Source organism: Benincasa hispida, chromosome 10, assembly GCF_027475165.1.
Source record: "Benincasa hispida cultivar pf3 chromosome 10, pf3_genome.v1.1, whole genome shotgun sequence".
NCBI lineage: Eukaryota > Viridiplantae > Streptophyta > Magnoliopsida > Cucurbitales > Cucurbitaceae > Benincasa > Benincasa hispida.
In genome coordinates, this window is record NC_143487.1 from 9,946,550 (window position 1) to 10,006,902 (window position 60,353).

The 60,353-nt window shown below is 36.8% G+C and overlaps 3 protein-coding genes and 1 non-coding gene across 5 annotated transcripts; all 4 read right to left on the reverse strand.

The window, feature by feature from the left end:
* Nucleotides 1-338: 338 nt before the first annotated feature.
* On the reverse strand, nt 339-3,653 carry ZKT (protein containing PDZ domain, a K-box domain, and a TPR region). Its single transcript, XM_039047016.2, has 7 exons — nt 2,962-3,653; nt 2,002-2,108; nt 1,725-1,819; nt 1,414-1,490; nt 1,187-1,307; nt 716-775; nt 339-619 (listed from the first exon to the last, which is right to left on the reverse strand). The coding sequence occupies exons 1-7, from the start codon at nt 3,363-3,365 to the stop codon at nt 482-484; spliced, it is 1,002 nt and encodes a 333-aa protein (XP_038902944.1). The 5' UTR covers nt 3,366-3,653; the 3' UTR covers nt 339-481.
* A 2,425-nt stretch (nt 3,654-6,078) lies between these two features.
* Nucleotides 6,079-13,563, reverse strand: LOC120089401 (mediator of RNA polymerase II transcription subunit 21-like). Its single transcript, XM_039046853.2, has 4 exons — nt 13,068-13,563; nt 6,807-6,884; nt 6,661-6,712; nt 6,079-6,356 (listed from the first exon to the last, which is right to left on the reverse strand). The coding sequence occupies exons 1-4, from the start codon at nt 13,275-13,277 to the stop codon at nt 6,280-6,282; spliced, it is 417 nt and encodes a 138-aa protein (XP_038902781.1). The 5' UTR covers nt 13,278-13,563; the 3' UTR covers nt 6,079-6,279.
* Nucleotides 13,564-16,148: 2,585 nt separating this feature from the next.
* Nucleotides 16,149-21,611, reverse strand: LOC120088495 (antitermination NusB domain-containing protein). 2 transcript variants are annotated; one of them, XM_039045841.2, is made up of 8 exons: nt 21,020-21,611; nt 19,291-19,545; nt 19,040-19,116; nt 18,734-18,868; nt 18,251-18,305; nt 18,027-18,114; nt 16,810-16,908; nt 16,149-16,681 (listed from the first exon to the last, which is right to left on the reverse strand). In XM_039045841.2, the coding sequence occupies exons 1-8, from the start codon at nt 21,361-21,363 to the stop codon at nt 16,547-16,549; spliced, it is 1,188 nt and encodes a 395-aa protein (XP_038901769.2). In that variant the 5' UTR covers nt 21,364-21,611; the 3' UTR covers nt 16,149-16,546. The 2 variants fall into 2 exon arrangements, with proteins under 2 accessions (XP_038901769.2, XP_090161940.1); XM_090305814.1 differs by lacking the exons at nt 16,149-16,681; nt 16,810-16,908 and adding an exon at nt 16,915-17,086.
* Nucleotides 21,612-29,023: 7,412 nt separating this feature from the next.
* LOC120089531 (small nucleolar RNA R71) lies at nt 29,024-29,130 on the reverse strand. Its single transcript, XR_005485206.1, has one exon. It is a non-coding gene; the product is annotated as a small nucleolar RNA R71 (small nucleolar RNA).
* Nucleotides 29,131-60,353: the final 31,223 nt, after the last annotated feature.

A 60,353-nucleotide genomic window follows, 5' to 3' on the forward strand; every position in this document is an offset into this window, starting at 1 on the left:
GGTTCATTTATTTTTTACTCAGCCTTAGAAAATCCCAAAATCAACCAAAAATATTGGATTTTCTTTATTGAAAGTCAAACCTGCAAATTCAATCTATTTTCAACCTGAACCAATTTCGATTTTGGTCAGTTTTCACTCGCACCCCTCCAATACTTTATTAGCTGTTCCCGCAGTTAAACAATAACTTGTATAACTAAAACTTAGAATCAAGTTTCAGCTTCCAGATACATGATCTGTCTATCTCGGAATTAATCGAACATAAACAAGGTTTCTTCAACATAGGCTTATTGTGTATAGGATCACTAATATGCATAAATAAAGATTTTTATGGGAACAAATTCCAATGAAAATCTTTTGTTACTCATATAAAAAATCTTTTGTTACTCATCTAAAAGCTAGAAGCTCTGAATACTTTTATACAAGATGTGACAACAAGAATGTGAATTATTTAATAAAAGATCACTGTAGAAGAGTCTGGTTTTCATTTTTTGAAGCCGAATAGCGACTTGATGGCATTGATGGCATTCTCATTGATAAACGATTCGTCAAACCTTTTCACAAGAGGCTCAAATTCCTCCAATGTTCTTAGGTTTGATAGATCAGGATCCGTCCGAACTCTCTGGCAAACATACGATTAATACTTTCACATCTTCCATATATATTGTCCATGGCAAGTAATATTTATCTGAATATCAAAACCTGAAGTGGCTGTTACCTTAAAGTCTTCGAATCCTGCTTCCAAGGCGTCTTCCAGTGCCGATAGCCCAGCTTTTAACTGTTCGAAAATTATATAGGGGCACTAATCAGTTGTCCCCATTTTGTGTGATTTTGTCCGGGAAGATGGAAACGGTAAACAAACCAAATGGGTTTATACAAAGTATGATAGAATACGGCCCTGTTTGGGATTGCGTGCTTTTAAATAATAAGCATACTTTGGTTCTTATAATTTAATCACGCCAATCTAACATTCATTTACTAAACACTATAACTGTTTTTTCCTAATTTAAAATTGAAATTTTGTCAAATACTATTTATTTATTTCACTGCTATTTTTCTAAATGAGCGACTGCGAACAATTATTTTATAAGCGACAACAATCTTAATTTAAGCCAAATTTCATATTGAACATGAGATTGCAATTCTAGTTTTTGTTGCAACAAATTCTACATTAAAGCAAAAGCATTACCTGATTTAGTTGGGAATAACAGCATGCAACATTGTAACTGGCAACCGAAGCTTCGTCTGGAGTTGGTTTTGATCCCAACACTGATTCGAATTTCTCCAATGCTTCCTCATATTTAGCATTCCTTGAGGGTAAAAAACAGAAAGAAAGGCAGGGTTGGGCCATTGACGAGTCTGCACTTCAAAAGTAAAAATTACGGGGAGAGGACAAGTTGGATATGCAGCACATACTTATAGAGACGCAGTCCTTGGCGTAGGTCATTTTCTCTGCGTGCTTTCTGCTCCTTCAACCTCAAGGCGTTTTGCAACTGTAACAATTAGACCTATAATATGTTAACAATATAGCAGACTTTTTAAGTGCTGAATCAATCTTTTGCAGACCCTATTTTTCAGATAAGTCCCTAGTGACATCCTGCTAGTTGGGAAGTATTGCCAGTACTTACTCGCCAAGCATGGAAAAAACTCCCAGAAATGAGAAAAGAGAACGGAGATGTTACTTGCTTCAATAGGATATTTTTAGCTATTAGAAAACATTCACTTACTTGAATTTCTCTCACTTTATTACTGACTACACCCGAGTTTCTTTCTGCTCTGATTATCTCCTTTTCCGTCAACTCACCGAAACTATCTGTTTTTCCTGAAAAAACAATCACAAACCATTTACAAAGGTCATATTTATAGAAGATGTCAAGAGTATTATGTTTATTAGCAAACTCAGATATATACAAGTCATCAGCCAATTTAAGATGAGAAATCTGGTCATCGTTCATTTTGATTTGCTATTCGTTATTCATGTATTGAGTGTGATTGATAACTAACCATATTTCTTCTGCATTTTCATGAGTAACGGACCAATTCTTTGCCGAATTGTGTACATTGTCCTTCCGTATTCAGCAGCAGGCCATATTTCTGTCCCAAATACTGCACTGCATTGGTGTAACTATTTTGTTTATCATATCCCAACCATGGAAGTGAAGCTACAAATGTTCTGCTAGGATTTTTCTTCGCACATTTTCATACTAGGCTAAGTCATGTTTATTTGAGATACGTAGAAATCATGAAAACTAGATCTTTCCCTTTTCTTTTCTCCTTTTAACTTTCTTTGGAAACAAAAATACACCACGCAACAACAAGAAGACAGAAGTTATGAGCACACAGCTAAATAATTCACCCTCCACTTTAGCAGTTAATTCAATTAAATCCCTAACCTATGGAATAAACACATGGCAGGTTTAAGAAGCCTGTATCTTTTCTTTTTCTTTTTCTTTTCTCCATTTTACTTCAATTTTGATGAATACACAAATCAACAAGAAGGCAAATTTGGAAGTGTCATTCAACTTGGTCTTTGGTGTCAAAGTCATGAATTACTATTGTAATCTATCAGCTTAAGTCTTTCTGGTTTGTAATAATTTCATCGTCATAAGCAATGAAAATCGTGCAAAATAAGCTTTTAGTTTCACAAGTAATTTTGCACATAGAAACCATAACCCACAGGTTTAATATAATCGAGATGGTGATCATGTTATCTTGGTGTCTCATCCAAGCACCATAAACCTAATTTTAGAGTAGTAAAGAAAGATTCAAGGACGGTAATTAATGCAAATGTCATACATTGACCCTGCGTACACCATTATAAGTGAGGGAGTAAGCCGTGTGAAATGCTATAATTTTCATTTCATTTCAGAATTCAAATTGGTAAGCGTGGGAAAAAGATAGTTGATGATGAAAGTGAGCAGAGGTTGAAATGAAAAGAAAAGAGAGGAGTAGGTAAAGAATAACCTGGTAGCAATAACTTTATCCCCAACGGTGAACAATCCAGTCTTATCGGCAAAACCACCAGGTGCAATGGCGTCGATATAAGTTCCACCATCTCGGCCCTTGGCGAATTTCAAACCGTAAGGTTGCTGCAGCTCCACTTCATACTCTTCATAAGGTTGAGGTTGGTCAGCATCATCTGAATCACCGAGTCCAGTGTCGCTTTTGGATTCTGTATCGGATGCTCTGAGGATGAAAGGTGAGGGTTTAAGGGAAAAGGAGGTGGAGAAAGAGACATGAAAGGGGAAGAGTTTTGGATGGGATTGGGAGTACAGAGTGAAGGAAGAAGAGGAATTGTTAGGAGGGCGAATTTTGGGAAGTGGGTGGGAAGAACAAGAAGAATACAGATAATGGGAAGCTAAAGACATTGTGGAAAATCAAAATTCTTCAGCTCACAGTGGCCGGTGCTCAGAGCTCAGAGGGGAGTTGGAGGTAAATGCATTTCCTTCTGTTCTCTGCTTTTGGAAGGAAGGAAGGAACAGGTAGGCGTTGCCTCTTGGGATTTCTTTGGTCCTAAACAACAGAATCGGATTGCACCCACATTTGTGGCTCTCATCATTTGCCACCGCAGTCCCACACTGCTTAATCAACCCAATACGCTTCCACCACGTCTCCCTCCCTCCCTCCTTTTATTCTCATTTTTCATTATTCTATTGCCTTCCCACTCTCTCCCATTTTCAAATGTGTTGTTCCAAATGAAAATATTTATAATTAATAATAAAATATCATAATTTATCTATAATAAATCGTGATAGATTACTATTTAGATCTATCACAGATAGACATTGGAATTTTTTCATTACTTGTAAATATTTTGATTCGTTTTTTTATATTTGAAAATCACCTCTTTTTTTTTCAATTAAGTATAAAGGAAAGGGAGTACGAAATTTGGTGTAGTCTAGACTATATAGAAAGCATGAAATTAAGTACATTCTAAGTTATACTTAATCATTGCTCATTCAAAACCGTCAAAATAAAACCTTCTCGCTCTAGTGCAAGTATTGATGATCAAATTGAAAACCTTCAAAAACGATGTTTGTTTTGGTTCAAAAACTAATAATAAAAGAATGATTCAAACATGTTTATGCTCATACCAAGCAAGATACAACCTAACATGTAATTAAAATTTTAACTCAAGTCGACACATGGTGGTCTAGATTTAACACTAATTTGACTTTAATTCTATGAAGTATATTTAGGAAGTTAAGTTATTAAAACTACGTGTCTATGACTAACGTGAATTTAGATGATTATAACACAACTATAAAGTTTTTGCCCTAAAGCCTATGGTCAAACGTAGAGTCTTATTTTTAAGTCTTTTCTTAAATTACTGTTATGAAAAATAAATTTTATTTAATCTTTTCAATACTAGACTTAATTTTTAGATACTAAGGTAATTGAACTCAATAAAAGTGATATAGGCTATTGTGCAAAGTTACCTTACATGATTAGCTTTTTCTCTTTCTTTAGGACACTCACATACTTGATTCTTAGAGAATGATTTAACTCATGATGAAGAAATAGAAGACGAAGTTGTAGTTAATATGAACTATAAAATTAAAGAAAAATAATTTATTGATAAATGAATTAAAAATATTGTAGTGTAAAATAAATAAACTAAAAAATTAAGAAGAAGTGAAAGTAAGTGATAACAGAATTACATAATTGAATGTAAGAAGAAAAGGTGCAAAAATGAATATGGAAGAGATGGAATGAAGGAGAAATATATGTTCTAGACTTTTCCTCAAATCTAATTCCAAATGGATTGGATTGAACCAAAGTGCACCAACCTCCTCTCGCTCAATATGTATATATAGTGCATAAATGAAAATTAGTGAGTTGGGCATGTTTGCTCCAAGAATGGATGCTTCAACTGGCTGCTTTCAACTCTTTTATAGGCTTCCAAAGGTTGATGTTTCTTCTATAAATATGAGGCGTCACTTTTAAAATGCCTACAATCTACGAGTAAGTATTTATAAAATTAAAAAAAAAAATTAATAATAATAATAATAATAATCGATGAAATGTGCAATCTACTTTGTAAAATTCCTACACGAAACCATTAATTCTTTCCGTAAAGATTTATTTTACACCTTATTAAGTTTAAATCAACTCTTTTTTCTTTCTTTTTTTTTTTTTTAGTTGAACGAAGTTCAAATTAAATAAGTACCCGTAAACATTATTACTTCGTAATTTCTAAACAAGAAACCTAGATTTTAGAGTTAAATAACCCTCGTAAATGATCGTTATCATCCATCTCCTTCCTCCTCTCTCCTCCTCTTCCCTTCTTCCACAGGGTGTTTGTTGCATTTATCATCTAGCACTTGCCACCTCGATTGATTTGTCCCATTCATGAGTTACGTTCCAAAATGCATGGGCTCCAAATCTAGAACGAACCAATTTGTGGTACATTTTCAAGTCTAAATCATTCATTCACAAATATATTGTAACGAGTTTTTGTTCCCTGAAGACAATGACATGACCACATTTAGTGATAACAAGTGAATCATTAAAAAAACCATAAATAACGTTTATTTGTAAGATTAGTAGGGACAACAACGACTGGTGAGTGGCAATGACAAGCAACAACAAAAAAAATTGATATGCATGATGGGAAGAGAGGAAGAGGACTCCAATCAACAAAAGTGACACGTCAAAACAACGGTAAAACAAGAGATCATAGAATATTCAATACAATTATCTAAATTTTAGATAGTAAAAGAGCATTTAAGATGTTGAATTGGTTATCATAGTCAATATGTCCGATAGCAAGGAAATTATGTTTTTGAAGAATAATTAAAACTATTTCCATGCCCATTTAAATATTTTAGATAACACCAATATATACTTTTATGGAAGATTTTCAAAAAATAAAATAAAATAAAATAAGAAAAACTATTTATATAAAATAACAAAATTGTGATCTTTGATAAAAATAGATAGAAATCTATCTATATCTATCAGTATTTTTTTTTACTATTTCTATAAATAATTTGATATTTTTTTTTATCCGTAAAAAATTTACTTCTATAATATATCATTGAATAAAATCCAGAGACAAAAATAAATAATAAATAAATGTAAGGGAACAGTTCTTTTTTTTTTTTAATTTACTTTTTAAAATAAGATATCAATAGAACTATTTTCTTCCCTAAACTGTAGAGCCACGAATATTTCTACATACATTTAATATAAAAACAAGTGCCATGTGGCAGAAAATGAACGAGGGAGGCATGGAAAATTTTTATACGTCCGCAGTATAGGAAAACTCCCCCCGCTCTTTTAATCTGCTTTCTTCAAGTTCAAGCAATTATCTGCCACCTGGCTGAACAGCTCCTGAACTTGTATTAATTCTTTCTCTGCAACAGACAGTTTCAGTAAGATTGTTAATTGGTGTAGCTGTGCAGAATATCAGTATATTCAATAGAATTAAGTGAACATGAGAAATTTAGAACTTAAATTATTAAATAAAATTATTTGAACCACTGTAATTCGCAAGACAAACAATCAGTCAACTTATAAAATGAAACCATACAGCAGTAACAATCTAAAATAGAAATTTTTCTTGTTTTGGGGGGGTATGCTTTGAAAGTCATGGTGGACCCATAATTTGCATCTAGGGGTGTTGAAAATATAAAGATCAACAAGAAGACGAGATAACACCTGCTGCTTGTAGCTGCTTTTGAAGTTCTTGACCTACAGCATCGTTCTCAGCCTGGAATGGATAACAAGTTTCCAACATATTGAGAAGTAGACGACACCAGAATTCTTGGTCTTATATCAAGATCGGAATATGAGAAGATCCATACCTGCAGTTCTGCAATCCTTTTCAACTGCTCTTCTTCACCTCCATCAGAGAGAGGCAATGCTGCAACCAATGCATCAAACTGAGCCAGAAAATAATAACAATAAATTTTTTTGAAAAGGTTCACATGTTCAATTGGATTGCATTATGAAGCAAGGTCCCAACCCCTTCTTTTTGTTTAAAATGCTAATAAATTTTGTTTTCGGATGTAAAACTAGAGTTTTACTGAGAAAATATGAAAGAAAAGAATACAGACATACAAAAAGGTTAAGTCCACAAAAAGGGAAGCTAACTTTTTTTTTTTTAACGGAACAAACTTTTCATTGATATAATGAGAAGAGACTATTGCTCAAGATACAAAGTCCAAAATGCAACGATACAAAATGAACACATAGATCTAGAGATCTAGGGATCAATAGGTGCACTAAACATCTCAATTAGGTTAACACCCCATAACACCTCCATCGTATCCGTTTACAAGATGGAACTATTAAAGCAATAGACGTGATAAACTAGCTTGATTACAGTAAACAAGCAACAGACAAGCACTCCAGATAAGACAAGTACTCTAACGGAGAGAACCAAAATGCTCGCAAGCGGGCCAATCCAAACTGGACTGACCAATCTATAGCCACATTGTGGAAGAGTTTTGGTTTCGCTCAAACTAGATTTCTGAAATCAAGACTATGACCGCATTTGACCCAAGTATAACTATAAGAAGTGTGCTTCAATCAAGTGAAATGTGACTAAGCGAGTAATTCCAAAAAACTAACATCAGAGTCCAAAGAGAAGTACATAATCTCCAAGATCCCAAGATTCTGTTATTTCTCCCTATGAAGATCCTATTATTTCTCTCGGCCCACAAACTCAAAATAGCACACAATCCAACCTACTACAAAAACAATCTTTTCTCAACGAAACATAACCAAAAAATAATAATAATAATAATAATAATAAAATAAATGGATGGAGGAGAAACTCCAAAGTCAACTCCCTACAACTCCACATAAAGCTAATAAATAATATATCAATCAAGAGGTGAGCGTAAAAAATATAGAAAATGAGAGAAGGTCCAGAACAAATCTGACTCCGATAGAATCACATATAGATTCTAGAAGACATTAAAGGGGTGTTTGTTTCAAGAATTGGGATTGAATGGGTTAGACATCCTAAGCACAACCCTTGTTTGGGACAAGGATCTAGGAAGCCTAGTTTCCTATACCCTTTTTCCATGGGTTTGAATAGTGCTCATGGGTTGCACATTTTTTTCTTTGTTCCAACTTAATCTAGGAAGTTTGTTGGACAATTTCCAAACACTGCCTTTGGTGACTGCCATTGACCAACTCCAACCACCTCCGGCTACCAACTACAACAACCCACAACGAATATTTTTTTTTCTAAGTCATTCCAAAGAGGCCCTTAGTTTAATTACAATAATATTTTTAAAAATATACTTCCTCTTCTAATTATTTTTCTTTTATTTATTTTAAATTATTATTATTAGATTATCTTTTTTTAATTATCTCTCTTCTCTTCTTAATGTTTCCTTCATTTTAGGAGATTTCATTTATTTTCTATTTTTCCGAGTTGAAAATTGATCATCTATCTATTGAGATCTCAAGTATATGTTGAATATATTGGTAATTGTATAATTAGGTATATTTATGGATAGTTTTCAAATATTGGAAAATGAACCAAAATATTTACAAATAATATATATATATATTCGAGATAGAATGTGATATTTTCCTATTGTTTGTAAATATTTTCAGTAGTTTTGTCGTTTAAAATAATTTCATTATATTTAAGACTATATATATGTATAAAAAAAAAACCTTAATTTAATGTAACATTTTCATTTTTTTTCCGTTGGTTAATCTAATTAGCTCGAAGATTTAGAATTATTTTTTAAACGTAAAGACTAAAATGTTGGAAACAACTTAGCGCCAAATAAAAAATAAAACTCAAACTTTACGACTTTTTTTAATTCCTTAAACATAATTTGATAATATATATATATATATATACATATAATTTTTCAATAATTGAATTTAAGACTAAAATACTAGTTTATTTCAAGTTGAAGTCAGCATGCTATGATTAAAAAATCTATCATTTCCAAATTAGTTGAGGTGACGAAAGTCTATGAAGTCTTATCTCAAAACTTAGAAAATCAAAATACCAAATTATTTTTTAAAAAATAAATTAAATAAAATTATAAATTTAGTAACATCTCTATTTCAAAATTAAAAATAAATAAATAAATAAATATTCTTCAAACTTTTTAGTTTATTTTAAACAAAACTATTATTAAAATAATTAAGATGACAAGTTTGAACTAATCCAAAATCTAACCATTGATTAAATACAAGAAAATATATCATAAACTCAAGATTTATAAATCTACACTTCTTTCCTAGGCTTCCTAAGCCAGCACTCCAAACAGAGTTTTCTTAAACCCAGGCTACCTAAACCTCTTGAGCCTAACCACATGCTTAAGATTCCAAAGCTGTGCACCAAACACCTCCTAAAAATCCACAAAAATTGGAAAACTTTTCACGTTTCTATTGCCTACTACAATCACACTGAGATCCCCAAATGTAATGTGGACAGACCAGCTAATTTTATAAATTCTATATATTTCTTAAGAAAACTATTCAAAAGAACAAACCTTAATTCAATGCTACATTCAACTCCGATGCTGGAAACCTATGAAAATCAAAATTCTCTCAGCAAAATGATTGCTCAAATACAGGGCTTGAAAGGCGGGTTCCAAAATATCAACACACATAAGAGCTCTTCAAATGGGGCTAAACATACGTAACACTATAACAGGCAGTTAAAAGCAAAGAATAACAACAAAAATTCACAGTACTTCATTCTATTGCGAAACTGAAACGGCATAGCTACCTAAGTAGTATCTGATGTTGGATGCCAAAAATAGACTGAAGTTTCCAATAACAAATTTGCTCCCTTTGATTGACTGTATCATATATCATAGCATTAGAATGTGTACGCATCACAAAGAAGTAGCAGGAAATCTGTTGCCTTGATATTTCACTCTCTTCCAGCCTCAATACAAGGGTGCTTCAAGTAGATGGTAGACTCTCGGTAACTTTTCCAGCAGACGGAATGCATATAAAATTAATCTAGGATACTGACATTTGAAAACAAAAATAGCATAGCAATATAGGTTTTCCCCAGAAGGGAAAAGCAAATACTTTTCTTGACGTTTCAACCCATGAAGAAGGAGAAACTTATGAAGGAACGGAAACTGACAATGAATTGGAGAATAGTTCTATCTTAGGAACCCTTTTTTGATAGAAGAAAGTTTATCAAAAGAACAGCTTCTTTCAATCAATGCTAATGAAGAAATTAGGAGGAGGCAAAAGTGTAAATCAAATTGGCTTCTCAATGGAGATGGAAAATACTTCCTTCTTCCACAAACATGCGGCTGCTAAGAGAAGGAAGAATTGTATCACTGAGATCCTCACTGAACAAAATGTTAGTTTGCTTCTGGACAGCGACATTGGGGCAGAATTCCTAACTTTCTACAATAACCTACTCACCAAGAAACTTGGTGTTAGGGATTTACCCCATCTGATAGATTGGGATCCCATTTCCATGATTAAAGAATTGAACTTTAGAACGGAAGGCCACATTTGTAGAACCTATAAAATAGATCATGTTCAAGTAAAATCGTCGATTAAAGAATTGAACTTGAAGCCCCATTTACAGAAGCTGAGATTTGGTTGGCAAGTAAGGCTTTGGGGACGAACAAAACACAGGGGCCGGATGGATTCACTTCGGAATTCTTTAAAAAGTCATGTAACATCCTAAAGCCTGACCTTATTAGAATGTTCCAAGATCTTTTTCAAAAAGGAATCATTGTTCTAATGTGAATGTAGCATATATTTGCCTTATCCCCAACAAGATTGATGCCATAAAAGTGGGTAATTTTGGGCCTATGTCTTACTATTTGACTTTACAAGACTATTGCTCGGGTCTTATCAAATAGGCTTAAAAAAGTCCTCCCTTCAACCATTTTGGGTTAACAATCAGCCTTTGTGGAAGGCCGAAAAATCCTGGATACTTCGCTTATCGCTAATTAAATCATTGAAGATTAGCATACAAAGAAAATTAAAGGGGCTGCCATAAAACCTGTCAGTCAGAAAGCGTTTGACAAAGTTGACTGTGATTTTCTTTATGAACTTTTGAAAGTTAAAGGCTTTAGCACCAAATGGAGACTATGGATTCGAGGCTGCATTTCCTCCACCAATTTCTCCATTATAATAAATGGCAAACCTAGAGGGAAAATCAAAGCTACAAGAGGTCTTAGACAAGGTGATCCTTTACCTCCTTTCCTCTTTATTATTACCATAGATTGCCTTAGTAGAATCCTCTCACTTGCAGCTAGAAGTGGATTCATTTGTGGTTATACGGTGCCAAGGATGTACATCAACATAAAGCACCTCCTTTTTGCTGACGATACATTACTTTCTCTTCCGGCAATGGGAGGAAGATTGATAACCTTATCAATTTGGTTAGTCTGTTTGAAGATGCCTCCAGTCTCAATATAAATAGGCATATATCAGAGCTCTTGGACATCAATCGTGAAGAGAACTGGATTGAGAATATTGCATTGATGTACGATTGAAAAGTGGGTAACTGACCTACGATTTACTTGGGTCTTCCTCTTTCTGGTAAGCCTTCATCATTAGCTTTCTAGCAGCCAGTTTTGGAAAAGATTGATGACCATCTTCACTCATGGCAAGATGATCATCTTTCCAAAGGTGGTAGATTGACCCTCATGAACGCCACATTATCCAATTTACCTATCTACTTTTTAGCATTATACCATGTGCCTTCTAAAGTTGCAGCAGGTATTGACAAAAGTTTCAGAAATTTTTTATGGTCTGGATACAGGGACAGTAAGTTGTCCCACCTTATGAAATGGGATAAACTCAAAAGACCATTGAATGTGGGGGGCTGGGGATCACTGATATTAAATTAGATTAAGGCCCTCCTTGCTAAATGGATTTGGTGATTTCACCTTGAAAAGGAGGTCCTTTGGAGAATATTGATCAAAGCTAAAAATGGTTCCCATCACTTTGGTTTAAAAGCTTCAGAAAATCGTCACATATCTGGTAAAAGTCCATGGATTTTCATTCTGAAACAGAGAGACCTTGTTCATGGCAATATACAATGTGTCATTGGTAATGGTTCTTCTACATCATTTTGGCATTATTTATGAATTGGTAAATACACCCTTAAACAGAAATTTCCCAAGCTTTTTATCTCCTGGCTGGCACAAAAGAAGCATCAGTATCTGAGGTTTGGAATTCTGGTCTTAGCACTTGATCCTTAAACTTCAGAAGAAATTTCAAAGATGATGAGATTTTGGAGTGGGCTGCGTTCACTCATGATTTATCTAATATTGATCTAAATGACAGAAAAGACATTTGGAGTTAGAAGCTGGATACTAAGGGTTTTACAACAAAATCTTTATACACCCTCCTCTCAACTTTTGGACACTCTACTACCAATGTTTTGTACAAAAAGATTTAGAGTTGCCCTTGTCCAAAAAAGAGTTAAGTGACAAACTCTTGTTTTAATACCATGGACAGATTGCAGAAACGCTCTCCATGGCTCTATTTATCTCCTTCTTCTTGTTGCCTCTGCCAAACCAACATGAAAACTGTCCAACACTTACTTTTTCGAGTGTCCCTTTACAGATGGCATGTGGTCGGAAATTTTTACAGCTTTCAATTGGTCTGTTGCTTTTCCTCATGGCACCGAGAATTGGCTCCAGTTATTGTTTATCGATCTACCATACAAAGACGCTAAAGAGCGTTTATAGTTATGTATTATTAGTGCAATTCTGTGGAAAATTTGGGATGAAAGAAATGCAAGAATCTTCCAAGAAACAAGCAAGACTACAGAAGACATCATTGATTCAGCCATCTTTAATGCATTTTTTTATTTTTTTGGTGTAAAGATATATCAGCTTTTAGTAGCTATAGTTTTTCTTTCCTCACGTCAAATTGGAAACATCTTTTATATTCCCTATAAAATGGGCCCTAATTTTATCTTTAGATATTTGGATATTTCATTTAATCAATAAAATTGTTTCTAATAAAAAAGAGAAAGAAAAAGGGGAAAAAACCGTGAAGAAGTTTTACATGCATCACACATTCATATTTTCCAACTAAAAGTATTAAGAATCGAGCAAATACTTCAATCCCACAGAATAAATAATTCACACCTGCTTAGCAGCTTTCACCAAAGCGGCACTCATAAGCTTGGGCTGTTCTGCGATATTTGCACTGTCCTCTGTAGGTTCTTGAGACGGTGGTTCGGGGTAATTAGGGGATAAACGAACTGGAGGAGCGTCTCTTTGTAATGTCCCAAATGTGTTGAAAGCTAAAGCAGCAATTGAGTTAACTTGTTCCTGCAGTTGGGAAATTATGTCCATCTTCAACTTTATCCTTAAGAAGAATTGTCCAGAAGATGATTCAGCAAACAATACGCATATCACCCCAATTAAATCAGCAAACCAACTCCAATCCGCTGTTAATCTCCAAGGACTGTTATCGCGGGTTCGTGGTCGTCGCACTGCTGCCGTAGACAAGGGAGGGACTTGGGCGCCTGAACGCGAGGGAGAGGAAACAGACGAGCTAGGGTTCCTTTTGTCCTCCTTTTCCTTTTACATTTCCAATTTTTAATCAACATCTCATAAATATTTTTTGGATTTCTTCCTTAAAAAAAAAAAAACCTAAAGAATATGTACATATTATATTAAATCTCCCTATTTTCACTTAATATCATGATCATCTTGGCCTTCATTTTGTTGACCTTGATCTAACCATTGCTCTTCCAAAGTAATTACGTGGTAGAGTGTGGCACACATATATCGTTCGAAAGAGTCATCATCACTACTTGAACTACTACTTATTGCCTTTTCACGTATAATACATTCACATTGATACCTTACTATCGTGCAACACCAACAACGTATGGATCTAGATTACCTTGAGCATCATCGAGATGTGATGGCTTGATCCACATATAAAGTAGATCATTTTCTTCATCACATCAATTCAATTTTGAAGTGAAATGATGTGAAAACTCAATTTAAAAAAACTTTGAATACAGTTTTTGTGGTTTTTTTTTAATCCAAATTCTTTGAAAATAAAAGTTTTTTATTGAAAATTGAGAAAAATTGGAAAATGGAAAAATATCACATTGGAAAAGCTTGATAATATTGGGAAAAAATGACATTTAGGGACCGTTTGGATTGAGGTTTTCTCAATGTCCAGGAATTAAGGATGTCTGGGAATAAAATTACTGGGAATCAATGATGACTATGTGTTGGTTGTGCATGGAAAACAATGTCTGGGAATAGTATGTGGGAATTAAAAAAAAATGAGATTGTCTCTATCAAGCATTTGTTGAAATGCCTTGAATCTATTTGTTGGCACTTCGAACAACCAAGTACGGGGGTCTCGCTGGTGGGGGTTCGAGGGCAACGCTCCCAAAACCTATTCAGAATTTGTAGTGAACCACGTATATCTGTGTGTCGATCTTCTCTATCTCTGCGTTCTTTTTTTTTTGTGTGTGTGTATTCTTTATTTATCGATTTCGTAACAATACGATCGTTTAAATTATCTACACGATCATTTACAAAATACTATACGGTTGCTTAAATTATCTACACGCTCGTTGAGTAACAAAACGCCATACGATCACCTACCCAATGCTATATGATCGTCTACCAAATGCTATACGATCGCTTACCAAATGCTACACGATCGCTGAGTAACAAAATATTATACAATCGCCTACCAAATGCTACACAATCGTTGAGCTCGGCTACACGATCGCTTAGCTCTGCTACATGATCGCTGAGCAACAAAATGTTATACGATCGCCTACCCAATGCTATACGATTGCCTACCCAACGCTATACGATCACTTACCAAATGATATACGATCACTGAGTAACAAAATGTTATACGATCGCCTACCCAATGCTATACGATTGTCTACGAAATGCTATATGATCGCTTACCAAATGCTACACGATCACTGAGTAACAAAATGCTATACGATCGCCTACCAAATGCTACACAATCACTTACCAAATGCTACACGATCACTTATCAAATGCTACACAATCGCTGAGTAACAAAATGGTATATGATTTCACGGCTGGAAGGAAGGAAAATTGTGGTAGGAAGCAAAAGAAGAAATGAAAACCCACACTTCTCAATAGGTATGCAATTCTTTTTGTGTGGGTAAAAGACACCTAGGAATTGTCTTTTCCAAGGTAAATAAACAAATCCCAACAACCAAACATGAGCTTTGTAAACCTATTCCCATTCCCACCCTCTTTTTCTTCCAACCAAACGACCCCTTATAGATATCCATATGACATGATGAAATATCCATGACAACTTGGCAAAATATCCACGAAATATCGGTAAAATATCTATGATTTCCTTGATCTGCAAACAAAATTTTCATGAAAAGAAATAATTGCCAATATATCGTCAAATTTCGAAAAAACAATCTTACTCATTAATATCTCTATCTAATAGTTATTTTACGATTGACGATATATCGCAATTTTTTCATTATTGACTAAATCTAATAGATGCAATTGATAATAGTGGAATCTGGTTAATCAAATGAATGGTTGTCTGATGAATTAAAGTTAGTATAAGTTTAGTTTTTAAAATTCTGACTACTAAATAATTAAACTTTCAATTTTGACTCTAATAAAATATATAAACTTTTGATTTAGTATCTAAAAATCTCATAAAATATTTAAATTGCTTAAAAAATAATTGTTGTATTAGAAAAAAAAAGAGATTATTTTGTAGCCAATAATTACATTATTTTTTTAAAAAAAAAAATCTAGTACCACGTATTAGACAAATAAATCGAGATGTCAATGAATTAGTATATATTTTTTAAATTTCAAGAACTACATATGAAACAAATTTAAAAGTTAATGGACCAAAATTTTAACCTTATACAAAGTTGTGTCTTCTAACACGAAATTTTGGATCTATACGTAATTAGTTATGCTCAATTTTGTGCTATTATATAATATGAATATTTTATCGATGCAAGGAAAAATTATATTATTATGAACTTGTGTCCCTATTTAAAATCCTTATACGCCACTGACAACACGGGTTGTAGGCTAGAAACCATATAAGAAGAACAACACGGCTTACGTAGCACACAACTCCGGGTAGGAAGGATTAACAACTAGCCTTACCTCCATAGTATTTGGCACATGCCAAGTGACAAAAATAAGGAAGCAATGAAAGCAGGGTAAAAAAGAGGTTGCCAAAGTCATGGAGCGACGGGCACACATCACACCTTTATTAAAACTTCATACACTGATAATGTTACGAATATTATAACATCTCTCCAGTACTAGATTAATCTGACAACTGATTCACTAACGCATCATGCACCTCATTACTCAACTCTATGTATATTTGGATATAGTAGAAATCCACGCCTACATGGGGGAAAGGGAATGAAATTCTTTACTGTGGTTTGCGGCAAGTACGAGATTCTTCACATCACTTCACTTTGGCTGCTTTTGACAGCAACAAGTTTAATAGACGTACCCCCGAAAGTTCAGACTTCAGCATCACTGACCTGAGTCGAGTCAAATTTTTCAATATCCTCACAAAGGTCCTGAGGCACCCCAAAAGTTCAGGGTCATGCACGGACTTCTTGCTTCTCTCGAGCATGACTTGAATCAATTTCTTTGATGTCCTTTACAAAGGTCCTAAGGCACCCGTTAATAATACGGGGTGCTGCTCCATCACAGAATCGTTTTGCAAGATCAACGGCCTTCATCATTAACCAAGAATAATATATTTATTTTTTCAACAGAAAGAGAATTGATGTTACACATATATCAACGGATATAAGAGAAATTAATTTCGACCTTCAAGTAAAACAGCTCAAGACACATTTACCTCATTAATGACGATCTGATGCCTTGTTCCAATGACCGTTATTTCAGACATGGCCAGGTGGAGAATACAAAGCTCTAGAATCCGTCTTGCTGGCTTGTCCTGAAATATATACGAATGCATGACATATTTAATCTCCGTAACCATTACAAATCTTAAACATTCTTAAAAGTCCGCAACTTAATTCAAGAAGTTCAAGTCCAAGAGCATGATCTTTGCTTTGGATTCGGGCAACTGCAATGTCTGAATAATGAGTAACATAAAGGCCGGAATGATTAACCTAATAGATTAACAAAACGTGTCAATCCAAACAATAGCTTAATAGGTAAAACATCAATTACCATTTCAAAGGTTAAATGGTTTAATCTCTCTCTTTTTTTTTTTTGTTGATAGAATTGGAGTAAGAAGATTCAAACCAAGACCTCGTAATTTCTAGCATACTTGTATGCCAATTAAGCTATGTTTGGTTTCGCTACTATTCCAAAATGGTTTAATCTCCTTGTTGGATTCAAACAAACAACAAAAATTAATTGATAAAAGATAACATTATTCAAATTTAGGTTCACAACTTTTAAGAGCGTATGAATTAAACAGATGTGAAGAAACTATAAGCTTCTACAACTTTGGTTATTAAAAAGTTATATTTTTCTGTAGAGAAAAAATATGATAGAATGACAATACATTTGTATAGTGCTTAACCTAGTTGCATATCTAGATGACTATTGACGAAAGTCATGTTCTCAAGGATAGAGGTTTTGTTTTAACCCCCGTAAAAATTTCATTAGTTTAATATTTTCTGGGTTCAAACTTGGACGACCAAACAATTATGTTGTCAAGAACCTGTAAGATATAAAATTTTGGAATGGGATCCAACAAATTTTGAGACCAACTGTATGCCGAGTCCAAGGACATTTACCACTAAGCTCAAACCTACGATAATTAAAGCTCAGAGTTTCCAACACACGTGAGAGATTCAACAGTACCCACGGTTACAATATTGCACATATGTTTGTGGTTCCATCCTTGCCACCATCATATAAAGCTTTTCAAATTTCTATAAGTCTTGTAAAAAGCACACATATGCTATGATCATGAGGCAAAGATCAGTTCAAGAGGAATATTATAACCACACGATAAATGGTTCAACATATATTCCCAACTAGAAGAGAAGAGAAAATCAGAAAATAAATGAGCAGAAAGAAAGAAGCTTTTTACACGACCTTCCAAGTTGGAGGAATGACTTTTTCAATTTTAAGCACACGACTGTCCCATCCGTCCACAACTGCAACCAAAAGTTTTCGCGTAAACCTGAAAACCATGAAGACAATGGCTGACCTTAATTCATCCTTCAAGTGAAAAAACATTGATAAAATACATGAAATTCATACCATATTTTCATCTTATCATCCTCTGCCAAAGGCAGGGGAATATAAGCCACGCTTACCGTAAGATCAGTTTGCTGTAGACCATCTTTGGTGGGGCTGCGAGGATTTCTGCCTCTGAGATACAGTCATGCAGAAACCAGAACTTTAATACTAGCAGCAATAAATTAGGACTTTGAAGCTAGACAATACTGCATTTACAACTATAATAAAAACATGGGAACCTAATATGATACTGATATTTAATCAGTGTGGGTAACTCGGACGTTCATACCATGCTTGATGTCAATGTATTAGTTCTTTCATTCTTTGTTAAGTTTTTAAGTATATCATTTGTTATGGTTTACAGAACCTTTATATTTCCTTGCTTTTCTTTTTCCTTTTTATTACTTTTAAGAGTTTGTATCATTTGAGCATTAGTCTCTCTTTACATCTTTTCAATGAAAATTTTGTCACTTTTAGGGCCCAATTCTGTTTTTAATAATAAAGTAAAGCAAATTAAGAAGAAGAAATAATATATATACGAAGTTCACATAATTGTTTACCAATTATAGAATCCTTTTCATCCTTACGCAAAAGCTCATCTGCTTCTTCAACTGTTTCCACGGTAACTGGCGGGCCTCCAAAGCTCATATGATTATATTCCATCAATGATGTCTTGTCAAATTCATATCCCAATTCTGAATTGTACAAACAAATAAAGCAAGCAGTTGGTTAATATGTGACATCTATTTCCCCAACACGATCTTTTTTTATATATATTTTTTTTTGGGGGGGGGAACCCCCCCACACACACCAAATAGTATATGAGGTAACAGAAAACCATGTATCACGTCTCAACCATAGATTACCTCGTCGGGTATTCAACCGTTTCTCAAAGAGCCGAAAAGGATCAGAACCTTCTAAACAAGCTGCATAAACAATTGACCTGTGATTGAATAATCTAGTAGAATTAGAATTGATTACAAGTCTAGAAATTAAACAAATTCTTAGAGCATATTCTTGGTGAGGAGGCCAACTTTTTGAAGAGGTAAAATGGTAGAGAGGAGATATTCATATGTTAGAGAGAAAAAAAAAGTGAAAAGGAAATAGTGGATCTTACAAAGCGAGCTCTCTAGCAGCTCTGGGGCTACAGAATTTGCCGCTCTTGTCGACCTTCGGTATTGTTTCAACAGAAGAAACCGAAATAGAACTCCTGTCTTCAGCCACACAATTTTCAGGAAAAGAAGTAGAAGCCCGAAGCGAGGCTTGAGGGCAGAGGTGTGTCATGGAATCTTTTACGTGGGGAACAATTGAACTAGCACGAAACGGGAACCGACATATTCCAGAAATGTGGAGGGAGAAATGAAAATTAGGCCTGAAGCACAGAGACGAAGAGCAAAAATGAAAATTAGGCATGCTAAGTTAAGTCATGTTTTCTGGAGAGATGTAGAAATCATGGAGCCTATATCTTTTCTTTTTCTTTTCTCCTTTTTACTTTCTTTAAGAAAAATTAGGCAAAACAAAATTAAGACAATTTTCTTGCTTCAAAGTTCACCCTTGCCTCTTGCAGTTGCGGCGTTTAATATCCTACAGTCTAAGTGTGTCAAGAATATAAATTACTCATTAAATTTACTATAACCTATGAGGGAGCGATGAGTGAAGTTGTTATAATGTAAGGATCTGATAAATCATAGAATTGATGATAATGAGTCATAGGATCTACAATGCATTCAATAATTCCGTTGGCCAAACAACTCCATCCTACCCAACTCCTCTCCACAATCACCCCCTAAGCTCTTAAGCTTGTTGAGTTCAAAAGTAATTCCATGCTCGAAAGTGAGTGAGTATCAGGAAGCATAAGCTTTTAGTTTAGTAGTGTTTTTCAACATTGTAACATAGGTTGCATTACATAAAACCTAAGTATAAGATGGTGGTCGTGTTATCTCGATGTCTCATCCAGTGCCATTTGGTATAATCTAATTTTAGACTACTAAGGAAAGATCCAAAAACGATCTTTAAAGTACATGTTACGCACTGACTCAGCACCTAAGAAACGTTGACACTTTAGTTTGACTAGCGTGTTCATGTCGGACACTTCAACACGTCTACACTTGTTGGACATGTATCGGACACTAGTTAGTGCAAAAAATATATTATACATGCATAGAACACTTGTTATTCAAGTTATGTTTTAAGCATATAAATGCATTAACTCATTAACTTTGAATTTTCTTTTGGTATATATATATATATATTAAAACAAATGTTTTAATAAATGTATCCTTGCCGTATCGTGCCTTAGATTTTTAAAATATGGCGTGTCACCGTGTCCGTGTCTAATATCCATATCTGTGCTTCTTAGCCACACATCCACCGTCCTGGAAAGCCATAAAGATAATGCAAGTATACAGAGGGAGTAACTAGTATGAAGTGAAGAAGCATGCCACATCCTATCGTTTCTATTTCACAATTGAAATTGCTAAGCTTGCAAAATAAACAGAGAGGTCAATTGTTGGTGAATTGATGTAGCCTAAATGACCCAAAGGAAAGAATTCTCCAAGAAACAAATTTCAAAACTTGTTATGAATCAAAGCCGTAAAGAATACATGAGGGAGGACTCCTATTTAAAGAGAGTGAAATCATAAAAGGAAACTAGAAAGGAATTAAAATTCAAATAAAAAACTAAAAATGATTTACATGAATTTACCCAAGGTTTACCATTAACTCCTTATTTCTCCTGACATGGTGATCATAGTGAGCAAGATTTAGGAAAGAGAGGAGTACGTAAAGAGTAGAGAGCAGAAGAAGGGGAAGGACATAGAAACGGCAAAGGAAAAGGGAAAAGAAACCTGGTAGTAATAACTTTATCCCCAACGGTGAACAGTCCAGTGTTATCGGCAGAAGCACCAGGTGCAAAATCCAAACCGGAAAGCTGCTCCAGCTCCACTTCATACTCTTCACAAGGTTGGTCAGCATCACCTAAATCTCCAAGTCCAACGTGGGTTTTGGATTTAAGGGAATGAAGGGTTGAAGAGGAGGTGGAGAAACTACGATGAGAGAGAGAGTGTGAGGGAAAGAGTTTGGAATGGGAACATTGAGTCAAGGAAGACAAATGGCTAGGAAGGCAGGATTTGGGGAGCGGATGAGAGTGGGAAGAATAGAGATAAGGGGAGATGGGTGGAGCTAAAGACATTGTGAAATGAAATACCCCAAATTCAGCCCACGCTACTCGGAGGGGATTTGGAGGCAAAGTTATTTCTCAGTGGGCTTCTGAACCAATACCCTTCCCACTTGTTTGGTCGGATGGATAATCCGAATTTTTGTTTTTGGGTTGTAATATACGTCTTTTTTTAAAAAAAAAAAATTGAAGATTATTTTGTCATCTTGCTGAAAGTACCAAAATTGAAAATAGAACATCCTCTCCATGTCCTCTCTCTCACTCTGCAAATAAAACTCGGAAAATTTGTACAGATGATCTATTTTTTGGGTTCAAAATGTCAAATGACCCATTTTTTAAAAAATAATGTCAGTTGATCATCTGCTAACATCATCGTCATACCAGATTATGTAAATGTCCTCATCTCTTTATCTTCTTACCCTTTTACTGAAAACCAAAACTAAACTAAAACTCTTCCATTGCCACGCGACAAATCAAACTTGATCGGTAAGTGAATTTAATCTGTATCGATCGTGTCTTAAACTAATCGATAATGAGGATAGGTGGGTTGTTCTGGGGTTTATAAATATTGTGAACCTATGGTTTCTTTTTTCTTTTGGTTTTCGATGTGTTCTGAGGTTGAAGACGAGTAGAAAGCGAGAATATGAGTGAGATAAGTGAGAGCGATATTAGAGAGAGCAACACCAGCGAGAGCGAGACTAGCGAGACAATGTCTAAAGAAAATCTCTCCTCGAAAGGGAGAGAGAGTAGGGATGGCAAGGGGGTCGGGGTGCATCCCCACCCCCGTCCCGTGGGGATTGTAATCCTCGTCCCCGTCTCAATCCCCGTTTTGGGGGAGTCGGGGAATCCCCATTCGGGGATTTTGGTCCCCACGAGAAAAATCTCCGCTTATTATCTTAAAAATTAACTAAATTTAATATTTATATTGAAATTGTAAATTTTATATAGGAAATTATTATTATTGCTACATATAGTTGTTTAAATTAAACATTACATGTTTTTTTTATTATAAATTAATAAAAATTGAATTTATTATATTATATTTTTAAAATTAAAAAAAAAAAACAGAAACATATTGTTTCAATATTATTATTATTATTATTATATACCCCCATCCCCAGTCAAACCAAGGATTTTCCGACCCGCGGGGAATTTGCCCATCTCCAAGAGAGAGTGAGACAGAGCGAGAGAGAGAAAGAGGGAGGGAGAGTGATGGATGTGCAGATCAAAAAAATATTAATTCAAAAAAGGTTTGTTAATTAAAATAAGAACTAGTGGTTAAAAATTTGTTTTAATAGTTATTTAAAGTTTGCATTAAATTTTGATTATGTAGAGGAGGATGTGCTTGCAATAACTTTTCTGTCTGAATTTGATTTGTATAGAATTGTTATTAATTATTATTAATTGCTTAGCTAAAGTATAGCTTAATAACAATTAATGACAATTAGCTTTCGAGAGCAAAGATCAATTGGCCACATCCATCCTATCTCTCTTTCTCTCTCTCGATCTTTCTCTCTTTCTCTCTCTCGCTCTCTCTCTCTCTTTCTCTCTCTCACTCTCTCTCCCTTTCTTTCTCTCGCTTTCTCTCCCTTTCGAAGAGAACGATTTTCTTTAGACATTGTCTCATTAGTCTAGCTCTCACGAGTGTCGCTCTCGCCGATTTCACTCACTTATCCAATCACATTCTCTCTTTCTACTTGTCTTCAACCTCAGAATAGATAGAAAACCAAAAAAAAAAACATAGGTTCACGATATTTCTAAACCCCATAACAACCCACCCTATCCCCATTACCGATCAGTTTAAGACACAATCGGCACTGATTGAATTCACTTACCGATCAAATTCGATTTGTCGGCGGCAGTGAAAAATTGTTAGTTTAGTTTTGGTTTTCAGGAAAAGGGTAAGAAGATAAAGAGGTAAGAGCATTTACGTAATCCGGTATAGTGATGATGTCAGCAGAGGGTCAATTGACATTATTTTAAAAAAAAATGGTCATTTGACATTTTGAGTGTGAAACCTGGATTTTATTTCCCTACTTGAGCAAGCAAGAAAGGAAATTAACTAAATATAAGCTAAACCCTATGTTAAAGAAAACTCTAGGTGTTTAAATAGATTTGTTTAGTAGCTTTGAGATAAGCCTTGACTAGTGAAGGTTTGGTTAAGGAAATTAACTAAATATAAGCTAAACCTTATGTTAAAGAAAACGCATGGTTTTGTTTGGTTTCAAACTTAACCAAAATTTCACTAGTCAAGACTAAGGTTATAGAGGTTATGAGAGGAAAAGAATGGAAGTCGAAGACAGCCATTGAGTTTGTTAAACGCATGTCGGCCGAAGCATTGGCAAGGAGCCTGCCCAAGGGTGCTTATGCGGGGGGTGTAAGATGCTACGTGAGCAGAAGTAGGGGCAAGAACAATGAGGGGTTGGGCATACGTGCTGATTAGTATGCGCAGGGCATTGAGCATTGCTGGCATGCGGAGCTACACGATAGGCGATGGCGCTACACGATTGGTGGAACCACTAGACGATGGTACTAAACGATGAGCTTGGACGCGTTAGACGATAAGTGTGGACGCCTAAGCGATGGGCGAAAGATGCAAGAACTACACGACGGGAGTTACACGATAGACGAAGCGCTAGATGATGGGGCATTGCACGACAAACGCAGGGCGTTAGATGATAACCTTACGCGATAGAAGGACGCGCTAGCCGGAAAACGTAATGCGTTGGGCAATAGGCGCAAACGCGATGCGATGAAGCTATGCATTAGATGATGAGTGACAGCGGGGGATTACTAGATGATGAGCTAGGCAATGAGCAAAAGAACTACACAATGAACTAGACGACGAGTCAAGCCATGGTGGATGCATGATGAAGTGCCTATGCATAACAAAGGCTTGCGATACATAATGCATGCACGGTCGGATGGCATTAGTCCTGAACAAGAGGCTAAGGACATTGGCAAGTAATAAGGGTATGCTAGCATTAGTCATGAAGTACGCGTTAACAAAGAGGCTAGGCAATGGTAAGACAAACTGTAAGGCGTTAAACTGAGACCTAGTTTAACCCAAGGATTAGTATGCGTTGGTAATACGCTATGCGCCAAGGATACCCGATGGCATATGGGCACATAGGACGGGTTTAGGGCAGGCGCTATGCGTGGAAAGATTTCAAGGGTAGAACGCATATGCCAGGAGTAAGCCGGGTGAAGAAAGGTCTACGTCCAAGAGAAGACTTGCGATATCTTAGGAGTTAGTACGACATAGATGGTGTGTTAATGAGAGACTATGGGCAGATAAGATTAAAGTCGTATGACCAAGAAAGCATGCGACTAAATTAGAGGGGGTGATGTGTTGATGAGGTAGAACGTGGAGGACAAGTCGGAAGAATCAACTTGTTTGGACATGTGGCGAGCTAGGGAAATCGGAGATCTTATACAAATGAAGTGAACGGTTGAGGATACATGCAAGGAGGGACTTGTATGTTGGCTAAGGGAAAAAGAGACACTTCAGTGTTATTGTAGAAAGGGGTTGCATTGGCAACAGGAGGAGAAGACGACTGGCCATGCAGCCAAGTAGGAGGTGATGGGTTGGGGGAGATTTTGGACGCCTATAAATAGGGGGCTTAAGGTAAGGAACTCTCACAACTCACTCGGGCTATTTGAGTGAAATCAGAGCAAGAATATTCGAAGAGGAGTGTGGTGAGGAATACCGAGCTGCTACTACGTGTGGGATGCTAAAGAGGAAGAAAACCTGTGTTGAAGGTGAAAGGGTCCAGTGGCTGGCATAGGCTATTGGCAACAGCCTTGTCACGCGTTCGAGCCAACTAAGTGTGCGCTCCGCAGGACGCATCACTAGCAGACGCATGCCGCATCGCCCACTCAGTCGGCTAGACGCACGCCCAGGTGCCCACGACTGTCTGTGCAAGAACGATCGCCAGAGCATCCCTCTGCCCATTTACACGCATCGACGCATCCCTCTGCCACCCAACACCTCCCAAAGTGCCGAAATAACCTCTAAAAAAACTATTTTGAAGTAGCTCAGCCTATCTGTGGGTTCTTTTAAGTGGGTAAGCTGGATATTATGATTTTTTTAAGATTATTTGTGAATGAAATGAGATTATTAAAGGAATAATGGATTAATTTGAAATTCTTGGAAAAATGAGGAATCCAAGGAGCTAGATAAGAAACAGCCTGAAGGGAATCTTACAGAAGAAACAGTGAGTGGTTATTTTATTATATGTGTGATTAATTTCTATGTATATATATGAATATATATATATATATATATATATATATATATATATATATATATGAATATATATATATATATATATATATATATATATAGGTTACATTTGAAATATTGGCATGATTAAGAATCATAAGTTTATTTGGGTTTGTTATCGTAATATTAGTATGATGCATGGATGGTTGTATTGGGAACTGAACTAGTACTGGATATTGTTAGCATGCTTTGGGGTCACTTGGCTGGGATTGTTAGGGTATCTGGCTGGGATTATCAGCATACCCAAACATGTCTAGCAGGAAATGTCGACATGTACACATTCGGCGGGTTATCAGGGTACTGAGATTGCTTTCACATCGGTCATTTTGGGTTATTTGCGGAGAATACCAGGAGATTGGTATTACATGATCTTGCAAGAATATCTAGCTGGCAAGCTGGGGAGGTTACATTTATTATATGATTTGCATCCGTTTTTAGAATTGTGTGTCCAAATAAAGCATTTCTATAGTTAAACTTGATTTCTTACAAAGACGTCACTCACTGGGCTTTTAGCTCAAGTTTTCTATGTTTTGTTTTCCTTTCCCTCCCCAGGTTGCAGACGTGGAGTAGTTGGGAGAACCACCAGATGTCTGAATTAATTCTATCTCACAAGACGAGACTTGGATCATAGTAATTGAAAGTCAATAGTTAGAAACATATAAAATAACATGTTTAATTATTTACTTTCCTTATTAAATTATAAAAATCTAGTTTTCAAGTTGACAAAAGTCGGATAATTGATGCCATAAAAGGGTGGTGTTGGCTGTCTTCACATCCTCTCCTGGTCTTGGGGAGGGATAAGATTCGGGAGGGGGTGTGACATTGAGCCGAAAAAATGGGTCATCCGTACAAATTTCCTATAAAACCCATCACTCTCTCTATATCCTCTCCCTTTCCTTTCCCTCACACTTCTCTCTCTCAAGCGAGAAATCCACGGATCCAACTAACAATATTCAACAGAAACTCCCATTTGCAACACAAACCCATTGTAGCGACCCCATCTCCGACGACTCTTGGAAACCCATTACCAACGACTCCATGTTTGATGCTTGCCATTGAAAAAAAATATTGAAGAAAGAGAAAATTGAGAAGAGGTATAGAGCAAAAATAAAAGACATAATTGATAACGGGCAGAAATGCACGTTGCTAAGTTCTTAAACAATGATTGGATTGCGTTGATGAAATATGTTACTTTGCGTCCATTAAGAATCAATTTCGTAATATTGCGATCGCATGCGTTCAGCGCATTAGAACAGTTTATTTTTGTATTTTTGTGCAAAATATGCGTTAACGCAATGCAAAGATTGTGATCATAGGAATTCATTGGTCGAGCGCAACTTCACCGCAAGGCTTTGCGTTGATCGTACTCACAAACATTCGCTCGAGAAGGATCGTCGCAACTTGTCAGCGCAACATGGTGGGCGCATCCAGGTGAAAGGATAATTAAGAGCGATGGGATAGAAAGCTGATGACAGTCGAATCCAAATTAAGTTAACAGTCGATAACGGTCACAAAGTATATTCAGCTTTATCGGTGACAATTATCCAGTGCATCAGTCAGGAATTAAAGTTGTCCCATTTGTACAACCAGGAGAGAGAAGCTGCCTTTCACCATGGATGCTCTATAAATACCAAGGACATTCTTCAGAGAAGGGGTTAACCAGTTAATTAGTTCACCATTTAGTTCACGCTTCTGTTCATAGTTTCCTTTCCATTTTAAGGCAGAGTAAGAGAATAGTGGTGGCGCCGGAGATCGCTCAGGGCAACTCGAGAGAAAAACTTGGGGTGCAAGAGCAGAGAGCAGGCCGACTCTCGCGAGAGCGAGATTATATTTTGAGCATGAATAGAAACAGTGTAAATGCCTGGCAGCAAGAGATTGCTACCAGGCTCTTTATTCTATACTTGCATTGTTTTTTGTACTTCATCTTCATACTTATACAATGGAAGTTCTATTTCTACTTATGTTCACTCTCTTAATATGCATGAGTAGCTAAACTAGTCGAATGGGTTGAGAAGAACTAAGCTAACATGACCTAGGAAGTTCTTTGCTTGCGATTGTCTTGTTTTATATTGTGCAAAATACCCTTTAGAGTTACACGAGAGAGAGTCTAAAGAAAGAACGTAATGTCTCGAGAGAGCTAGGTTAGAATCTAGACTCGAGAGAGCAAGATTAGAACTGCATAAATAAGAGATAGGGACTTGGAGATAAGCTCTGTTTGTCAACCTGCATCGCATGCATCCTAGAGATGGGAATGATATTATGTGGTCGCATATTTGTGTGAATGTCATGTTGTCATCGCATAAATAGAAATAGAGGTTTATGTGTAGACCCTGTAGACTTGTCGCATATATCGCATGAGTTCTAGCCTTAGAAGTCGTGGTATTCGCATCGAGAGGTGGTTTACTATTGTATGTATGTTGCATGATCGCATAACATGAACGCATTCTAGGGAGTGTTAGCCGAAACCCTTTTTAACCTGTTCACCACATATTCATCGCATCTTTCGTTTACCAACTCTTTTCAAACTCCACCACATTTATTTACTTTTCATCAATGCAAACAACAAACCCAACACTTTATTTATTTATCCGATTACCGCAAAGTCTTTATAAAAATTACCAACGCAATCTGTTTTCACAAGTCCTTGTGTTCGACCTTGGACTTACCAGGAAACTCAGAGGAATTTATACTTGAATTCTGCTGGGGAAACTTGAGTGCACAACACAGTTTCATCAACACATAGCATCCATATTTCCACTTCATAAATACAAGCATCAAGTTTTTGGCGTCGTTGCCAGGGACTTTGGCAAAATAGAGTGCTAATGATAATTTTTTGATTTCTTTGCAGACTCTTAATCTCTGGTGAATTACGACCTGGAGATTGAGAGGACATTTAGAAGAAGATTAAGAAACCGCCAACAACAACAAGAAAGAACACCAAGAATGGCGGAGCAACCGGACGCAAGGGCCGCTAACGCGAATAATATAATGGCCAACCCCATCCTTCTGGTGAATGACCACAATAGACCTATCCGGGACTATGCATCACCTAACCTCTACGATTTCTCTCCAGAAATCATGAGGCCGGTGTTAAATGGATCGAGGTTTGAAATGAAGCCGGTAATGTTGCAGATGATTCAGGCTACTAGGCAGTTTGGAGGAAGGCGTGGCAAAGACCCACACGCCCACCTCCGAAGCTTCATAGAAATCTACAACACTTTTGTGTTCCTGAATATCTCAACCGAGGAAGTTCGAATAACTTTATTTCCCTTTTCTTTGTGTGATCAGGCGAGGAAATGGACATATTCTCTCGAACTGAGGGAGACAACTTCGTAGGAACAGGTGGTGGAAAAGTTTATGAAGAAGTATTTCTCACCAACTGAGAACGCTAGGAGAAGGAAATTAATAACAAATTTTGAACAAGAAGATGACGAATCGCTCAGCGATGCTTGGGCGAGGTTTAAGCGGCTGGTTAAAGATTGTCCACATAATGGCTTACCAGATTGTCTACGAATGAAGATTTTCTACTAAGGATTGAATCCCTCTTCGCAGACCGCTGCCAATGCGGCAGCGTTAGTGGTCTGCTTGACAAAACATATGAGGAAGCTAAGAGTATACTTGATCGCATTTCCAAAAATCACGGAGATTAAAGGGAAAGCGATCAGAGATTAAGAATAAAAAAAAAATGACGCAAACAATGGGGCTATCTCATCCCTGCAAAATCAAATGACTGCGATGATGAGTCTGATATAAGGCATCGCAATTAATAATACGGGAGTGAAGAAAGGGCAGGTCAGCACAATTACTCAAATGACAGCAAGTTATATCATTTGCGGAGATGCTCACCCGATGGAGGAATGCCCAACAAATCTGCAGTTGGTATGCTTCATGAGAGATAATCCCTATTCCAATACATATAACCCCAGGTGGCGAAACCACCTAAATTTTGCGTGGAAAAATCAACAACAAAGATTTCAACCTGTGGCACAAAAAAGAGGGCCACCCGGATTTTTCCCGCAAAACAACGGTCCAGCGCAAAGCCAAGCTAGCAGTTCACAATCACTGCAATCTTCGTCCTTAGAGAGCTTGCTGAAGCAATACATCGAGAAAAATGAATATATGCTTCAGAATCAAGCTACATCCATTAGAAATCTCGAAATTCAAATGGGACAAATTGCGGGCGAGCTGAAAAATAGAGCGTAAGGAACGTTGCTGAGCTCAACTGAGCTCCCTCGCAATGCTGGGGGTAACGGGAAGGAACAATGCTTAGCAGTCTCCTTGCTAAGTGATGACATGACTGCGAAAGTAGGGGAGAAGTGCATTGCGACCAACTTGAATGCGATGATAATCGAAGACCCGTCGACCTATAGTTTAGAGAAGCCCGAGAAAACAGACCATGAAGTTGCATCCACCTTTAAGCCTCTAGATCTTAAGACAGAAGAAGTCCAACCACCAGTAACTCCGCAAAGATTGAAAGAGGAATAAATTGAGGAAGAAAATATCACAATAGTGGCTGCAGCGCAAAATGCTATGATCCAACCTAAAATGGGCGACCCATGAATCTTCACGATCCCATGCTCTATCGGAGGGACCTTTAGTGGCCAAGCACTATGCGACCTTGGGGCAAGTATAAACATAATGTCGTTGTCAATCTTCAAATAATTGAATGTTGGCACACTTACGCCCATAAAGGAAACTCTCCTACTCGCGAACAGATCTCGAATACAACTTGAAGGGGAGTTGAAAAATGCTGCAATTTCAATCGATAAATTCATCATGTCGACAGACTTCCTCATTTTGGATTATAAAGCGGACGAAGATGTGCCCATCATATTGGGACGACCATTCCTTTCAACCGGTCGCGCTCAAATTGATGTGCGAAAAGGGAAAATTGTAATGAGCATCCATGGGGAAAAACTCTGAATTAAGGTAGTAAAGATCCCAAAGGACAATGAAAAGAGAGAAAACCCACCATGGATGTGAACAAAGCCGGAAATAAGTGGTCCCCGCATTATCAAATGATCACAATCTATCAGGGACGCAAGTTTTGGGAAACATCAATTCTTCAACTCTTTTCCACTATTCGAAATTTTCACTTTATCTTTTCAATCTTTACCTATCCTTATTTTATTTTTACAAAAAAAGAAAAAAAAGCGATAACGATTTTTATTTTGTTTAAAATAATTTGACCCTCTCTTTATTTTTCTTGTAACGATCGAGACGTTGGATTGTGGGGATGTTACGCGACAAAGTACTTATCTTACTCTATCACCACAACCCCAAAGAAGAGAGATCGTCGCAAAGATGGATGTGTCAATACAATGCGGGCGACAACGTAAAATTTGGGGTGTATTCTTCCTTATCTTTATTTCAAATTTTACGCTATCACATTGCATTTTAGCTTTCACAGTTTTATCACCGCATCCTCTTTGATCATCGCAATTAGTTGACATAGATAAATTTAGTGAGTTGATGCATTCTATTTCTTTGCCAAGTATGATTTCAATGATGAAAAATATGCTTCTATTTTTTCTTTCGTAGTCTTAAGATAGTCACCTCATGAAATATTTCTAGAAGTTAGGAGTTTGTTAACTTTCTTTCAAACTCTCTTTACAACGCATTCTATGACCATCGCATGACTTATTTTAATCTTTTGGCAATGAGGACATTGCCGCATTTTAAATTTGGGGGTGAGGTATTTATTTTTGACCTTGCTATTTCTATTTCTAAATATATATATATATATTGAGAATAACAACTCCACTATCAACACAATGGGAAATCCGTGTTAATAAGAGTTAAGTTAAGAAAGGCACTTACCCATAGTTGGATGTCCGCATGACACACGTGGGGACAAGCCAAAACGAAAGTAAGTTACTAGGATCAACACATAAATAAATGACCGCAACTCTACTGCCAAATAGATATGAGTTTAGTATGAGAAATAGTGCATTGCTCATAGTTGGATGTCCGCATGACACCCGTGGAGGCAAGCCAAAACGAACGCAAGGCACTCAAATCAGTGCAAAGTCAGAAAAAAAATATCAATGAAGAAATTTTTTTTGTACAAGAATAAAATCATTTGACACCCTGGTAGAAAATTTTCCTTTTGAAATAAATCATGCGATGATCCGGAATTTAGTAAAGTTCTTTTGAAAGTTAAACTTGTAGTCCCTAGGTCTTAGAAATATTTTAAGAAGAGACTTGAATAAGACTTAAGAAAATTTTGGTATATAGGATTTGAATGAAGTATCCTTGAGAAGTCTAGGAAAAGAACAATGCAGTTGACTCGCTAAAAGAATCTTTAGTTTATGCTTGAGTAAGGGTGTGACAATGGGCAGAAATGCATGTTATCATAGTGCTAAGTTCTTAAACAATGATTGGATTGCATTGATGAAATATGTTACTTTGCGTCCATTAAGCATCAATTTCGTAATATTGCGGTCGCATTTGTTCAGCGCATTAAAATAGTTGATTTTGTGTTTTTGTGCAAAATATGCGTTAACGCAATGCAAAGATTGCGATCATAGGAATTCGTTGGTCAAGCACAACTTCACCGCAATGCTTTGCGTTGATCGTGCTCGCAAACATTCGCCTGAGAAGGATCGCTGCAACTTGGTCAGCGCAACATGGTGGACGAATCCGGGTGAAAGGATAATTAAGAGCAATAGGACAGAAAGCTGATGACAGTCGAATCCAAATTAAGTTGACATCCGATAACGGTCACAAAGTACATTCAGCTTTATCGGTGACAATTATCCGTTGCATTAGTCGAGAATTAAAGTTTTCCCATCTATACAACCAGGAGAGAGAGAAGCCACCTTTCACCATGGATGCTCTATAAATACCAAGGGCATTCTTCAGAGAAGGGGTTAACCAGTTGATTAGTTCACCATTTAGTTCACGCTTCTGTTCATAGTTTCCCATTTTAAAGCAGAGCAAAAGAAGAGTGGTGGCTCCGGAGATTGCTCAGGGTAACTCGAGAGAGAACCTTAGGGCGTAAGGGCAAATAGCGGGCCGACTCTCGCAAGAGCTAGATTATATTTTGAGCACGAGTAGAAACAATGTAAACGCCTAGCAACAAGAGATTGCTACCAGGCTCTTTATTCTATACTTGCATTGTTATTTTGTACTTCATCTTCATACTTATATAATGGAAGTTCTATTTCTACTTCTGTTCACTCTCTTAATATGCATGAGTAGCTAAACTAGTCGAATGGGTTGAGAAGAACTAAGCTAACATGACCTAGGAAGTTCTTTGCTTGCGATTGTCTTGTTTTATGTTGTGCAAAATACCTTTTAGAGTTACTCGAGATAGAGTCTAAAGAAAGAACCTAATGTCTCGAGAGAGCTAGGTTAGAATCTGGACTCGATAAAGCAAGATTAGAACTGCATAAACAAAAGATAGGGACTTAGAGATAAGCTATGTTTGTCGACCTGCATCGCATGTATCCTAGAGATGGGAATGATATTATATGGTCGCATATTTGTGTGGATGTCATGTTGTTATCGCATAAATAGAAATATAGGTTTATGTGTAGACCCTGTAGACTTGTCGCATATATCGCATGCGTTCTAGCCTTAAAAGCCATGGTATTCGCACCTTTGAGGTGGTTTACTGTTGTATGCATGTTGCATGATCGCATAACATGAACGCATTCTAGGGAGTGTTAGACGAAACCCTTCTCAATCCGTTCACCGCATATTTATTGCATCTCGCGTTTACTAACTCTTTTTCAAACTCTGCCACATTTATTTACTTTTCATCAACGTAAACAACAAACCCAACACTTTATTTATTTATCCGGTTACCGCAAAGTCTTTATAAAAATTACTAACGCAATATGTTTTCACAAGTCCCTGTGTTCGACCTTAGACTTACCAGGTGTGAACCCCAAATCCTAATTTCTTTACTTGAGTATGTTCCCTACTGAGACTAGTGTAGTGAGTAGGTTGATGTAGAAACTAGTGTAGAATGGTAGAGAAAAGGGTAAAAAATTAGAAGAAAAGAGGAAATTTGGAAGCTTGACTTTTGGAGAAAAACTTGGAAAATCTGGCTAAGTGTAAAATTATGTGATGGATACGTTGGAGGGGTTGTGATGGATGTGTTGGTGGTAGTATGCGGCTAAAGGAAGGAAAATTGAAGTGATGCGTTAGAAGGTTGGATGGCACAATGGTAGGCGAGAACGCGGGCAAGGCATGCGTTGGAAGGGTGGCATGCATCGATGCACAGCGCCCAGCCAAGCGCCCATGTGTCGAGCGTCTCTGCTGAGCGCCCAGCCCATGCGTCGAGCGCCCATGCCAAGCGCCTCTGCCAAGCACTCAGTCCATGCATCGAGCGACCATGCGATGAAGTGACCATGCGTCGTGCACCCTGCCAAGTGCCCATGTGGCTGAGTGAGCCCTGTGAGTGATGCCCAGCGCCTATGCCACACGCCCATGTGTCGGTAATCAGCGCCTATGCCAAGCGCCATGTGTCGATGCCAAACGAACCTTGTGGTGATGCCAAGTGAGCTGTGTGTCGAGGACGAGCGGCTATCCTATGCATTGGTGGTGGTGGCTCTTGCAATGGTTAAGGCTTGCGGCGACTAAGTTGGGTTGCGATGGTAGTGAATGGAAAACCAAGTGGAACAAAGGCCTACTATGTGTTGAACATCCAAGGGTTGTGGACGCATATGAAAGATGAGCTCACATAAAGGACGTCATCAAACATATGTCTTCTTGGGACGAAACTTTAAGCCTTAAGGATTTGAGGTGGTTGCATAAGAGGACATGAAAATTGAAGCCCATGCGTTGGCTATGTAGGAGAAAGACACTTAGATTGCGTTGATTGAAACATTTCCTTGATAGTGTGAGGAGGAAACACTTGGACATGCAGTCAGGTAGAAGATGTCGACCGTGGAGAGTGTTTGGATGCCTATAAATAGGGACAAGGATTTATTTTCCAGACCACAATTCAAAAAAACATTAAAAAGAGTGGGAGAGCTGATAAACATTGCGTTGAGAGCAAAATCCATGTGTTGATCATAGAACTTCAAAGAAGATGCAGTGGACAGTGAAGTCTGGAAAATAGCATCAACTTGGGACGAGGAGTTCTCCCAATATACTCGTGCGTTTGGAGTGATTCCAAATCCACCTGAAAGCTCTGAAAGTCTAGATTTCAGGGTAGGCTTCCAGAGGAAAAGCTCTAAAGGATTGAGCTAGAAACTTAGAAGAAGACAGAAGGTTCAGGCTGTCGGATAAGCGTGGGTCAGTCTTGGAGATTTTGTGATTCCGGCCAAACCACGAGGAGTTCTGAGCTCAGATTTTAGGGTATACTTTCTGAGATATTTTAGAACATTTTTGTAGAAGGAAGTATCTCAAAATAAGGCTTAGAACTATGATTAATCTGAGTTGTAATTTAAATCTGGATTCTAGAGGTGAAAAAGGGAGCCTGAGGTAAACAAGGAACTTCTAGAGTGAAAATTTCTTAAGCAATCGAGGTGAGTGACTAAAAAATTTGACAAAATATTTACAATATTTTAAAGAAATCATGTTTTAAAGAAGATTATTCTCATACCATCTAGTTTTACAAAGTGATTTCCAAGCAAACCATGGGTTATATTTTAAACGTATGCATGTGTGGGAAGTTTGTTGAAAAGCTATTTATATGTGTTAAATATACCCAACATGCGTTAGTATCTTTAAATCCATGTTTTTATATGTGTTATACTTTACATGCTTTAAAGATAAAGTCATTTATGACTAGTTTTACTTAAAACGCGATACCGAAGGACATTTGAGAAGGTATCTAATCAACTTGGTACTGAAGGACGTTTGAAAAGGTATTAAACCAACTTGATACCAAAGAACGTTTTAAAAGGTATCCTAGCAGGTCGATACTGAAGGACATTTGAGAAAGTATCTAAGCAGAAGTACCTAAGGTATGACGGTACTTAGTATGGCCATGTGCACGTAGGTAGATAGAGTCAGAGATTGAGCAAAAGGGTTCTCTCTTGACTAGCAGTTGGTGTTGGGATTATTTTTTTAACCATAGCAGGGTTATTCTCAATTGAGAAACGGTTTTAATGTTTTATGATTAAAACAGCTTTACATGCTTTATGCTTGGAAAATGTTGATACTGCAGTACAAGGTACTGTAGAAGCTTATTTCAGTTTAAACTCTTTATTGAGACTTTTGCATGAGAATCAGTTATCTTTCTTAAGTCACTCACTAGGTTAGCAAGCTCACCCCGTTTTCAAATATTTTTTCCCCCAGGTAGCGGTCAAATCCTCAAGAGATAGCTTTGCATCTGCTCTGCCACTAAAGGATAAAGATATTGTAACCCGTCGGTTTAGGTGGTTACTGTAAATATTGTACACATGTTTCCGTTATTCATATAGGGACTAGGGTTTTTGGGCTTTGGGACTTATGAATCTAGTGTTGTAATGACTCTAAACATGTTATGTTTCTAAATTAATAAATTTTTGGCCTAAAGACATTCCACTGTATATGAGTTATATATTGGCATCAGAGTTATTCCGCAAGAGTTATTAGGCAGTAAGTGTCAACCAAAGGGTTGATAACTACTGCAGTCACGCCCTTTCCTAGGCTCAGAGGGTGGTCTGGGGCGGGGTGTGACACCAGAAAACTCAGAGAAATTTACACTTGAATTCCGCTGGGGAAACTTGAGTGCACAACGCAATTCCATCAACACATAGCATCCATATTTCCACTTCATAAATACAAGCATCAATAACTGACCCATTTTAAAGGGGGGAAGACTTAGGTGCATGCTATATGTCACAATCACACCTTCTTAAGGGTCTTGAGGCGATTGTGCGGCACTTGTTCTCGCCCTTAAACAAGTTAGCCAATCCAAATTCGAATAGCCAATGGCACAATGGGCGTTTCTCATAATCTCCACCCCCGTTCTTGAGAAAATGTTTTAGAAAACAAGTTTAGAGGAAAATGTTTTCGCAAACGTTTGAAAGCATGTGTAAACAATGAACATTAGTCGTATAGCTAGAAAGCAATAAGCAACAACACGACTTTATAACATACAACTCGCTGGTATGAGGATATGATGATTAGTCTTACCCCATATCGAGCATTATGAACAAAAACACATTCATCACCCTTACATAGGATGGAAATGGATGAGCAATCACACACTAAGAAAAGTACATAAAAAGCAAACTACCTAGCAAAAGGAAATACATAGGATGAAAGCATAGTAAAAATGGGTAGAGGTGGACATACAGCCATGGGCAACACGCCCTAACCAAGCATGACCATGACTTTCTCCCCCACTTGATTGGTTGATGTCCCCATCAACCGACTTTGCTCGAACTCAACAAATTGTTAAGCAGTTGCCTTGAGGTCTTCTGCATGCTCCCAACAAACTTCTCTATTTTGGAGGCTTTCCCACCCCTCCAGGAACTCTTCCTAGTTTGATCCTGGTCTTCCAACTCTGTCGCTTTTTCCAATAAGTCTCTCATTGACTTCTTACTCTATCATTTTCTTCGTTGTGGCAGTCGGATAGGTCATCACCCTATATCACTCCTCCGCATGATAAGGATGATAGGGTTTCAGTCTAATTACGTGGATGACAGGATGAATCTCCATCCACGATGGTAACTGCACATAGTAAGAGGCTTTCCCAACCCTTTCGATGACTTCCATCGGTCCTCTAAAGTTGCTCATTAGGCTAAAGGAACTCGTTTTACATTCTTGAGCAAAAACGGATCATCCAAATTCCATTTTTATCAAAAAACTATATTTATAGTAAACATACAAGATATGCATTCATAAACAAATTACAACATGCTTTTTATAAAGAAATAGAGTTCAAGGGATACTACCTTTTAATAACTTTTCTTCTTGTAAATCCCTCGAACGATCACGAACACAACAACTCTTGAAGACTTTCTTTAAAACTTCACGAACCAAAACGGACACTACCATAGAGAGCCTTCGGTATACTCAATGTGAGAGTCTAAATATGGTGGGCTCTGACTATTTTGGTTTTGAGGGTTTGTTTGAGTTTGGAGGAGGAAGAAGATTGAGAACACAAAACGTTTATGTTCTTCGATTGTCTAGTAAAAGTGCCAGTCGTGTAGTGTCGTCTCTTGAGGAAGAAAATAAAACTATTTTCTTTTGTCCCGTTTGCCACAAAAAAAAAATAATAATAATCAATTAACCACCTACTAAGGTGGTTGGAGAAAAAATAAGCATTATTATCCAAAATAATAAAATAAATATAAATAAATATGATAACTAACTTATCATATCTTATTTATGTTAAAATATATGTTATATCAAATATAACATATAACATATAGTTTTAATATTATATCATATACAATATAAACTATAGTTAATTTTCTCTATTTTATGATATTTAATATAAATATTATTTATATTAAATGTCATAAATCACAATTATATCGTATATAATTGAATCACATTTTATTAATTTGAACAATTTAAACTAACCAAAAAATTGATATCAACTAAATCCTTTTGAGCTACCAAGGTTGCCTTACGAACCTGTAGCTTGAAGCTCCAACGGTACGTGAATAATTAATTAAACTCTTTAATTACATTATCCACCATCCATTAACTATCGAGCACTCCACTAAAGACCAACAGTTGCACTCTTCGCACTACAGATATATTTCTATGTCCATTGGATATAACCAATCAATAGTATGATGACCTTCCACAAATTGCTCGTAAGTACAGCTGGGCCAAATTACCGTTTTACCCATGTAGTTACATCTAGCTCTTTAAGTACCACTGATTCCTCTAATGAACAATAGATCATAATCTTACTATGACTAAACCTCTTTCTGCTCAAGAGAGGGTGTGACACCACATTGTTTAGGACCTGAAATCAGCCCTTAAGGGAGCAATTTATCTACTTACCCCTACTTCGGGGAATGAGTGAATTTCATCTTGTGTAGTTGTGTTCTCAACTCCCCAATCAGACAAATCCCCAAAATGGTAGGCTTATTAAGTCGGCGATCTGGCCACCCTCGCCCATACAAATCAAAGGACTGCCCTCATAAGCAGGAGTTCACAACTCACTTAGGATTCAGGTCATGTTATCTGTGGTCATTCTGGTGAAATGAAAGTCTCTATTATGAACGATATTATATAATGAGATTAAACATTTCATGGTCTGGTCTTATTCAAACTTCTTTGTAGTGAATATCCCTGCTCGCATGTCTAATATATGAACGATCAAGATCAGATCATTTGTAGCACTTTACAACGATTGTAACACCTACAAGGCAGGCCATACTCGTAGTGTCACCAAGATAAGGTACCCAGCCTTATCCATATACTACATACCATTTAGGTTATCACTTAAACATGATCCACCTATATGCCTCCACAAACATGTTTAGGCTACAATGATAACCTTGGATGTTAGTTTATTGGTTTGTGGTTAATGTAACTAAAATATCACATATTTTATAGACAAAGTGAATAAAATATCAAATATTATTAATCACATAAGAGTTTGTTCATAGAATATTTATAAACTATAGGACCCTATAAGATTCAGGGCATCAACCTCAATATTCCCCTGGTAGGAACTCTCAATATCTGGGCTTCCTTTTTCTCTTTCTCCTCCTCTTTGGAGGCAAGGACTTGTGTAAACTGTCTAGCTCGACAACACGACACTTTTCCAAGACATACAAAATGTCTCGAGGGGCCTTCTCTTCCGTGGTTTCGACTGACTGTGGGTAAAGTCCTTCTCTAACTGGGAGGCTAAAATTATCCTTATCCCATTCGGTTGTTTGATCTCGGCATACACAATAGTGGGCATAGACCTTGTGAGCACCGAACACTTGGTGAGGGGTATCAGTATTACCTGATGCTCAAGCAAGAATTCCATCCCCAACACCACGTCAAAGTCATCCATTTTGACGATCACGAAATTGGCAAGGCCACTCCAATCATCCAACTTTACGATTGCTCTTTTTACCATTCCTATAATAGGCAAGGCCATAAAGTTCGTTGCTTTTATTTTACCTATGCCTCATTCCCAACGGAGATTCAACCGTTTAACTTCTATTTCAGACATAAATTATGGGTGGCTTCTGAGTCGACCATGGTACTTTTGGCCGATCTATGGTTGACCTAAGCATTAACATACATTAGTTCGCCTTTTTGGGATTCCTTTTTTTCTCCCATATTCTTCTGAAAGGCGGCTAAAAATCTTAGGGCCCCAACTCGTGAGGTTCTATCTTCCTCGGCTTGTAAATTTTCGTCCTTTACTTGAATGGCTTTGCCTTTCCAATCCGAGGTTAATGGGGCTTGAAAAGCATTAAAGGCTATTCATTTCGGACATTCGCTTTTCTTGTACTGCCCCTTGCATATATAACAAGATAGGGACCCATAAAAATTATGCTGATTTTGCCCCTGTCACATATTTTCTATCATTTGCTGAAGTGGTTTCCCATCCCCACTAATGTCTCTATCTCTCCTACTATTCCTCGATGGGCTTGAACCATTGCTCTTTCTCCCACTATTAGGGGATCTCAAGTGTTGTCTCTTCTCTTGAGATTCATCAATTAAGTCGAACAATCGTTCAGCCGTCGTGTGGAGATTTTGTATTCTCTGTTCATACAGTTTTGTTTTTGCCACGGTTTCAGACCTTTGACAAAACAGAAAACTTTATCTTTTTCGAACATATCTCTTATGTTCAACATCAACCCGACAAATTGTTTCACATAGTCTCTAATGCTGTCGATATGTTTCAATTCCCAGCTTACGTCTTGTCAAAATCTTAACATTCTCGGGAAAGAACTGAGAACGTAACTCTTGTTTCAGTCTCTCTCACATGTTGATGGTGCATCGACCCTCTTGGACATCCATGAAACGGGACCTCTATCATGACTTAGCATCCTCTGCTAGATGCATCATCGCTAGAGTGATCTTCGACTCTTCAGTCGTTGTGTTTATAGCTCTGGAATACTGTTCCATGTCAAAGATAAAATTTTCTAACGCTTTCGCATCATGAGCCCCATAAAAGGGGTTTGGGCTCGGGTACTTTTACCCTATTAAATTAGACTGCACCCTCGACTGGGGCTTGATTTCCTATGGCTCTCATGATGAGGTTAACTCTTGCACTAATGTTTGTAATCTCTGCCCAAATGATATCAACGGTGGCTCGAAAGTCTTCGGATAACTCAGTCACCATCTGAACTATTGCTTTCTGCGAGCTGTCTAATTCTTCGACACGCTCTTCCATAAGGGCAACGGAGCTCGACGAACCATCCCCATGTTCAAGAGGGTCAGTTCTCGTAGCTTTTGCCTTTAGGGTCTTAACCTGTATCAATAATTCCCTGATAGGCATCTGATCTAAGCGGTCAACCACCGCGTCGATTTCATCGGCCTTGTCAGTGACTTATTGTAATTGAGTTTCTAAGAACTGAACCTGATCAGGGACTTCTATTAGATAGAGCATTTTTCTGTTCTATCTCGAACAATTGGTCAACATGGGACTTGCCCAACTGTTTTGTAGCAGACATGATCACAGGTTTCCAACTCTGCGAGCCAACTTGGCTCTAATACCAATTGTCACAATCGCACCTTCATAAGGGTTCGTGAGGTGATTGTGTGACACTTCTTCTCACCCTCGAACAAGTCAGTCAATACAAATTCGAATAGTCGATGGCACAATGGCCGTTTCTCACAACCTTCACCCCCGTTCTTGAGAAAATGTTTTAGAAAACAGGTTTAGAGGAAAAAGTTTTCGTAAACGTTTGAAAGCATGTGTAAACAATGAACATTAGTCGTACAGCTAGAAAGAAATAAGTAACAACACGACTTTATAGCATATAACTCACTGGTATGAAGATATAATGATTAGTCTTACCCCATATAGTGTATTATGAACAAAAACACATTCGTCACCCTTGCATATGGAAATGGGCACGCGGTCACACACTAAGAAACGTACATAGAAAACAAACTACCTAGCAAAAGGAAATACATAGGGTGAAAGCATAGTAAAAGGAGGTGGAGGGGGACATGTGAGCATGGGCAACACGCTTTAGACAAGTATGACTGTGACACTATGCTGCAACTATCTTTTGCAGTCCAACCACGTTACAAGATTTTATTAGGCCACATATCTAATTTTTCTTAATTAAAAAAAATAAATTTATTGCTTTTGCGTCTATGTCACCCACGGTTTCCATTTTTTCTTTACTTTGTAACTTGCCTAGGAGAAGGGCAACTTTCACGCTCCATCCATAATCCATCTTCTCGCCAATGTCTTTTACCTCATCCCATTTGCACTTCATTTTTTTTTCCTTTGATTTCACTACAACAGTTAAAAAGAAGAACTCTCCTCTCCTCTACCTCCCTCCATCATTAATACTCCTTTTGTACTATCTTTCTTCCTTGCCCTCGCTCTGTCTTTTCCCGTTCTCTCACTACACTCATTTTTATTTCTTTCTCTCCCATGGTTTTTCGATTTTGCCATATACCACTATTCATCACTGTTCTCTTTGCGTTTTACTTGTTGTTGATAGTTGAACATTTCGACTATTTTTCTTTTTGCTCTATTTTTCTTCTTCTAACTCAGTGGGTCGATTCAGAGCTGACTTAGGATAAACATGCCCTTTTCGATTTTTTTTGTAAAACATCATGATTTTTTTTATTTGGATGCATGGACTTAACATTACTACACACTAAAATAAAACAAAATATTGTTATCTTTCTTTGGGTTAAAAAGATACCATCTTTATCACTCTTTCTTGGATTGGGAAAGAACCACACACTTAAGTACAAGAATCTGAGTAACCATTTTTAAGTAATTAATTAATCTATTGGATTAGAAAGATGAAGATGTCAATGGGCTTAGAGAGAAGACGTCAGCGATGGAAGGTGGGAGAAGACGCCAATTACGAAGTTTTCATGAAATACAAAAACAATATTGAAAACAAAGAAATAGATGCAAAACAGTTGGTTTTTCAAGAAAAATAAATAATATATATATATATATATATATAACGTGGCACATTGAAATGTTGCCACGTGTATGGATTACAAAAGATAGTTTGAGTACAACATGCACCTAAGTTTTCCTCTTCTAAAGGATCCACTTTTTAAAAATATATATATAATGTGTGAAATTGTTGATTTGCAAAAATGTCATCATATGTTTTCTCTTTTTTATTTTTTTTCTTCTTTTATTTATTTTTTTTCTTCTCCTTCTCCCTCTCTAGCAAACACTCATATTTGTTTTTCCTCTCTCTTGTTCTTCGTTCTTTTTCTTCTTTAGACTACGGGTCCTTCTTCGACGAATATGATCGTGTCCGAATCCGGTAATGTTGCATAACTTGATGGATGCCGAAGAGTGAGATCATTAAAGATAGCGAGAGAGAGGAGAACGAGATAGAAGAAAGTGAAACTGGGAAAATGGAGAAAGGTGAGTGATCTGTCAGGAAACGAAGAGAGAGGAGAGCAAGATAGAGGAGAGTGAGAGAGCCAATAGCCAAGAGCGAGATTGGTCATTCGCGTGGGCATAAGGATTTCGGTTGATAACTTCACCCAGGTTTGATGTCAACAAAGAGGAAAAAAACCTTCATTTTCAAAAATTGGGAAAATCTCAAATTCGCCTCTTAATTTGAGTCATCCATACAAAACCCCTAAAAAAAAGAGTATTTTGTTATTTTTTGTTGATGATGACATAAGCAAAAACCGACAAATTCATAAGCTTTTTAAGTTTTTTTTTTTTTAAAGTATGACATTTTTTTTTTTTGCTTCTATTCAATTTTATCAATCGAATTGCATATGTGGGGTCATTGCCAATACTAGTTAGTAGTAGTGATAGTTGGTTCAAGTTTGTCGGTTTTGAGGCCAACCAAGAACCAAAACAAATCAATCGGGTTTACAAAAAAGAGATTTAAACTAATGTCTAATAAATAACAAAACCATTGGATTGGTTTTTTAGGATCAACTTATTATCGGTTTGGTTATCGCTCTTTGACTTTTTCTTTTTTTCTTTTAATTTTTACTTTTATTACCACTTTGTTTTGAATTGTTCTTTTTTGCTAATTTTAAATTAAAATTGGGTCCATTTTTCCCCCCATAAATTAGAATTTGACTTTTTCTTCTTAGCACTTTTCTAAATAAAAAACATACGTGCTCCACAATAATTAATTTTTTTTTCTAAACCACAAATATGCATACACTATCATAATTAAAATATTAAAATATAGTTTATTTTTAAGGGTATAGATATACATTGGATTGATTCGGTTTTTTATTGGTTTTTATAATAAAAAACTTATCTTAACGTAATACTTTTTTATTTTCTCCAAATACAAATTAGGATGTCCAATTTTATACTAAGAAACCAAACCAAATCATTGGATCGATTTGGACTTGTTTGATTTTTCGGTTTTCAATTTTTTTGTTGACCATACTAGTTAGTAGTTAGTGATAGAATATGCATGAAAAATGTAATTCTCGTCAACTTCTTTAAATTAGTCTACCTCATATAGTCAATGACAATCTTCTATCACTAATAGACACCAGTAGAAAGTGATGTACTTCTATCATTGATAGTCGGTGTTACCCTTCTATCACTGTCTATCAGTAATAAAGTAGAAAGTCATATACTTTTATTGTTGATTGTAAGTTATAGTCTTCTTGAAGGGATCGAACACTTCGATCCTACAACAAAAGCGGTGAAATCTCTTACTTTGATTTATTTAAAATTAAAACCAAATATGAAAAAACAAGATGGTTAATCATATTACCTTTGTTGTACATGTTACAAGAAAATCCTTGCGACATTTCTTCTTCTAATGATTCTACCGCCACGAGATCTTCCTTGCCACGTCTCTTGCAAAACTCAAGCTTTATGGGAGGCTCTTTTGAAATAGTAGAAGGAAAATAATAAAAACAAATCATGTATAACTTTTATGTGATCTTTCTCAAAAGTATGGAGTTATGCAAGGAAAATTGTGGTAGGATATTCCATAATCAATTACTCTCTCTTTTGCCACCTTTATTGGGTACTACATACAAGCGCCTAACTAGGGCAACCCCAACTATTCATTTTAATAACTTATATTAAAATGACTAATTATTTGAATCATACTTAAATAATTTAATTCCCCTATATTATATGGTTTTAATCTAAATCTCATTCATGGTAATTTTGTAATAAGGTATATTAATACATTAATATTTATATTAATTGTATTTAATACAATAAATACATTTTCCATTAAATTAACACAATAATTTGAACATTTCAAAATTTTCTTTCAATACCATTGATCCACATCTGTCCATTGTGAGCTATAAAGGAAACTCTATTGACCTACATATTATAAGATCTAATGATACACTATTGATTAACTAAACTCTTTAATTAATTAACATTCATTTATTAACTATAGGGCACTCCACTAAGTACCTATAGTTGCACTCTTATGCATTGTGGGACAAGTTGCGTTCATGGATACCATTACAAGCAAGTTGATCATTTATGAGTTGTTTATAATTAAAGTTGTGTCAAATGTCTGTTTTACCCATATAATTACCTCTATCTTCTCAAGTACTACTGATCATCTAATGAATAATTTATTTATGGTACAACTATAAACCAAGCTCCCCTCGGGCCAGTGAAAGAGTGGGGTCCCATTGCTAAAGTCCCGAAATCAACACGTTAAGAGAATTACTTATCTACTTTCAGTATTTGAGAATGAGTGAATTCCATCTTGTGATATTACATTTCTATAACTTTTAATTTGGTCAAGTCTCCAAAATGATAGGTATATCGAGATAGCTACTCAGACCACTTTCGTCCATGTAAATCAAAGGACGAGCCTTCACAAGCAGAAGTTCATAACTCATTTAAGATTCAGATCGAGTCAATGGGATCTTTTTGTGAAATATTAATCTCTTAAATTAACAAATTTATAAAGAAAGATTAAATATATCGTTGTTCAATCTTATACAAACTCTTGGTATAGAATATCCTCACTCATATGTCTCCATGTTAATGATATGCATCAAATCTTTTGTAACGATTACAAAGTGGGTCTTATCTATAGTGTCATCAAGATAAGACACCCAACCTTATTCGTATATGATATACTATAGATCCTTTAAATTATTACTTACACGTGACCCACCTATATGTCAACCATATACTATTCAATATTGTCTCTAATAACATTAGAACTTTACTATAATGGATAATTTAATATTACATCAAATAATTAAATCAAATAATGATTAAATATTAAATTAATTACGATACTTTATGGCGTGAATCTCAACACTTCTATAATTAATTATCAATGATGGAATATTGTTGCATTTCTAAAAGATGGGACGAATGTTGCCTTATGTCGTGCTCTAATTCCTAAATCAGATGAACATGTTACTCTAAACGTAATGTTTTCTTAACAAGACCCAAGTGCAAGTCTTATTAGAGTATACTCTGTTGGGAATGTCCTATAACTCGTTGTTCGTAAATTTTGTGTTAAACATTCTACTTATCAATAAAATATTATTAAGTATTTTATTCAATAAAGTTGCTGATTTTGCATTCTATTATGAAAATCCAATAAACATGTCCATGATTATAGTATGAATACTTTAACTTTATGTGGTGACATAAACAGGATCAAGTTAATAGTATATAGCCTAAATGGTCTATAAGTATATAGATGAAATTTGGTATCTCATCTTGGTAACACTGTTGGATGCGAGATTTTATATAGGTAATACAAATGATGTGATCCACAGATCATTCATGTAGAGACATGTGAGTGAGGGCATCCTATGCAATGAGTTTGCATATAGACTGGACCACTAAATAGTCATTTTTCTTTATAACGACCGTTTACTATTAAAACTGACTAATTCATACTAAAGTAACCTAGGATAACTCGATCTTAATCCTGAGCTAGTTATGAACTCACGTTTATTCGAAATTATCATTTGATCTGCATGGGTGAGAGTAGTTCAATAACAATGCTTAATAAGCCATCCATTTTGGGATAAGACTGGATGGATAGCTAGGGACATAGCCCTGCAAGATGGAATTCACTCCTACCTATTTTAGGGCTAGCAGATAGGTTGTTCTCTTAAGTGTTGATTCCAGGTCTTGAACAATCGATGGCCCGCCTTTTCATGATAGAGAAAGACGTGATTCATAAGTAGTATTATGAATCAAATTGTTCATTAGAGGGTCAGTAGGAATTTAAGGAATAAGATGTATTTATAGGGATAAAACGGTAATTTTGATCAAGCTATAATTACGAACGACATGTGAATGATCGACTTACTGATTATGATTTATATGGATAGAAATATATCTACAGTTAAGAGAGTGCAACTATTAAGCTATAATGGTGTGTCTTGATAGTTAATGAATAGTAATTAATTCGATTAAAGAGTTTAACGAATTAATTACAGATCGTTGGAGCTCATGATCTATAGGTTCATCAGGTCATTCTACTAGATCTCAAATTGGAATAACAAATTGAGTATTGATGTATGAAATTAGGGTGTATGAAATTAGGGTTATGAATTTAAAATGTTCAAATTCAATTTTAGGGTTTTTGATTGATTGTATTGTATATGATACAATTAAAAATTTTTAATTTAATTGAAATTAAACGAAATTGGAAAGTCAATTAATATTTAAATATAAAATTGATTTATTGGTGAAATTGATATAATATTAAGATATTAACTTAATATTATTTTAATTTAATAATGTAATTAAAAATTAATTAAAACTAGTTTTATTTAAATTAATTATATTTGAATTAATTTGATAAAACTAATCCAAATAATCAAATAAAATGATTTTAGAAATCATTTTCAAGTTAGTGGATTTTTTTCATTTTTTGGGAAAAATCCACAGCCTCATATTGATGGATTATCACCAAATTCCAATTTCATTTTATGATGATCTCCAAGGAGGAGCTGATCTCCATGCAACCCTATATTTTTGCATGAATTCTACTTATATATATAAAGCTCTGTGCATGAAGATCATTAAGCAATTTGAGTTTTATTTGTTGAAGTAAAAATCTAAAAACCATACTCATCCCTCACTTGTTCATCTTCAATTCAACTTGATTTTAGTGTTTTCACCACGCATTTCAGCTTGAGCATAGTGGAGAAGATCTCGATGGTAGTTTTCTTGAAGTTTCAAGCTTTATCTGGGTGGAGTTCAGTTGAATTCTTGGAGTAAATCTTCAAAGGTAATATGTGTTTCAAACCCTCTCATGAATATCATATGAATAACATGCTTAAAACTCAAATTAAATGTAGTTTAAGTGTTTATTGATTCTGAAGACTTCTGTTGCATGTTTTATTACTCCTTCATTCTCTATGAGATCTGAGGTCAATCACAGGGATACACGACAAGTGGATGATGAGATAATTGTTTGATTTTGACGCAGTAGGTTATTTTTCAAGTATATGATGAAAGTGTGCGATGAAAGTAATGTTTACTGACTAATATATAGTATTAACACTAATGATGGAATGGATGATGATATGATGCGATGGCAATTGCATGTACTAATGAAGCAATATCCGTTATGAATGGATAAATATCAATGCTTTGACAGGGTTAGAGAAAAATTCACTAACATTTTCCTAGATGCGTTCATGCGATAAACTTGTCAAATATAAAATTCACCTTTCGGTGTTTGAGCCACAATGTCTTATCTTTATGATGCATGCGATGAATTTCGATAGCTTTATTTCTAAAGTTATTTCTATCATGTTTAACGAGTTCCATAGTCTCATACTTTCTCAAGCAGATGACTATTATCTAATTGGACCAATCTTTTGATTTGATCTCAATTTCCTACTTAGATCGATCTCTCTATTTAATCTCAGTAAACCATTTTATACGCATCAAATAAGATGAATGCCTACTTATGCACAGTGTAATAGAAAAGTTTATATTTCTCAACCCATTAGGAATTTATTTACTTATGCTTGTGAAAAGAAATATGGATAGATAGAATATGGAAGAAATTGCATTCATATTAAGAAAAATAGATTTTTTTTTTTAATTTCTAAAAATTTAATATAAACAAAGATGACAAGAATAATGTAATGAGAATGAAAATAGAAAAATGCCAAGCCGACAATCACAATTTCTTGCTCCCTTTAGCTCTGGTGGCAGCTGCTTCACTTATATTGTAACAATGTTAAGGTCTCCTACTTCACTTATATTGTAACAATGTTAAGGTCTCCCTCTCATTTCTCAGAGAAGAACTCTAAGCTCTCACTTAAAATTCCTCGAATAAAAGCTCGAAGAAATAGTGGTTATGGTGGATTTTTTGTGGAAGTTTGACAGAGCTTCAGTCTCTTTCGATGGTAGAAATCTCTATATTTTTTTTAATCTTTGAAGGGCTATTTATAGGCGTCGAAGGGAAGGTTCCTCGTCTATCTCTAATGATTATGATGACATCTTGCATAAAATTCCATCCCCTGTTGTGCTGCCTACTTCATGATAGGGATCCATTGACTCTGCCACGAACGTCTCACATCAGTTACCAGCTTGTTCTGTTGATTTGACTTCCACCACCCACGCGTTTTTAGTTTTCTATTTATCGCGTTTCATCTCATCGCGTGGTGCTATGTGTTGAAAAGTTGGGCGCCGAGTTGATTTATTCTATGCATCCATGGTTGCAACTTATTTCTTTTACCAGTTTCTTCTTCGTTTCATCTTAATTCTATGTCCAAAAGTGACCAATTTTATACTTTTCAAGGATCGTCAATTTTACAAGCACATGATCACAAGATATAATTATTTGCATGAATTGTTTGTCAAGTTAATGCGTTTTCCTCTGCATTTCCTAATTGTTCTCAATAAAAAGGTAGAATAACTTGTATTTCTATAAGCTATCAAATATGCATGAAAATTATATTTGTTCTCAGCTTCTTTAAATCAGTTTACTTCTTTAAATTAGTCTACCACCAATAGTTAACGATAGTCTTTCATTATTGTCTATTAGCGTCACACCCCGCCCCGAGCCCGCACTCCTGAGCCCGAGGAGAGGCGTGAGGGACCGCAGATACCACCTTTTTGTGATACCTACTGTCTAACCAAACCTCTTTACTACACTCAATAAACTTTAAGTCAAAGAGATAACAACAACTGATTAAGTAGGCCCATTTTATATCACAACAATGTAATGTTCATACAACTCCAAAACTTAATTACAAAGTTTACAACAACCATTCTTAAAACTCTTCGGAAGTGTAATTGTGGCTTGTGGCAGACCTTGACCTTAGCAGTACCCTGGAACTCCTCACCTTCCGCTACCTAGGGGAAGAGGGGGGGAATACATAAAACATATAAAACGTGAGCTATAAAGCTAAGTGAGTGGCAGTTTTAAACAAACATAAGTTTGATTTTATAAATTCATCTTTGGGAAAATAATTCCACAATCAACAATAATCACATACCAAAATGTAATCTTCCCAGCCTGTCAGCTAGACAACCCTGGCATGATTATGTATTTTTCCGGGTATTCTCTGCGAATGACCCGTGATGACCAATGTGGACACAAGCTCAATACCCTATAACCCGTCGACTGTGCACATGTCGACATTCTTTGTTAGCCATGTTTGGGTACGCTGACAATCCCAGCCAGATATTCTGACAATCCTAGCCAAACGTCCCACCAAGCACGCTAACAATATCTCGGGTATGAATCCTATTTCTTAATGCAAATATACACGCATTGTGACAACAATACAAATCAAATATCCAGACAAACATATTTTTTGATCATGCAAATATTTCAAACATAACCTATATATATAATCACACGTAATAGAAGTCAACAATTCAAACAATGGAATAACCACTTACCTTGGTTGGTTAGGAACTTTCCTTTCCAAAGTTCCTTAGGTTTCCTTGGTTTCCCCTTTTGAACCCTAAATTCAAAATTCAATTATCAGCTTAGATTACTCATAGTTACATAACTTATTTTAAGATATTTTCTTCTGCAAACATGTTCTAAAATGTCTCAGAAAGATTACCCTAAGCTCAGAACTCCACGTGGTGTGGCTGAAACCATCAAAACATCAAGGTTGGCCCAAGCTTACCCGACAGCTCGACCCTTCTGTCTTTTCCTCATTATCTAGTCTGATTCCTTGGAGCTTCTTCTTCGGCAGCTCTACACTAAAAACTAGACTCTCATTGCTTTCAGGTGGCTTTGGAATCACTCCAAACACACGAGTATTCTGGGAGATATCCTCGTCCCAATTTGATGCTACTTCTAGACCTTCCTGTTCGACAACATCTTCCCTTCTTGGAACCTCTTGACCAACGCATGGTCTTGCTATCAACGCATGTGTTCCTTCATCAACGCATAGATTCCTCACAATTAGTCCTCATACACTTCTTAATGTCCTTTGAAGAGAAATCGAACTATCATCTGAAGAGGAGTCCATGACCCTATTTATAGGCGTCCAAAATCTTTCCAAGGCCGACACCTTCTACTTGACCACATGTCCAAGTGTCTTTTCCCCACACTATCAACGTAATATTCATGCCATCGCAATCTAATGTTCTCTTTCTCTATTAGCCAACACATAACTTTCAAATTTGCATGTCTCCCTGTGCATCCACCTCACTTGCTTACGACCCAAGATTTCTCCCGAACAAGCCACATGTCCGGATGATTTACCATCACCATGGGCGCATTCCACACTCTCATGATCACAAGCCATCTTGGAAAATGTGTCCATCTAACCACAAATGCATCCATTGATAACTTGTAGAAATACAAGTTATTTATGCTGCCTTATCTAGAAATTGCGACAAAAAAAGAAGGAATATGCATTGATTGTATGAAAATTAGCTTAGAAATACAATAAATATGAATTCTCGCAATTACACCCACTGACATCGTCAAGATGGTAGAAGAGGATATTTTTACTCTGTTTTGCAGGAAACCAAGTCACCGTTTGCGATCAAGGCTCAACGAGAAACTGAACAACGCATCTCTGTTACATTGCACCCGTCAATCAACAATGAAGAAACGATTAACGCAATGACAGCGCAATGCGACAGTCGATCCTGAGCTAAATTTCAACCGCATGCGGTAATAAAAATAACACCACATGCGAGCAACTAATCGAAAGATGCAACTGAGCAATGCAAATGCGGAGGATTATGACATATGTACAACTAACCGTTGTGCAGATTTGACGGTCTGATTGCATAACAGAAGGAATATTTATTCCTCCATCTTCGGAATTTCCATAACAAGATGTGGGGTCCACAAGCCAAGTGTCAAATCTTTTCACCTATAAATACCCCCATAGAATTCATAGAAGATATACTATATACGAGTATAATTGATACGAGGGCTAATTGCTACTAGATTATTGAGAGAAAGGCTGAGCTGAGTACTGAACGGAAGAAATCCGGGAAGAGAAGAGACAAGGCTGAGAGGTGAGTCTTAGTACAAATCTGCCAGATTCCCATCGTGAAGCTCTATGCTTAGATCCCTACTACCAATTGAGCAAGCCTGAGAAGGAAGCTCATCCTTTCGTTCACTTCATCCACGCCGGCAAGCAAATCTCCATCCAGATCGGCGCTAGGACGTTGGCGCTTATTTGTATTTGTTTCTAACTCTATTTCATCAAGTGTATTTCATCTTCTTAATCTCTTCATTCACAAATCATGTATCATACGCTTAATAGTTTTATTGAATATCTCGATTACTTTTACTACCACTTCTCTATCTACTTCCGTTTCTCCATGAAGTTTCCTTAATACCTTGGTAATTAATATGGATTAAACGAGTAACTTAATCTGTGCTAAAGTGATAAATGCGTTTAGCTAAGGCATGTTAGACGACATCTTCACCTGTGAGAGCATAAGTGAAAATGTCATTCTGATCTGTCGAGAGAAGGTTAGAAGAATGCGTTAACTAAAGCAAGTAGTACTTCTAGAGATGGAAGCAACCTTGCATTCATTACGTTCATCCCTATTTCACCACAGAGATGTGGGAACATGGCCAATCACCGAGAGGTGTACGCCAAGGGAAAATCGGAACAGTACTTATATCTTTAACGCAATTAAGGAAATTGCGCTGTTTATATTAGTTATTTTTTCTGTTTCTCCTTCGTACATAAGACTTGTCACCACATTACACGATCTTTACATAATCTTCACAGCCAGCCTTGACCTTAGTATCTTGTATCATGAATCTTGTTTCTTGTATCATCTTAGCTAATTTACTTTAACGCAATTTATGTATTATCGCATTTTTACTGCTTTACTTTACGTTATCGCATGTTTAACTACTTGTACACAAATTCTTTCATAAATTGAAAAACCCCTGGTCGCATATATCACAAGCATAATACAATAACCTAAAACAGTCCCTGTATTCGACCTCGGATCACATTGAAAAACTTGCGGTGAAATTATACTTGGTTTCAACGCAAGGAAACTTGTGACAACGCACAGCATACTACAAGAACATTTGTTAATAACGCATATCTAGAAGTAGTATCACATATCATCATCTAGAAGTAGTATCACATATCTACAAGAAAATTTGCATTAACAAGTTTATGGCATGACAACAAGTTTATGGCATGGGCTTGCATCATTACATTACAAATTCTGTGTGTCAAGTTTATTGCACCGTTGCCGGGGATTGGTTAACGATTTATTGTTTGAGCATGTTTGTGGTATTTTACAGAACATCTCTTTGTACTGGCTGTTCAACGCGAAGAGCAGTCTGGCAGCTTATGAGTGCTGAAGTGATCCAAAAATTCTAAGTGGACCCAGAGATCAAGTGTATTATTCACGCAAGAGTTCATCAGGGCCGAATTAAGTGGTGAAGAAGCATGGCTAATAATAACGAGGCTCCCGTAGGGAATCAGAGGGAAAATGGGCTAGAGTAAGGCTCCATATTTCTTTCTGCTGATCATGATGTCCCAATGAGAGACTATGCGACACCGGATTTCTATAACTTCTTATTAGGAATCTCAAGACAGACGGTTGAGGAAAATGTAAGTATTGAATTAAAACCAATTATGTTGCAGATGATTCAGAATATGGGTCAATTTGGAGGATTACAAGGAGAAGACCCACATGCGTATTTGACGAATTTTGTAGACATGTGCAGCGCATTCTCCATGCCTGATGTGAATCAAGAATGACTTAGGTTATATCTTTTCCCGTACACACTGCAGGATGAAGCAAAGAAGTGGGTTCAGTCATTAGAGCCGAATGAGATTAAAGCATGGGAACAGTTAGTTGATAGGTTCATGAATAGATTCTTCCCTCCAGCCGTCAACGCAAGGAAACGGAGGGATGTGCTGAATTTTGAGCAAAAGAGTTATGAAACCTTAAGCACCGCATGGGTACGATTCCGACAGTTAGTGAAGAGTTGTCCGCATATCGGGATTCCCGATAGTATTCTGATGGAAACCTTTTACAGTGGCTTAGACCAATCAATGCAAGCAGTTGTCGATGCCTCCATAGAAGGAGGATTAATGAACAGATCATATATGGAAGCAAAGAATATTTTGGATCTCATCTCGCGACATTCTGATGAGTGGCTTGATATCAGGCTTGAGGTGAGAGGTCTAGAGCAAGAAAGAGTAGAAAGTGTCGATGTGTCAACTGATACAATGAGCGCACTAGTCGATCAAATGACCACAATGACCGCACTCCTCCAGACGGTGGCTAACCAACAGAGAACTCTCTCTCAAAGATCAGCACAAGTTAATACAGTGACTCACATGGCCGCAATGAATTGCGTCCAATGGGGAGAGGGACATCCAGTAGAAGTTTGCCCATGGAATCAACAACCCGTATATTCTGTCTACGATGAACCGGTTGACAACATCTACAACCCTGGTTGGTGGGATCACCCAACTTCAAGTTGGGACGGGAATCACAACCAGGGGGGCCATAGTTTCTATCAGAACTGTGATCAAGGGGATAGAGGCAACCCTCCGGTCTTCATTACTTTGGACTGTAACCCAGGTAATTCTCAAGGTATATCACCCTGTGACCAACCGTTCTTATATGATACCTCTTGCAGCACCTCGTCTCTGGAGACATCGTTGAAACATTACATTGAAAAGAGCGAGGCAATGAGAGAATCGTAAGCTGACTCGCTTAAAGAATTAGAAGAGCAGATCATCAGCTTACGAGGGAATTAAAGAAGAAAGCACCTGGTACGCGGCACAGCAACCCACGAGCATCGGGGCAACGAGGTAAACAATAGTGTGATGCAATGACATTAAGAAGTGGCAAAATAACAACCCATATGCCATCAGTACCAGATGCGACAACAACACCAGTAGATTTGACCGTTGAAGATGACCAGTCACCCAATAGTGGAAAAACTACCAGTTTAGAAGCAAGTTCACCTACAAAAGATGAAGCCCCTCAAGGCTTGAATTCTCAATCAACGCAACCTCAGATAATGAAACACAGCAAGAACAGAACCCCAGCAAATAGCCAACGCAACAAGAAGTAAGGCGGGATCCTCCACCTTTCCCATCCAGGCTGAAGAAGAAAGACGATAGTAAGCAATTTCAGAGGTTCTTGGATGTTCTTCGACAGCTACACATTAACATTTCCTTAATAGAAGCATTAGAGCAGATGCCGAGTTATATAAAATTTCTTAAAGATATCCTTGCCAATAAAAGAAAGATCGGGGAAAATGAAACAGTTGCGCTAATATATGAATGCAACACACTGTTTCAAAACAATATCCTCACTAAAATGAAGGACCCTGGGAGTTTTACATTACCCTACACGATAGGAGGGAAGATGGTCGGGAATGCGCTGTGCGATTTAGGGGCAAGCATAAATCTAATGCCCTTGTTGATTTTTAAGAAGTTGGATATTAGAAACGCAAGACCAACTACGATCACATTACAGTTGGTCGATAGATCAATAAAGCATCCTGAGGGCAAGATAGAAGATGTACTCGTGCAAGTGGACAAGTTTATCTTTCCGACAGATTTTGTCATATTGGATTACGAAGCTGACAGAGAAGTCTCTATCATCTTGGGTCGCCCATTTCTCGCAACAGGGCGAGCACTGATCGATGTGCAAAAAGGGGAATTGACCATCAGGGTCGACGATCAGGAAGTAAAATTCAACGTGTTCAATGCGTTGAAGTACCCAAGTGACATGGAAAACTGTCAATATATTGAGGAACTGCGGGAAGAACATTGACACGAACCCCTGAAGGAGCTAGAGGTAGAAGATCTTGAAATTGGCGCAATATCAAAGGAGGACTGTGCCACAATTCATACTGTATCAAATTTTGAACCGCTCAAGTTATCTGAATGGACCTCACAACGCATTAAGCCATCTTTGGAAGAACCACCTGTTCTAGAGTTAAAGTCATTTTCCATGCACCTTAAGTATGCTTACTTAGGAAATAACAACACGTTACCAGTTATAATTTCTGCATCGCTGAGTAAGGAGAAAGAAGATGCGCTCATATAGATCCTAAGAAATAACATAAGGGCCTTAGATGGACCTTGGCAGACATTCGAGGAATCAGTCCCTCATATTGTATGCACAAGATTCGTTTAGGAGAAGGAAAGACAAGATCGGTAGAAAGGCAACGCCGCTTGAACCCGGCTATGAGAGAGGTCGTAAAGAAGGAAATAGTGAAGTGGCTGGACGCAGGAATCATCTAGCCGATATCTGATAGCAACTGGGTAAGCTCAATGCAGTGTGTTCCAAAGAAATGGGGGATGACAGTTGTCACTAATGACAAGAACGAATTAGTTCCCACAAGAACGACTACGGGTGGAGAATTTGCATGGATTATCGTAAGTTAAACTTAGCCACTAAAAATGACCATTTTCCACTCCCGTTCATTGATCAGATGCTAGACAGACTTGCGGGGAATGAATTTTTCTGTTTTCTTGTCGGCTATTCAAGGTACAATTAAATAGCAATTGCGCTGGAAGATCAGGATAAGACAACATTCACATGCCCATTTGATACGTTTATATTTCGACGCATGCCATTTGGACTCTACAATGCGCCAGGCACTTTCCAATTATGCATGATGGCAATATTCTCAGATTACTTGGAGAAGTCAGTCGAGGTATTCATGGATGAATTTTCAGTCTTCGGCAATAGCTACGACTCCTGTCTATCTAACCTTGAAAAGGTCTTGAAGAGATGCGTGGCAACAAATCTTGTTTTGAAGGAATAGTTCTGGGTCACAAAATCTTTAAAGCAGGATTGGAAGTTGATCAGGCAAAAATTGACGCAATTTCCAAGTTACCCCCACCAGTGAACGTGAAAACACTTAGAAGCTTTCTGGGATACGTTAGGTTTTATAGAAGATTTATTCGCAACTTCTCCCAGATCGCAAGGCCCCTAAGTACGCTCCTTGAAGATGACCGAGAATATAATTTTGATGATACGTGTACCAAAGCATTCAATACATTGAAAGATGCGCTCATCACCGCACCCATTCTGGTGGCGCCAGATTGGACGCAACCATTTGCATTAATGTGTGACTCTAGCGGATACACTGTGGGCACAGTATTAAGTCAATGCAAGGAAAAGGTATTGTATCCTATTTATTATGCAAGTAAAATATTGAATGATACGCAGGAGAACTATACGATCACAGAGAAGGAAATGCTCGCAATGGTATTTGCACTGGAAAAATTCTGACAATACTTAATCGGAACAAACGTTGTGGTATATACGGATCACTCCGTGATCAAGTATTTGATGAAAAAGAAGGATGCAAAACCAAGGCTTATACGGTGGGTATTGCTACTGCAAGAGTTTGATTTAGAGATAAAAAACTGGAAGGGCACCGAGAACCAAGTCGCAGATCATTTGTCAAGATTGGAGAATTGCGAGGTTCAAGGTAAAGAGAAAGATATTGAAGAAAGATTCCCCAATGAGCTGCTGATGTCAGTAGGCATTAATGTTCCTTGGTATGCGAACATCGTGAATTTCATTGTTTGCGGTCAAATACCAGATGACTATACTTATCAGTAGAAGAAGAAGCTAAGACATGATGTCAAAATTTATTTTTGGGACGACCCATTCCTATATCGACTTGGTCCTGATCATATATTACGTCGATGCATTCCTGAGCACGAAGTCAAGCACATTCTGAAGATGTGTCATGAGTCCCATTACGGAGGACACTTTGGGGGGCAGCGAACTGCCGCAAAGGTTCTACAGTGTGGCTATTTCTGGCCAACACTGTTTAAGGATGCCCAAGCCCACATTGTGCAATGCGACAGATGTCAGAGAACGGGGAATATGTCAAAGAGAAATGAAATGCCATTGATATCAATATTAGAAGTGGAATTATTTGATGTTTGGGGAATTGAATTCATGGGCCCATTTCCACAATCAGAAGGTCATCACTATATCCTGGTTGCCGTTAATTATGTATCAAAATGGGTTGAGACTATCGCATGTGCCAAGAATGATGCTGCCACACTGGCAAATTTTCTTAAGAAGAATATTTTTTCTCGATATGGGACGCCACAGGCCTTAATAAGCGATAAGGGCTCTCACTTTATCAACTGCATAATTGCCAACCTGTTGACTAAATTTAACGTCAGCCATCGAGTTGCGACTGCGTATCACCCATAGACCAATGGGTAGGCAGAGATTTCTAACCGAGAGATCAAAACTATCTTGGAGAAGGTAGTCAATACTTCGAGGAGGGATTGATCACCCAAGCTTGAGAAAGCACTGTGGGCATACAAGACTGCCTTTAAAACACCAATTGGCATGTCCCCATATGCCCTGGTATTTGGAAAAGCTTGTCATCTGCCACTCGAGTTGGAACATAAGGAGATGTGGGCAAGTAGTTGAAGTTTGATTTAGCAATTGCAGGGAAAGTCTAGAAGCTACAGTTGAATTAGTTGGTCGAATGGCGAAGGGACGTCTATGAAAATGCCAAGATCTATGAGGAGAAAACGAAGAAGTGGCATGATGACCGTATAAATGACCGGACATTCACCGAAGGACAACAGGTATTATTATTTAACGCTCGTTTGCGATTGTTCCCAGGAAAGTTGAAATCTCGCTGGTCTGAACCGTTCAAAATCAAGACTATCTTTCCTCACGACGCAGTGGAACTAACAACTTTAGATAGGAACAACGCATTTAAAGTCAATGGTCAATGCAGAGGCGACTTCGAGCGACGCATGGACACCATTGACTTGGGCAAGTAGGATTAAACCGCTTGCGGGGAAACGAATGTGGTAATTCTGAGAACTTCTTTCAATCAGCATCCATATCTATGTTTACGTGCTTTCTCTACAGTTTTCTTTTACTGCTTTCTAAATCTCGTTATTTACTGCTTTTTAGGAGTAGCATTTAATGTTTTCTGTAATTCTCTTCTATTTAATTTTTCATGTCATGTTTAGATTCCTTTAATTTGTATACATTAGTAGCGTTATTCTTTAATTTATGTGAATGATTGGATGAAACATGAGACACCGCAAAGTCTTTTCGACTTGCGTTTTTTGTGACGTAAAAAGAAGAAAAATTAGTATGTAATGTGATGATGGGTGCATTGTGAATTAACAAGAGACAACTTACGTCCATTACACCCAAATACATTGCGTTGAGGGGTGTGTTGCGCGCGTATGTGTCCTTTGCCCGTCCTTAGCTAAATGCACTATGTTGAGGTATCCTCCAGAAATGTGTTAGTTAAGGGGTGTGTTGTGGGGGTGCATGCGTTGTTGCCCGTCCTCAGTAAAAATGTATTTGCGTTATTAGAAGAACGGTGTTAATTTTTAGCGTGCACCCATCTAAATCAAATTCAAAAAGTTAACAGCGAAATTCTTTGATTCTTTGTATAGGCAACAATTTTGTGTTGCGTTGATTTTTAATTATTTGTATACTTTGTTAATATTCAATACAAATGAGTACATATTCACTCCTTTTTGCCTGTGCCTTTTTCTTTATCATCCTTTGTCAATATTTGCGATGTTATGATCTTTGACTTTTGCGTTATTCATTGCGCTGCCAGGATGTAATATATGTTTATACATAAAAACATTTCCCATATTTCGTAAATTCTGACCAACACTTAGTTAATTCTTAATTTAGCAGTACTTTACCTTTTATCTTACTAAGTTATGTTCAAACCTTCTTTTTGAAATTTTTATTCTAAGTGTTTGTCTAGTCTATCCAAACAACACAATGAGGACCTTGCTTATCTTTAAATTTGGGGGTGGGGAAGGTCTGAGCAGATAAGATCAAGAATATGCGATCTTCAAGAAAATGCGTTTATTTTCATTACTAACATTACCAAAAAAAAAAAAAAAAAACCAAACTCCAATGTCAGCGTAAGGGAAAACCTAAAAAATGTTCCCAACCTGATAAGAGTTTAGTTGTGAAAAGAGTCTGCTCATAGTTAGATGTTCGTATGACACCCGTAGGAGCAAGCCAAAACGAAGGTGGGTTTCCAAGAACAACGCAATATGAAAAAAAGAAAGAAAATAAAAGAGTGTAAGAGACAACTTCTCTGAATATCATGATTTAAAGTTGAAATTGGCACACAATCGTAGTTGGTGTTCATATGACACTCGTGGGGACAAACCAAAACGAAGAGTGTAACCATAACCAACAGTCTCTAATAAATAATGCAAATTTTAACTACCGCATATAGATATATCAAGTTGTTTTGACAAAGAAGAGATAAACATTATA

What these genes read in the sequence shown, in the direction of transcription:
- LOC120089401 (XM_039046853.2), bottom strand. Translation starts at nt 13,277, where the DNA reads ATGGACATAATTTCCCAACTGCAGGAACAAGTTAACTCAATTGCTGCT. An exon ending in TGGTGAAAGCTGCTAAGCAG is followed by an intron (nt 6,885 to 13,067) that starts GTGTGAATTATT and finishes TTTCTGGCTCAG; the next exon opens with TTTGATGCATTGGTTGCAGC. An exon ending in AAAGGATTGCAGAACTGCAG is followed by an intron (nt 6,713 to 6,806) that starts GTATGGATCTTC and finishes TATCCATTCCAG; the next exon opens with GCTGAGAACGATGCTGTAGG.
- ZKT (XM_039047016.2), bottom strand. Translation starts at nt 3,365, where the DNA reads ATGTCTTTAGCTTCCCATTATCTGTATTCTTCTTGTTCTTCCCACCCA. An exon ending in GATAAAGTTATTGCTACCAG is followed by an intron (nt 2,109 to 2,961) that starts GTTATTCTTTAC and finishes ACACCAATGCAG; the next exon opens with TGCAGTATTTGGGACAGAAA. An exon ending in GTTATTCCCAACTAAATCAG is followed by an intron (nt 776 to 1,186) that starts GTAATGCTTTTG and finishes ATTTTCGAACAG; the next exon opens with TTAAAAGCTGGGCTATCGGC.
- LOC120088495 (XM_039045841.2), bottom strand. Translation starts at nt 21,363, where the DNA reads ATGTCTTTAGCTCCACCCATCTCCCCTTATCTCTATTCTTCCCACTCT. An exon ending in TACAGCAAACTGATCTTACG is followed by an intron (nt 18,115 to 18,250) that starts GTAAGCGTGGCT and finishes CATGGTTTTCAG; the next exon opens with GTTTACGCGAAAACTTTTGG. An exon ending in ATCAGATCGTCATTAATGAG is followed by an intron (nt 16,682 to 16,809) that starts GTAAATGTGTCT and finishes TTAATGATGAAG; the next exon opens with GCCGTTGATCTTGCAAAACG.